General features: G+C 38.9%; 5 protein-coding genes across 11 annotated transcripts; 4 read left to right on the forward strand and 1 right to left on the reverse strand.

Annotated features, from left to right (window-relative positions):
• Positions 1–6,542: 6,542 nt before the first annotated feature.
• LOC103715667 (ferric reduction oxidase 7, chloroplastic-like) lies at positions 6,543–14,075 on the forward strand. 2 transcript variants are annotated; one of them, XM_026808048.4, is made up of 10 exons: positions 6,543–6,678; positions 7,141–7,718; positions 7,825–7,915; positions 8,041–8,238; positions 9,964–10,198; positions 11,169–11,496; positions 11,696–11,966; positions 12,209–12,464; positions 12,552–12,987; positions 13,801–14,075. In XM_026808048.4, the coding sequence occupies exons 2-10, from the start codon at positions 7,487–7,489 to the stop codon at positions 13,968–13,970; spliced, it is 2,217 nt and encodes a 738-aa protein (XP_026663849.4). In that variant the 5' UTR covers positions 6,543–6,678; positions 7,141–7,486; the 3' UTR covers positions 13,971–14,075. The 2 variants fall into 2 exon arrangements, with proteins under 2 accessions (XP_026663849.4, XP_088576395.2); XM_088720269.2 differs by lacking the exon at positions 6,543–6,678 and adding an exon at positions 6,786–7,042.
• An 8,577-nt stretch (positions 14,076–22,652) lies between these two features.
• On the forward strand, positions 22,653–30,775 carry LOC120113056 (protein FAR1-RELATED SEQUENCE 5-like). Of its 3 annotated transcripts, none has more exons than XR_015977296.2 (3): positions 22,706–25,297; positions 30,114–30,297; positions 30,395–30,775. XR_015977296.2 is itself a non-coding variant. In XM_039133627.3 (2 exons), exons 1-2 carry the CDS (start codon positions 23,239–23,241, stop codon positions 30,409–30,411), a joined length of 2,076 nt encoding a protein of 691 aa, XP_038989555.3. In that variant the 5' UTR covers positions 22,653–23,238; the 3' UTR covers positions 30,412–30,775. The 3 variants fall into 3 exon arrangements, 1 of the variants encoding a protein (XP_038989555.3); XR_005514833.3 differs by lacking the exon at positions 30,114–30,297 and having other exon boundaries at positions 30,395–30,596; positions 30,693–30,775; XM_039133627.3 differs by lacking the exon at positions 30,114–30,297 and having other exon boundaries at positions 22,653–25,297.
• Positions 30,776–32,987: 2,212 nt separating this feature from the next.
• On the forward strand, positions 32,988–39,515 carry LOC113463626 (protein FAR1-RELATED SEQUENCE 5-like). 4 transcript variants are annotated; one of them, XM_039133626.3, is made up of 4 exons: positions 32,988–35,589; positions 35,965–36,074; positions 38,668–38,754; positions 38,834–39,515. In XM_039133626.3, exons 1-2 carry the CDS (start codon positions 33,548–33,550, stop codon positions 35,966–35,968), a joined length of 2,046 nt encoding a protein of 681 aa, XP_038989554.2. In that variant the 5' UTR covers positions 32,988–33,547; the 3' UTR covers positions 35,969–36,074; positions 38,668–38,754; positions 38,834–39,515. The 4 variants fall into 4 exon arrangements, with proteins under 4 accessions (XP_038989554.2, XP_038989553.2, XP_088576396.1 ...); XM_039133625.3 differs by having other exon boundaries at positions 32,989–35,589; positions 38,668–39,377; positions 39,464–39,515; XM_088720270.2 differs by having other exon boundaries at positions 32,989–35,589; positions 38,668–39,377; positions 39,468–39,515.
• A 3,591-nt stretch (positions 39,516–43,106) lies between these two features.
• Positions 43,107–55,443, forward strand: LOC103720819 (PHD finger protein ALFIN-LIKE 8-like). Its single transcript, XM_008810731.6, has 5 exons — positions 43,107–43,581; positions 43,725–43,757; positions 44,548–44,776; positions 54,579–54,705; positions 54,806–55,443. Exons 1-5 carry the CDS (start codon positions 43,482–43,484, stop codon positions 55,079–55,081), a joined length of 765 nt encoding a protein of 254 aa, XP_008808953.2. The 5' UTR covers positions 43,107–43,481; the 3' UTR covers positions 55,082–55,443.
• Positions 55,444–59,055: 3,612 nt separating this feature from the next.
• On the reverse strand, positions 59,056–60,740 carry LOC103720834 (putative clathrin assembly protein At1g33340). Its single transcript, XM_008810754.5, has one exon. It carries the CDS (start codon positions 60,595–60,597, stop codon positions 59,398–59,400), a length of 1,200 nt encoding a protein of 399 aa, XP_008808976.4. The 5' UTR covers positions 60,598–60,740; the 3' UTR covers positions 59,056–59,397.
• Positions 60,741–60,948: the final 208 nt, after the last annotated feature.

Genomic DNA, 60,948 nt, shown 5'->3' on the forward strand with positions numbered 1-60,948 from the left:
TTTGGGCCCAAATTTTTACTGTGGACAGTATTATTAGAATGGCAACCAGGAAGAGGTTGCCACCTCCTGCTAAGAAACGAAAGGATAAGACCGACAGGGGAGGGTCACCTCACGCCTCAAGTGGTAAGCCAGGCACCATGGCAGAGCAGGGAGAGGTGGCTAGGGTCACCTCACGCCCCAAGTGGTAAGCCAGGCACCATGGCAGAGCAGGGAGAGGCGGCTAGGGTCACCTCACGCCCCAAGTGGTAAGCCAGGCACCATGGCAGAGCAGGGGCGGCTGTTAGTCCCGGAGCCAGAGGGTAGGAGGGATGGGACTTCACAGAAGGAAATCCCCAGCCATGCAAACCCTGGGACGGTGACCTCACCCCCTGCTGGCAGCCGATTCCGGCGCTCCTGAGACAGGGGGGCGGCTGACAGTCCCAGAGCAAGGAGGAAAGGAGAGGATGGGACCTCTCAGAGGGGGGTCTCATCCCTTAAACAAATTATTTAAGCCTCTGCCGGCAACCCCAAGTCACAGACCCCCTAGAACACTAAACTAGAGAGCCAAAGCCCTGGAGCCGAAGGCGATGAAGCCCTGAAGCTCTGAGAGAGAAGGAGGGACTACCAGGAGGGAGGTACTGCCCGACTGAAACCGACCAAAATCAGGTATGAACCCCTGTTAATAAAAGTTTAATAGAGGTAAAGAAACCCCTCTGTGGGGTATTCCCCCCTCTGTTTCAACAGTGAAACAGAGAGGAGGAGATCGGCAGAAGGGAAAAAGGCCCACAGTCCATGGGTCAGGCCGGACTCAAAGGTCGTGCGCCCGACGACCACCTGGGCCGAACCCAACTGGGCTCGGCCTACGGACGAACCGGACACCGCGGCCTCGGCCGTAGGTACCCGGGGTTCGGGGGGCAACCCGGGCCGCCGGATCTGGCCGAGACGGCAACAGAGGCAGCCACAGGGCCGCCAGCCCCGGCCGGACCGCCACCTCTTCTCCGGCAAGGGGTGGTGGTGCCGGAAGGGAAGGACCGAAGAAAAGAAAAGGAAGGAAAAAAGAAGAAGAAGAAGAAGAAGAAGAAGAAGAAGAAGAAAACTCACCGGACCTTGAGGCTTCATCCCCTTCGGCCATGCCTTGCCGTGGACGGAGCGGGTGGAGGCTCTCGGTTATAGCCAGATCCCGACCCATCTCTGAGCCCTTCCCCTCTCTGGCATCACTTCGGAGGGAGGAAGGGCTGGCCTTCCCTTCCGCCGGTGCACCGGGGGGAAACCCCCGCCTCGGTCGGTGGATTGGGGGGAGCCTCGTCTCCCCGGTTGCCGCAGGAGAAGAAGGGGAGGAGAGTGGGTTTCGGAGGGAGACAAAGGGGTCGGAGATTAGGGTTTCGGCGGAGACAACAAAGAAAGAAAGAAAGAAAGAGAGAGGAGGAAGAGGCCGTAGATCCGGCCGGAGGAGAAGAAGAAGGCCGGAGGACCGGCCGAAATGGCTAGGGCTTCCGGTCGGAACCAAGGAGAGAGAGAGAAGGAGAGGAAAAGAGTGGAAGAGAGAAAAGAAGAGGGAGTGACCGAGAGAGAGAGGAGGCCGTAGGAGAAGAAGAGGGCCGGAGGACCGGCCGGAGGCATGGGTTCGGCGGAGACGAAGGAGAAAGAGAGGAGAGAGAGGAGAGCGGGAGATGAGGAGGCGGAAGCCTCTGGAAGGGGGGAGAAAAACCCTGATAACGGGTTCGCGGGTTGGATCCGATCCGAACCCGCAACCCGTTAAGCCCAAAGAAAAAAAAAAAGGAAACAGGTTTAGCCAAATTTGACTAAACCCGAGCCCAATCAAATTGGGCTAAGCCTGGACGAGCCAGACTATGAATTTAACCAAAATTAAGCCCAAATGGAATGAGGCCCAAACCCAATTCGGCTGGGATTGATCCTAACAGACCAAATTAGTGGAAATAAGCCCAATTCAAGCCCAATGTGACTAATTTGGGGCCAAATTAACCCCAGATTAATCCTGACTCAGGCCCAAATAGACCACGGTGACCCTAAACCCGGAATTAAACCCAATTAAGTTGGGGATTAAGCTTATTGACAATTAGAAGGCCAATTAACCCATATGAACCCAATCAAAGCTCCAATACGGATGCATTAGACTCGGGCTATAGTTCGGGTAGGATCCAAACAAGTAAAAAAAAAATAATATGCTTATTATGATGTGATTTTAGGTGGCTCAGGATCCGTCACCAGGACGTGAGAAACTTGGGAGAAAGCGAATCACAGTAAGTAACTTGTTTTAATCTTGTTGTGAATCATGTATGTAAGTAATCTGTCCTAATCTTTTATGGATCATGCATGAAATTTAACCCGTTATACTTGTATTGTAGGTCATGTACCCTAAATTATAAGCTGTGAATGGTGAATGTATATGGCATGCTTTAGTTATACAAGTTATGATTATATGTGCTTTATGATTTTCATTGTGCCTACGAAATAAGTAGATTACATTATATCCTAAGATATGGATTATGAATCATGTGTATGAGTGGCATGTGTTAGCCATATAATTGGTGATTATGCATAAATTATGCTTATGTAGATTTCATGATGCATGTAAGGTGAACATAATTGCATGTCATAATTTTCATTAGCATGAGCATAAAGCATGATGATGAATTGCCTCTAGTTGTTTGCACATCTTGCAAGGGGTACCTAAGGGTTCTTGATGCTACGGGCCGAATGCAACTGAGCCGGCCTTGCCAGTGGCCGATAATGACTGAGCCAGCCATGCCAGTGGCCAACTAATAACTGAGCAGGCCCCGCCAGTGACCGATAACGAATTCGCCGTAGCATCCATGAGGTACCACCTATAAGAAATATTGTCCACGAACTCTTAAGAGCTACTGATCGAATGCAACTGAGCCGGCCTTGCCAGTGGCCGAGAATGACTGAGCCAGCCCCGCCAGTGGCCGCCTAATAACTGAGCTGGCCCCGCCAGTGGCCGAGAATGACTTCGCAGTAGTATCTGAGAGTATGACCACGGCATGCCGGCGGCACGATTTTCTTTATATATATGCATGTGCAAAATTCCTTGATAATGTAGGATACTGGTTTATTTACTCAGCATGGATATTTTATCATGATGATTTATTAGATAGCATACATGTCAGCTTCTCAAACCCTGATAAGCATAGTTAGCATTTTTAGTTGATTCGACAAGATTATGCAGGATTACTTACTGAGCCGTGTAGCTCATGCCTGTTCATTTACATTTTTTTTTTCAGATCACCACCAGTGACAGCTGCTAGAAGTATTTTTCTTTTGCAACAGGGCTTCCTTATTTTTGGAATGATATGAATATACTTTTGTGTATATAAACTATGTAGAAGCTCTGTACTTTATATGAACCAGTATGTTGTAATACCTTCTTTTTGATATATGCAAGTTTGACTGCTTTTGACTACCTGTTGACCATGTACGAGGCTGCGTGCTATTGTGGGCAGTAGTCGGCAATAGCACGGCCGTGTCACGGATCTGGATCCGAGTCGTGACAATTTTTCTCTTTTTTTTGTTTTTCTCTTCTTCTGCAAATATTTTAATATAGTATCAGAGCCACTAATCACCTAATCTGCCGCCATCATTTTTTCCTTCTTTACTGTGGCTGTCGTTGCCATGTCTAGAAGCTTTGAAGACTTTTATTGCCGATCTATCAATCTATGTTTCTCGGTAAATCAATATTCGAAGATTCTCTATTTTTCAGTGGATTCACAAATCCTCTATTTTTCCGTAGATCCTTTATTTTCTAGTGAATCAATATTCGAAAATCTCATATTTCTAAGTCGATCTGCATATCCTCTACTTTCGGTAGGTTAACATCCAAAGTTTCTTTATTTTCTAATGGATCTGCAGCTTCGCTCTACTTCTTTTCTCCTCAGCTTCAGATCTTCAGCAATCTCTTCTCACTATTGCTTGGCCTCTTTTCCTCTATTTCCAATTTTATTTGCTGCTTCTAGCATTTTCACCATCCAATTCGTGGTCTCTTGCTCCTCTTCCATAGTGCCTCCATCTATAAGGATTGTTGACCTTCTGTTGCCTTCTTTTGAGCTTTGTGCCCGCTGCTAGTGTCATCTTTTATTGTCTTTTTGCTGCCACATCATCAGATAAGCAAATCAACCACACTGGCAAATGCGTCAGTCTGTCGCATCGGTCAGACACATCAACAGACACACCAGTATGCTATGTTAGTCGGTCATGTCAGTGGACACATTATTTTACCTAGTTAGCTATATTAGTATTGTCAAACACATCAGTTTATTGCATTAGCTTTCTGATCTACCGCATCAGTTTCTAAATTGCTATGTCAGTTTCTGTTATGCCATATCAAATTCTATATTGCTATATTAACTTGACACATCAATCTGCCATATCTGCTTCTGCATTGTTATGTCAACTCCTAATATGCTACATTAGCTTCTGAGTTGCTATAACATCTCTTGCTGTGCTCTCTTGATCTACCACTACGTCCGCCTTTGAGCTGCTCTATCAACTCCTAGTCTATCAAATCGGCTTCTGAGCTGCTACTTCAGCGCTTGATCTATTACATGGGTATATTCGTGATCTGATTTTCAAACTTAAGTTGGCACCTATAATATCATCTTGAGTTTGAGAAGGATGTTAGCATAAACATAAAGATCACGTAACAACCTGTATCAACCGATAATATTTTTCTTTATTAGTGTGATCCTGTATCAATCAGCATTGTTTTTCTTTATTAGCATGATCTTGTTAGAATGATTTTAGGGATCACATAATAGCTTGTATCAACGAGTAATATTTTTTTTTGTTAGTATGATTCTATATGAGCCTGTATTATTTTTCGTGTATGGAGTATGTAGATGAGTTTATATAACCTTTGAGATATACCAAATACGCATCGAATAGAAAAATATTTTTTTATTTTTTTATTTTTTTTCTTCTACAAATATTTTAATATATTATTTTTTTCTTTTATATTCTTTAATATAAAATCTTTTTTTTATTTGGTACATTAAATTTGTTATCATGACTCTGCTCCCATAAATAATAAAGCGATGTAGCTGAGAAGTTATTGCGGGAGATAAGGTGATTCCAGTCAAATTGGAATATGTGTCAGCATTCCAAATTACTAACACTAAAGCAACAAATGGTCCATGGGGATTTTTCAGGGGATGAGCCCACGTTGGCTGATGCCCTAGAATCCTTTACGCTAAAAGGACTTAGGTTTAAGTGTGACCTAGTTTGTACGAAATAAGGTGCTAACATAGGAATAATTGGATATAATCTATTACCTCTAAACTATTTATTGTTAATAAATTATGTAATTTGAAAATCACCATTCTATGCATCTAGTGGTATATTGTTATGCTATTTAAATTATCCAATTTTCACAACTAGAGTGAGATGGATAGTACTAGTATGAACTTCGCAAGGACCCCACGAGCAAATTAAATGGTCTTGTTTCCAAAATAAACAAAAGGCTCAAACACTTTCTTACCCTACAAAGAAAGAGGGTAATTAAAAGGAGAAGAAAAATCAAATGACATCATCATTCCTTTAAAAAAAAATCATCTCCTGCCAAAAAGATATCAAACCTATACAAGTTTATAGATATCAAAATTAGTTACTTGCGAGGAGAAGCAGACTCATTTCCGAGCAAGACATGTGCGGAGCCCTTTATTATATTATTTATTTTTAAAAATTTATTAATAAGATAAGTTAAGGTAGGTAATATCTTCGCTCTATCATTAAAATATAAGTCGATAAAATAAAACTAACATTGAATGTGTGTGATGTGCATGAAAACAAACATGAATGGCTATCACATTAAAGACGTCATTGAGAGTTTTCTGAGTCTTTCAAATTTATCTATGGGTGAAATCTATTCAAAAACTTTATTATATTATATAATAATCAACAAAATAGATTGTTTTGAAAAGAAAAAACTCAAATTACCAAACCCACTCCTTTTTTTTTAACGCCTCAAAATTCTCATCCCTGCTATTCTAGCCACCCACTCGATGTAACAAACTTATTTTTCTTGTAATCTATTTTCTATTTTAAATATTTTTATTGATTTTATTAATATTATTTAATATTTAAATTTAATATTTTATCTTTTTCGTAAATTATGATATTTATTATTGTTGTTTTATCTATTTCTTATCCAATATCGACATGAAACTTGTGCGTCCCCTGGTTCCAAGTCTCAAAATCTACAGCATTCCGAGTTTTGAACGGTGCGGTTCGCTTGTATATGTTTTGTTTACGATGGTTAACGGTATTGTTCGAGCCAGCCTTATTTGTTCTGCCGCAGTTGACACTCCATTCTCTCCAAGCCACTCAGTTTCTTCATGAATTTGTTCTCCTTGTTTCCATGATTAAGAAAGATAGCAATGTTTAGCCCAATGACAAAGTACTGTGTGGAAAAATCACACAGCAGTGCTTCTCAGGAATCTCTACGAAACGATGCGGTCCCCAATTCCACCACCATTGATCCCCACTACGACCACCACATAAAGCCCCTCTCCCTTTCAGGCATTTGCTTTACCTGCTTCCTTGTCGCTCTATTTATTGCTTCCACTCAGTCCACACACTTCCAAAGGATAACTCTCTTGGCCACCACTGAATTTTGAAGGGCTGTTGAAATTTGAGCAATGGATATCACCATGTCACAATTAAAAGGTAAAAAAAATACAGCTCAAAGGATTACCCCTTCCTTAATTCTATGGTAGTTTTTTTTTTTTCTTTTTTTTTTTACTTGGTTTCAGCTGGTTTGGCCCTATGACATTAGAAATGAAAATTGAGGAAAAAGCAAGAAATTAAAAAAGAAGAGTTTTAGATATTTTAGTACTTAAGCCGTTCTCTGTTGTGTTATCGGTTTATTGGGTGTTGTTTTGTAATAAGCTGAACCCTTTCAGCCATCTCTACCCTTGTACGATTTGATTCATCTTTTCCGATAAAATTGGGTGGCTTTTAGCCTCTTTTTCATAAAAAAAAAAGGGTTCAGAATTTATGTGCGATTGATTTCATAAATTTAGGATGAAAGGTCAAATTCTATCTTGTGATTGATTGGAATGCTTTGCCATTTATAATCCACCCTTTCTTATATTTGCGTTCTGTTTTTTTTTTTTTTCTGGTGTCTAGGAGATTGATGCTCTTTGGGTCATTCATCTATTCTGACTCCTGATGTTGATCCATGGGAAGAATGTGTGATGCTTGTTGGTTCAGGGACATTTCCTCTTCATCTGCTGGCATGTAGCTCTAAATTAGCTCGTATGTGTCGATCGGTCAGCCATACATTGCATATAATTATTTCACAGACAAACTGATTGGAATGCGGCCGATTATCGGATTCTTTTTGTCTATATTGTCAGCCTTGTGGTATTCATAGGGAAGTAGGTCGTTTGAAAGTTGGTGTGAGCATTGGTGTACGTCAAAATTCTTGATTGTAGTTCAGTTTGAAGGCTAACCTTGTGCTCTCTCCTCTCCCATGGCCGAACTCTCGGTTCACGAGCCCCTTCTGTCCAATGGAGGGGTTGAGCATGGCTCTTCCAAGCACATGCCTTTTGCATGCTCTTTGGCTAAATGGGTGCTAAAATCTTTGATGTGGATCATTTTCATAATTTGGGTTGCTGCAATATTTTTCTACCCTACCGACTTGGTGAGGAGTCTGCAATCGAGATGGATTAGTATTACCGAAAATTCTGTTTTTGGGATTACAGGTCTGTCATAAAATGAGCCTTTCTCTCTCTTTCAAGTTAATTCTTGTTAAATAAGAGGTGGACAAATACTAGTGAGTAATGTAATGTCTGGCTTTGTGAACTGCAGGAAGCATATTTCTTGGATTCAGTGCGCCGATTCTCATCATTGCATTTCTGGCATTTATATACATAACTGCCTTCCCCAGAGATCATTTTGAGTATGCACCAATGCAATTTCTTGATGCTTCATGATTTTGTTCTTATAAGATGATCATGATTTACAGTTTATCCTATTTGTTTTTTGAAAACTTGGTTTTCTCATTAGGCTTCACTTCATCGACAGGAAGAAGAATTCAAAATTTTCGAGGTTTCGACTCTGGACATTCCCTGTCCTAGTTGATGGACCATTTGGTGTTGTCTCTGCTGCAGAATTTATCGGGATCCTCCTTTTTTCTGTATATGTTCTCTGGTCGATTACTGCTTATACAATACAAGCCGATAGCTTGATTTCGAAATTTCCACTGCCTTCGAAAGAAAAAGGGTATGCTAAGTATGAAGAAGCAATTATTTTTTCCATCCCTTATTCCAGTAAAAGGAACTTTTTTTTTTCTAAGAAAAAGTTTGAAACTAGGTATCTCATATACTTCCTCCCTTTAATCTAGCCAATCACAGAAACTTTTCATGACAAAGTTGAATGTCTGTTTGACAATTCTGTACTTAATCCTGATAGATAAGGTGCCATCTTTCTTTTCATAGTTTTGCTTTTTGAGTGATGTGGTCTTTCCATTAAATCTTTTAGGTTACAATTTGGTCTTTCTTAATGCCTCTGGTATCAGGTTTCTTAATTTTTCACAAGTTGGTCAATAAATATCTGTGGAGGCCACAGAGTTCTCTTTCATGCGTATGCTCTGCCATTTGAAGACATGGACGACATACTTTGAATACTTTGAACAAGATAAGCATCTTAGAAAATTGCTTGGCTCGCAAAAACCTGATAAAAGCTGTTGCCTGTCTCCATTTGACATTTGTAGCAGATATCTTGTATCAGAGATGTAATTTTTCTGTATGTGCAGGGATTGCCTTCCACTAATTCTTTCATAAAGTCCTGAAAACGTGGTATTATCCTCATCATTTCTATTAGAGCACTCGTTCCTCCTCTGAACCTCCACAAACGAAACTATTCATTGTTTACATGTGGTAGATTCATTGACGAAACAACCTATCGACTTGTTTGACTCATACTTATTGTCAGATTAAAGAATAATTTTCTAAAATTTCTTATTGAATACTTCTGTTATCATGACACAGCCTTGCCATGCTTTTAAATGTTGTTATTGGCCAGAAAAATAATTATCATGGACTTCCGGATGCTTTCCTGCTTGTGTTTCTGCTAACAGAAAATTTTACATCAAAATGCTCTTATGGTGTCCACCAATAAAGTATATATCTTCCTCTCTGTAACATGTTTGATGCTCAGCTTAAAAAATTGCAGCCATTCCTAACGAACCTTGAATTAAATCATTTGCTTACATGCTTAATGTGGAGTATGCGTTCAAGTACAATTACATCAACAACATTCGTACCTAAGAGCATGAGAGAAAACATGCGAACATATATTGGAGCTTCTGCAAATTCCTAATTGATATGTTTCTTTGTTCTCATTGGATTCACAGATCTTTCTCTAATATTCCTATGTTTGGTTTATTTTGAAGATTAAATTATCTTTGATTGAGTCCAGAAGTAACCCCAAAGAAATATGTATACAGACACACACACACACACATATATTGTGAGTGCATATTATCATGGCCAAGGTTATCTTCATATGCTGAAACCATGAACTGAAGGCATTATTATGAACTTCAAAATTGTCCACTTTTTTGCAATTATTAGTAATTTTATAAGAATGAAATTACATCATATCAGTTTGCTGTTGTTGTATCACTGCAAAGGACGTTTTTGACTGTCATGCAACGTGCGCTAAAATAGGTTTAGACAAGGTGAATTACTTTGGGAACTTTGCAGAGATTTTTTTTTATACTCTTGAGATTTCCAAAATTTGACATCTCATGACTTCACAATCTGTTGATTGTCATGCTTTCTAGTAACTTAGCCCTGAATTAAGATAGTATGATGGGATGCACATATTAAGAACAGGTGTTCTTTTTCTCAAAAAAGAATAGTTCTTGAAGTTCATTTAGACTTAGATATGTGTAGCTTGCTTTTTTAGTTGAGCCTTAACTTGTTTCTAACTTCAAACTTGCAGTACTTTCATGCTGGAACTTATTGGGCTTCGGTTAGGCTCAATTGGACTATTTTGCATGCTATTCTTGTTTCTGCCAGTTGCAAGGGGTTCAGTTCTTCTTCGTTTAATAGATATTCCATTTGAGCATGCCACCAGATACCATGTCTGGCTTGGACATCTTACAATGGCTCTCTTCACATTTCACGGCATATGTTATGTTGTTGCGTGGTCATTGCAGGGGCGTCTCCAGCAAGAAGTGAGTTTGGATGAGTAATTTGGTTACTTATTTTTCACTTAAAGTTACAATTACAAGAATAACTGATGCTGGAAAGGCAGAAAACTTCTGTATTTAAAAGCCTATCTTCTTTCCAGGGACAACTTGGTTTTAAACCTTTCTTAAATGTAGAAAAATAATTTCTCTATGAACTTTTAAGCCATGTGGTGTGGATGATGAATCTACACACAAAGACATGCAAATATACATGCAATTTTTTTCCGGGGAAATTGTTAAGAAGCTTTGTGGGTCCAAATCATTGGACAACTTAACCTGAAAAGTACCTACAGATATCAAGGAAGACCACAACCCTATACTTGGCATCATGGCTTTGTCCAACTGTCTCTGAATACTTTTTCATTCCAAGATGCTGCTAGTGATCATTGGTGTGGATCATCTACTAGACAACCTATAACTTGAAAAGTGCCTCAAGATATCAAGGAGGATCATAACCTGATCCTTGGCATCAGAGCTTTGTCCAGCTGTGCATTTGAATACTTCTTTTATTCCAAGATCCTACTAGAGATAATTGGATGGATCATCAATTATATAGATTCGAAGTTTAGGTATCAAATAAACCAAATACTAAATAACTCCATAGCATACGCCAAGGTTTGCAATCTTGGTATCAGACCCCATACCGGTACCATATTGGTATCAGTATTGGCATGCCTGGTACGGGGATCAATTTTGCATACCAACACTTGGCACGCCTCCTGTATCAAGTAATGATATGGTATGGTGTGGCATGCTGTGCTTGGGACGTGACAGTATACACCAGTACCACAAACTACTATAAACAATAAATGATTCCATAAAATCAGAATCTGAAACCCATATTGTGCGATCTATTTTCAATATGTAAATAATTTCAAAATTTTGATTGAGGATCATGTTGGAATTGGTATTTCTGTCTTTAATCAATCAATTGACACTTGGTTTTGTTTTTCAGATTCGAGAGTGGAAGAATATTGGTGTTGCTAATTTTCCTGGGGTAATTAGCCTGTTGGCGGGTTTGTTGATGTGGGTGACATCATTGCATCCTGTGCGGAAAAACTATTTTGAGCTTTTCTTTTACACCCATCAATTGTATGTGATCTTTGTTGTGTTCTTAGCGCTGCATGTTGGAGACTTTATCTTCAGCATGGCAGCTGGAGCAGTTTTCCTTTTCATACTTGATCGTTTTCTGCGGTTCTGCCAGTCTCGAACTACAGTTGATATCATTTCAGCAGTGTCTCGCCCATGTGGAACCGTGGAATTGATCCTTTCGAAGCCAGCAAGTATGACTTATTGATCATTTTCTTTAAGATCAAAATATTTCTTTTGAACTGATTAGCTATTATCAATCCTTTTTTGTCATAGTTATAAAGTAAACAAGATGCTCGTCAGAGGGATGCCATCTCTCATTAGCTAGAAATTTCAAGTTCTAGCTTTTTAAATAGAAATTAATACTAACTATGAGTTTGTTCGAATATGCAGATCTTCGTTACAATGCTCTCAGCTTTATTTTCCTTCAAGTACGAGAATTGCCATGGTTGCAGTGGCATCCATTCAGTGTTTCCTCCAGTCCTTTGGATGGTAGATACCATCTGTCAATTTTAATAAAAGTACTTGGCACATGGACAGGGAAACTGAGGGATATCATCACTAATGTTCCGGACCAGCCTCAAAAGGACTCTCAGTCACAACCTAGTAGTATAACAGCCTCTGTTGAAGGGCCATATGGACATGAGTCGCCCTACCACTTGATGTGAGCCTCTCCTCTCTTCCATAATTTGATCTGACTACAGGAAACCACAGTCCTCTTCTTTTCCCTAAAAAACAGAAAAAGAAATGTTACAAGCAAACAGTAGTTGTATCACTTTAACTTTTCCAGTACTTCATTGATATGCTGTTTTGCGAGAAATGTGTATACTGACATTTTTGCACTAGAAGCCCATGTCATTGCTTGCCGTTAAGTCACATGATTCAACTCTCACTTTCTGTTCTCAGGTATGAAAATCTCATACTGGTAGCTGGTGGCATTGGTATTTCACCCTTCCTGGCCATATTGAGTGACATCCTTCACCGAATTAGGGAGGGAAAACCTTGTTTACCAAAGAATGTATTGGTTGTTTGGGCTGTTAAAAAATCTAAGGAGCTTTCTCTCCTTTCAGCAGTTGATGCACAGCACATATATTCATCTTTCTCCGATAAATTGCATCTGGATATTCAAGCTTATGTAACTCAAGAATCAGAGCCTTCATTGGTATGCCTAGATGCCCAACATCAACATCATTCTTTTGTTCCTTGGGTTGAATAGCCGCTAGACTCTTATTCAATGTTTTCATTGCAGGAAGAGGGTAAAGTTGATGTGAGCATGATGTCTCCCTCTCTTTCCACAACAAAAGGTAGTATGATGTCATGTTTGGTTGGCACAGGGAATAACATCTGGTCTGGAATTTATGTCGTTGCATCTACTCTTGGTTTCATTCTATTATTCGGTATTGTGGAAGTATATTACATCAAACCATTTGGAGTATCTGCTTGGTGGTACCGGGGGCTCTTGTTTACCTTATGCATGGTTGCTGGTGTCATTTTTCTGGGGGGTATTGTTGTTTACTTCTGGAACCAATGGGAAAAATGTAGCTCACGCAATGAAAAGTGGACAGTTGATGCTGCAAAAGGCAACTTGGGGCATTGCAGGGAGCCAAGTCTCCATGGGGAGATGAGTATGACAAGTCTTTCAAGTCTGCAAACGACTCGGTATGGATGCAGGCCTGATTTTCAAGGTAATGAGCACTCTTTCTTTACTCTTATAAGGACTTGCAACAAATTATGTAAAATTTATTACCCGACACGTTACCATGTCGCATTAGCTTCATGTTACAATATCAAAGCATACTTCTACTGGATTGCTCCAACTGCACGTGCTCATATGGCACAAATAAATTGTTCCTTCCTGCAAAATCCTCAAATGATTGACAATACATACATCAACAGACTAAAGCTTCAGATGCCTTGACCTACTTTCATTCTTTGATAAAGTTTGATGCAAGATTTTTGACATTGATCCACTGAGTTCTTCTATTTGATCACTGTCTCCAGAGATCGGTGCTCATTCCAATTTCTCGTATCGTCTGTCAACCTTTATTCAAACTACCATGTTTTTTGCCTAGTTCGCAAACCAGTTGGAGAGACATAGCAAAACCACAGCATGACACAGCTAGATTAAGACATTCAAAATCCATTTAAGCACAATCACAACTTCACATAGGCTAAATTATGATGGATCCTACTAGGAAATTGATGCCTTTATAATAACAAAAAAGGCTGAAGTGCCTCATTGATTCTCATACTTCTATATAGAACTAGGTTCTCTCAACTTCATTGCAAATAGTAGCTTTATCTTCCTGCCAAAACAAAAAAATAGTCCCCTTGTCTTCACCAACAGTCTTTTATATTCTTTCACATTTTATGACAACCACAAGTTAAAGGGCAAGGGAGAAAGAAAAGTTTAAGTGTGTCTTTCTCATGACAGTGGTATTTTAGTTTGAAACTGAACTAGGTGACTCAATCTGCATTTTTTTTTTTGGTTCTCCCAGACATTTTCAGTTCGTTCTCGGAGAATGTGGGCCGTGCCGATGTGGGTGTAATTGTATGTGGACCACCTGGCCTCCAGTCTAGTGTTGCGAGGGAGATCAGGTCACAGAACATCAGAGGCAGCTGGAATCAAGCAGTCTTCCATTTCAACAGCCACAGCTTTGATCTCTAGGAACTTGATCACTTATTAACAGTTTATGCGAGCTCTACCTTATACTTCAATAGAAAATCTTCTCCAACCTTGCATGCAGGTTGATATGATCTATTGTACCAGAAATCAGAAACTCTCTCCTCTCTCTCTCTCTTCTCTCTGTATTTTTGTTCATATTAGCTGTTTGGATGTATGTATATATATATATATATATATATATATGGATTAATTAAGCTAATTATGACCCAAAATTGCACATATATATATATGTGTGTGTGTGTGTGTGTGTGTGTGTGTGTGTGTGTGTGTGTGTGTGTTTTGACTCAACAGGATGCTCTGTATGATGGAATTGATTAACTTAATGAATTATAAATCATACCTTGATTCGCTAAATCCATCTTTAATTGCGCTCTGGGCTTTGAAATGCGTGCGCAGTCTCGATCATCGGTGATCTGAACAAAGGTTAGCGAGTAATCTTCTGGAGAGAGAGCACTTAATGCGTGTTTTGAGAAGGGGTCTAACAGGCTATTTATAGCCCTCTCCAGGGACCAAACGCTGCAGGTGGTTACACCCGTGAAGAGTCACCCCCCATCAAGGTAACTCTTCACTGCTGTGAAAATACCGTAATGCCCTTGTGATTATCAAGATTTACGAAATTCAAGGGACACTTGTCAAGATGTGGGTTCTAATTAAACAGGATCAGGGTTTAATTAAACGGGATCCAACATTCTCCCACTTGGACCATATTGACGCCATTTGTCAATGTGGGCCACAACTTGACGGGATCCCAACATTCTCCCATTCGGACCATATTGACAAGTGAAATATCCTTAGTACTTGAATTTTATAATCTGTATACGCGTGTTCTTTCTATCCTGATATCAATTTGGGCAAGCTTTATGTTTGATTACTTTGAGAATAATAATACAAACAATGGCGGAAATAACACCTATTTGATCGGCGTATAACCTTCCATGATCACTATATTACTAAACCATCATAACCAAACCCTTATGAATGAACTTCTCATAAAATTCATTCTTTGGTCACAATTTCTGCTACCATAGTATGCATAAACCATATGAATTCATTAAAGCAGAAAATATAATATATGTGATTTACAACCATCTAAAATGTGCACAATAATACATCAATTAATTTATACAGAAAAGGCCCATTTGACCAACATGCTCCTTGTGCAATCCCGGAGCTATTGCTTTGGTCAAAGGATCTGCTAACATAAGCACAGTATTGATGTATTGAACTGAAACTTTATGGTCTTCACATTTTTCCTTTATAACAAGATATTTCACCTCCATGTGCTTATTTCCATTAGATATCTTGTTATTCTTTATTGAGGAAACTGCTGCTAAATTATCACAATATAACTTTATGGGCCGTGAAATAGTGTCCACGATCTGTAGGCCTGCGATAAAGTTCCTCAACCAAATAGCCTGTGTAACTGCATCATAGCATGCTAATAACTCAGCCTCCATTGTTGAAGCAGCTGTCATCTTTTGTTTCGAACTCTTCCACGAGACTGCACCACCAGCTAGTAGAAAGATATAACCTGATGTTGATTTTCTACTATCTGGACATCCCGCAAAGTCTGAGTCTGAGTATCCAACTATCTCCAAAAGATCGGATTTGTTGTATGTGAGCATATGATCTTGAGTTCCTTGAAGATATCTCAATACTTTCTTTGCAGCTCTCCAATGTTCCATTCCTGGATTAGCTTGAAATCTCCCCAGTAATCCCACAACATATGCTATATCAGGTCTGGTACAGACTTGAGCATACATTAAAGTCCCAATTAGTGAAGCATATGGAAAAGCTTTCATATGCTCCCTTTCAATTTCATTCCTCGGAGATTGTGATTGGCTCAACTTTTCACCTTTAGTAATAGGCACTGGGCTTGGTTTGGAATTTTCCATACCAAATCTCTCCAACATTTTCTTAATGTAGGCTTTTTGAGATAGACAAACTTTTCCCTTAGATCTATCTCTATGAACCTCAATGCCGATGACATATGAGGCTTCACCCATATCCTTCATATCAAAATTGCTGGAGAGAAATTGCTTAGTCTCTCTAAGCAATGCCAAATCACTGCTAGCAAGCAAAATGTCATCTACATATAGGACTAAAAAAATAAATCGACTCCCACTGATCTTAAGATAAATACATCTATCAACAACATTTTCTACAAAGCCAAATGTAGAAATGACGTTATTGAACTTAAGATACCACTGTCGGGATGATTGCTTGAGTCCATATATAGACTTATTTAGCTTGCAAACTTTTTGACTCTGACCTTCTGAAACAAAACCTTCAGGTTGTTTCATGTAAACTTCTTCCTCTAAATCTCCATTAAGAAATGCAGTTCTCACATCCATTTGGTGCAGCTCTAAGTCAAAATGAGCCACCAAAGCCATAATTATCCTTAAAGAATCCTTCTTTGAAACTGGAGAGAAGGTTTCATGATAATCAATACCCTCCTTTTGAGTAAATTCTTTGGCAACAAGTCTGGCCTTATGTCGCTCTACCTTACCCTTGGAGTCTCTTTTGGTTTTAAAAACCCATTTGCAGCGTACTGCAGTAGCCCCAGGAGGTAGTTCAACAAGATTCCAAACATTGTTTTTAGCCATAGAATCTATCTCATCTTTCATAGCATCTAGCCATTTGGAGGAATTTACTGAATTTATGGCTTGTGAGAAATTTATTGGATCATCTATATTGCCAATGTCATAATCATTTTCTTGAAGGTATACTATATAATCTGGTGGAATTGGAGATCTCCTTACCCTTGATGACCTTCTTAAAGTTGCTTCTTGATCCACTGGTTCTATAGGTGGAGGAGCAACATTCTCAGTGATAACTGGCACAGATTCAAGTGGAACATTAATAGTAGACTCATCCTCCTCCAAATCATTATCAATGATAGGTAGAGGAATCATTGGCTGCTTATTTGAATCTTGCACACCATACGGAGTTTGCTTTTCCTCAAAATTAATTTCTTGAGGTGTTATACTCCCACTGATTTGGTCATTTTCAAGGAATCTAGCATTTCTTGTCTCCACAATCCTCAAAGTATGATTAGGACAATAAAATCTGTATCCCTTGGACTTTTCTGGATAACCAATAAAATAACAACTAATGGTTCTAAAGTCCAACTTTTTCTCTTGTGGGTTGTACACCCTTGCCTCAGCTTGACACCCCCAAATATGTAGATGTCTTAAACTAGGTTTCCTACCTGTCCAAACTTCATAGGGTGTTTTTGAGACAGCTTTAGTAGGAACCCTGTTTAGAATATACGCAGCGGTTTTTAAGGCATCACCCCACAGAGAAATTGGGAGAGTTGAGTGACTAATCATACTTCTTACCATCTCCATTAATGTTCGGTTTCTTCTTTCCGCAACTCCATTTTGATCAGGAGTACCAGGCATAGTATATTGTGCAACTATACCTTGCTCTTGAAGAAATCGAGCAAATGGACCTAAATGTTGTCCAGTTTCAGTATACCTACCGTAGTATTCACCACCTCTATCTGATCTCACAACTTTAATCTTTTTATCAAGTTGTAACTCTACCTCTGTTTTGAAAAGCTTAAAGGCATTTAATGCCTCAGCCTTGTCATACAACAAGTAGAGATACCCATAGCGTGAGTAATCATCAATAAAGGTGATAAAATACTTATGACCAGTAAAACATGGGGTCGAAAAGGGCCCACATATATCTGTATGTATGAGATCCAATAAATTTGTACTTCTAATGGCACCTTTCTTAAACTTGTTAGTCTGCTTTCCCTTGATGCAGTCTAAACAAGTTTCAAAATCACCATAGTCAAGAGTTGGTAAAATTCCATCATTTACTAATCTCTTGATTCCTTTTATGGAGATATGGCCTAATCTTCGGTGCCATAACATAGAGGAATTTTCATTTATTAGGCTACGTTTTAATCCATAATGATCTTTATTTTGCAGGGATAAAAGGGATAGCTCAAAGGATGTATCAAGGTCTAATTTGAATAAACCATCCTCTAACAAGCAATTACCAACAACAATATTATTCAAAGAAAGGTTTACAAAAGACCGTCCAAATGAAACGGTATATCCAAAGGAAGTAAGTTTAGAAACAGATATCAAGTTTCTTGAAAATCCAGGTACATAGAAGGTATTTTCTAGATACAAAATATGGCCAGTCTTTAAGGTCAATTTGAACGTTCCAACAGCTTCCACATGTGAACGCATCTTATTTCCCATTATGATGCTTCGCTCACTTTCCGTTGGAATTCTTTTGTTCAACAATCCCTGCAAAGTTTTACATATATGGATAGTAGCACCAGAGTCAATCCACCATGTGTTATGAGGTACATCAATAAAATTTGATTCATAACACACTGAGGAAAGAAAAGTACCTTTCTTTTCGAGCCATTTCTTGTACTTGATGCAGTCCTTTTTCAAATGTCCTTGTTTCTTACAGAAGAAGCACTTTATTTGCCTTTTGTCAGTCACTTTGGCTGACATTTTCATTTTCTTCTTCTTAACAGGAATATGATGACTGGTACTGCCGACCTCTTTATGTCCTTTTCCCTTATGAGAGGTGAGATAAACACTCTCTTGCCTCTCTTGTTTTATTCTCTGCTCCTCATCAACACACATGGCTAGAAGTTGATTCATAGTCCATTTTTCTGTATGTGTGTTGTATGAGATCTTAAATGGTGCATACTCCATAGGCAGAGAATTAAGGACAAAGTGTACAAGAAAAGTTTCTGACATGTCTACTTCCAATGATTTTAATTGGGCAGCGATGTCACGTAATTCCATAATATGCTCGCGTATGCCACCATTATCATTATACTTTAAGGAAGCAAACCTTGATATTAAGGTGCTGGCTAGGGCTTTCTTTGAACTCACAAATTGCTCTTCTACTGCTGTTAAGAATTCTCTTGCAGTTTTGCAATCTGGAATTGAGCCCCTTATCTTTCTGGAGATATGATTTTGTATGAGTAAAAGACTTAAGCGGTTTGACCGCTCCCACCTCTCATACAACTTTTTCTCCTCTGGCGTAGTTTCCTCCGTGGGGACAGGTGGCATGTCCTCACGAAGTGCCAGATCAATATCCATGCACCCTAAAGTAAATGTCAGCCTTTCTTTCCATTCCGAGAAATTTGAACCATTAAGTATTGGGATGCATGATGTAGATTGTGAAAAAACTGTCGGAAACAAAGCTGCAAAACATATGCTTACTATCAATATGCATGCTATAATTACGCTAAAACCTTATCTAAATCACTAACCCATATTAGCAATTTAGTGAGTAAATCAGAATTAACTTTACATGATTTACCCCTTTACGATAAAACTAATGTATTAAGTATGATATTTAATGAACTTTATATATCTAGTTGAAAAATCCAAAGAATAACAGCCAGATCAGCTCCAGATCGGTGGTGGAGCACTAGGCTCACTTAAGTACCAGCCTTTCTTAGGCACGTATGCCTTTTTGACAAGCTTTTCTTAGACACCGTTATTCAATGGATAAAATTTTACTAGATATTGTTCAATAAAAATGAAGAATTCAAGGCCTTTGGGCAACAAGATTTCATCATAAATATCATACTAATAACATTATTTCATCCCACCATTAACTTTGTATAATGATTTCCCTTTGGGGCCGATTCATTATATATGATGCAACTATTCAATTTCATGAAATGATGATAAAAAGACTCTTTATTGATTAAATTAAACTAAAGCATTCTAAAATTTATGGGATGCTTTGGCTCGTCACCACAAATATGCAAAAATTTAATCATTTATATGTCTTTTCCTACATAAGATGCTTTGGCTCGTCTCATGCATATATCATCCTTTTATCATGAAAAATATGAATAATTTAAACAATCATGTATCATCATAAGAAAGCATATAAATTGTTGATTTATGCAATAAATTTATTACATGGAGTAATACATAATTGTCTAAGTACTGTTCTGTAATGAAACTTTAGCAAAGGGACCACATAAAAATATTTTAGGACCCTTTTGATAATTCAACTTTCGGCTGGGGACCATATATAAATTTCAAAAGCCCCTTTTTCAGAATAACATATTGGCAGGGGTTTAACTGTAAAAGGCCCAATTTAAGCCAAAAGGATTCGGGTTTCGGGTTGCGGGGCGAAGCCCAATAACCCGAAACCTGTTAATCCCTTCACCTTTTTTTTTTTAAATTAACCGGATTCGGGTTGCGGGTTTAGAAAACCCGAAACCCGTTAATCCAACACTATTCATTTTCTTCCCCAAACGAAAAGAGGAGAAGGGGGCCAACCCCCTTCTCTCCTAAACGACGGCGGCGCAACCGCCACCGCCGGCCGTAGGCGCGGCGGCAGGCCGCGGGGCGGCCACAAGGCGGGGCCGGAGGCCGGGGTCGGCCGCGGAGGCCGCGGGGTTCGGCCGCAGGGTGCGGCCGCAGCCCGCGGTCGCGAGCCGCAGGGGCGTCGGCCGGAGGCCGTGCTGCGGGCGCCGTGGGTGGCGCGGCTGGCGCCGCTGGCAGTGGCCGGGGCCGCTTAGCGGCGGGCCGCAGGCCATGGCGGCCAAATTTTTTTTTTTTTTTTCTTTCTTTGCCCGCGGTGGCCATGGCGGCCACGGCGGGTTGCAGCCGATGCCGGCTCGCCGAGGGGCGGGTCGCAGCGGCAGCCGGGGACGGCGGTTGCTGAACGGTGGCCCTATTGGCCACCGGTTGGGACGGGGAGGGCCGCGACCGAGACCCGCCGCAGCGGCGGCCATGGCAGCGGCTCTCCCTTCCTTGTTTTCTTGTTCCAAAATGGAAGAAGGGGAAAGATGGGAAGAGTTTAGTCCCACATCGCCCAGAAAAAATTCTTTCATATGGGTAAATAACATCAGTGTCCAAAGCACTACTGTCTAGCGAACCAAACGGGCATAATTTATTTTGGAATTCAATCCACCCGCTCTGATACCATTGATGGAATTGATTAACTTAATGAATTATAAATCATACCTTGATTCGCTAAATCTATCTTTAATTGCGCTCTGGGCTTTGAAATGCGTGCGCAGTCTCGATCATCGGTGATCTGAACAAAGGTTAGCGAGTAATCTTCTGGAGAGAGAGCACTTAATGCGTGTTTTGAGAAGGGGTCTAACAGGCTATTTATAGCCCTCTCCAGGGACCAAACGCTGCAGGTGGTTACACCCGTGAAGAGTCACCTCCCATCAAGGTAACTCTTCACTGCTGTGAAAATACCGTAATGCCCTTGTGATTATCAAGATTTACGAAATTCAAGGGACACTTGTCAAGATGTGGGTTCTAATTAAACGGGATCAGGGTTTAATTAAACGGGATCCAACACTGTAAATTTCCCTGGAAGAGTTGTTGGAGGCATGTGAGTTGGAAAGAGGAGATGTTGGATTCTGATTTCCTAATCAAGATAATCTTAGCAAGTGACTTCATGGAGAGATGTTTTTCCCAAGATGCAGGGTTCAAATATAGTGGAAAGTGTTTGTTTTTTTCTTTTTCATGCTATCCATCCATCTCGTTTTGTTTGTTGGAAGTTTGGAACGCAGCCCCATGAGCCCACCGTCCTTAACTCCGACCCCGCCCTTCGCCGGCGTCGCCACCCCGTCAAACGACCCGACCCCTCACTTCGAAACGTTTGATGTGGGGGTGGGGTCGCTGGAATGGGACGACAAAGAAGCCGCCGGCGACATCGGAGTCGGCGGAGTTGGTAGTGGCGTTTGGCCTAAGACTGGGGTGGTCGGCGGTGGCCGCCGGAGTTTAGGCTGGTCGCGGTGGCGCCGAAGGGGCAGAGGCGTTGATCGCACTGGATAGTGTCTCGTTTTCCCCGATGTGGATCCCATATGAGGACGTCCGCATATATATTGTTATGCGGATTTACGGCCGCACAGAATATTTATGCGTTCATTCGATTTGTGTGCGTTCTTAATGGAAAATTATGAGGATGTCCGTATATATTGTTTTATGCGGATTTGCTTCCGCATAGAATATCTATGCGTTCATTTGTATGCAGGTCGCTGTCTGACAGCGCAATTTATGAGGATGTCAGCAGATATCTTTCTATGCGGATTTGCTTCCGCAGAGAACTGTTATGCATTTATTTGTGTGCACGTGCACCGTAAGTGCAATATATGAGGATGTCCTCATATGTCTGTTTATGCGGATTAATTTTTCCCGCAGAACTATTACACATTCTTTCGTACGCAAGTGCATTGTCGTCCTTGGGATAATTATGAGGACGGCCGCATATATCGTTCTATGTGGCTTTACTTCCACATAGAACGTTTATGCATTCTCTTGTATGCAGGTGCACCGCAGTGAAATTATGAAGACGTCCGCATATATATTTTATGCGCGTTTACTTCCGCAGAAACTTTATGCGTTCATTCCTATGCGTGACGTCATTCTATGGGTCAATTTATGACAATTTCCTGATATATATGTTATGCGGATTTACATCCGCACAGAACGTTTATGCATTCTTTTGTATGCGTGTCGGCGTGCGCGGTATGAGGATGTCCGTATATATCTTTTTATGCGGCTTTACTTCCGCATAGAATTCTTAAGCATTCTTCCGTGTGCCTACGTGGCACTTTGATATACATTTTTTTATTTTTTAATATGCGGGAGCGTCGATCATAAGATGACGCCTGCAACTGTAAGATTAGCATTCGGTCAAGATCAGATGATTGGTGTTAGAATACGGTCAATTCCGGATCAAACGGCGGCTTCGTCTGCCCTCCCCACCCTCTCCCTCTCTCTCTCTCTCTCTCTCTCTCTGGCGTAGGTGACGAACGGCTCCAAGTTTTTCCCTGGGAAAGAAGGGGCCTCTCTAGGGTTTTACTTCTCTCTCAGCGTCGAGGGTTCGGGGCACCAGCTAGTGGCGTAGGGTTTGTGGTTATCTCCGTGACTAGATTCCCTATTCGGCTTGGGGAGCTCAAGAACAGTGTTTTGGGCCCGCGATTCGAGCCATTTCTTGTAGTCGAGTACGGAGATTTTCGGCATAGGGACAAGACGGCAACTGTTGATGGGCGGCGTGAGATGCTCGCGTTCCATGATCTGATGTACGTTTCTTGTGTATTTCTTCTTTGTTGTAGGCTTTTTGATGTGGTTATTAGGTCTCATGCATGAAAATCCGCATATAATTGGCGTATCTCTAGAAGTTTTGGGAAATTCTGGCAAAAAGCATGATATCAGATTGAAATCTTCAAGGATTTATAGGTTTCGCGTGTGTTATAGCCGTAAAAATTGTAACTTTGATGGAGGTTGGAGCGGCATTGGGCCTGGACTTCAATCCCGAGTCGATTGAAGTTGACGCTGGTGATTCAGTTTTACTTGAAGATAATGTCGGTGAAAAAGAAGAGGAGGAGGAGGAGGAGGAAGGAGATGTAGAAAATCCAGTGGTTGAAATGAGCTGCCAGTTCATGGGGACAGAGTTCCCTTTTGATGGAGGTGTACAGGGGAAACTGGAACTTCAAATGGAACCGAGCGAGCCCTACGTTGGCATGGAATTTGATTCGCTCGAGTCTGCAAGGAAGTTCTACTTTGACTATGCTGAGCATGTGGGCTTCCGAGTCCGCAACAATAGGTTTAGGACCTCGAGGCGTGATGACTCCATCATCATGAGGCGGTTCGTGTGCTGCAAGGAAGGATTCTACCTGAAGAACGAGAAGAGGAAGAATGATGGCAAGGAGAGGCGGAAGCGTGCTTCAATAAGGGAAGGTTGCAAGGCAATGTTAGAGGTGGTTCGGAAGGATAAGGACAGATGGGCAGTAACTAAGCTCATTATTGAACACAACCATGCATTTGTTGTCAATATTAGAGCATCGAAGCCCAAGAAGAAGAGGGCACCGCTAGCCTTCCCTGTTGAGATGAGCTCACTGTTTGGAGAAGGCTTTGGTGCTGAGGAAAGACAAAATGCTGTCTGGGGAGGAGGCGAGGCCTTTAGCCTCTTGCAATACTTTAGAAAGATGCAAACAAAGAATCCTGCATTTTTTTATTCAATTGAAGTTGATGAAACTAACAAGTTAAAGAATGTTTTCTGGGCCAATGCAAAGGCTCGGATGGCATACAGTTACTTTGGTGATGTTGTTGCTCTTGATACAACATATAAAAAAAACAAGCTGATGATGCCCTTTGTGCTGTTTACAGGGGTAAATCGTCACTTGCAACCTGTTGTGTTTGGGTGTTCCGTGCTCTTGGATGAGACAGAAACTTCTTACATATGGCTGTTTGAAACATTTCTAGTGGCTATGAGTGGACGTCTTCCAGTTTCATTCGTTACTGATCATTGCAAAGTTTTAGCAGCAGCAGTTATGAAGGTATTCCATGGCACCCATCACCGTTTTTGCAAGTGGAGGATCTTGAGCAAATGCAAGGAGAAGTTGCCTGATATCTGTTCAACACAAGCAGCTCGAGCTTCTCTCAAAGAGGATATGAAGAAATGCATCGATGAGACGGATACGGTTCAAGACTTTGAGTCATTATGGGAGGCATTCCTTCTTAAGTATAATCTGAGGGAGAATGAATGGATTCAATCATTATATGAGGTCCGCCAACAGTGGGCCACAGTATACTTGAAGGATAAGTTCTTCGCAGAAATGTCTCCTACTCAAAGATCTGAAAGTATGAACAAGTTTTTTCAAAGAAATTTTGAAACAAAGACAAGCTTATTTGAATTTGTTGCAAAGTTTGATCAGGCCATTGCAGGACAGTATGAGAAGGAAGTTCAGGCAGATTTTGCTAATATGATAACTAGACCTGTTTTGAAAACTTCATCATTATTAGAAAAGCAAGCATCAGAGACCTACACAAAAACCATATTTGCCATATTTCAGGAGGAGCTTGTCCAGGCCTTGGGTTATTCGGTGGAAAAATTCCAGGATGGTTCTGTCTGCAGATACCATGTGGCTCTTAATGCAGAGGGTGCCCGTATGACATATGACGTCACCTTTGATTCTTCTGAAACAAGAGCAAGATGTAGTTGCCAAAAGTTTGAGTTCTCAGGCATCATATGCAGACATATATTGAGGGCTTTTCAGGCGGTTGGTCTTTGTAAGCTTCCAGAAGGTCTCATTTTGAAAAGGTGGACACAGAATGCCAAGAGTGGCACTGTTTTATATGAAAATTGTGCCAACATTCAGGGAAATGCTCAAAATATTTTTACTCAGCGATGCAACGATCTTTTCTTAGATGTTCTAAAACATGCAGCAGAAGGGGCAACATCTTTGGTGACTTATAAGGCTGCAAAAGATGCTCTGCAAAAGGCTTTTGATGAAGTTGTTTCTGCAAAAAAGTCCTTGTGGTCAACAAAACCAGGTATTGTTTGTTTGATTTTCTATTTGGTGTTCCTGGTGCTCTCTAAGAATCTGGATCAATTTTGTGGCTGAGTAATGTATTAAAACATAAAATTTTAAGTCTGTGAAGTAATTAATCAGGAGGCAAGTATAAGCTATTTCCAGTATTTGGATAAAACAGCTATATGCTTTCCAAACTATCATTTATTCCTAAAATAACCTTTATTCCCTATGGGAAGGGAACCCCCATCGCCGCTCCCCATTTGCCCTACCAAAACTTGATATGTACCTATGTTGTAATATTTTAAAAATTACTAATAACCATATAAAGTTTGCTGGTTTTTTTGTGACTTGGACGTATGATGCCTAGAGCTGGAAATGGGTTGGGTCGGGCTGGGTCACACCCCTACCCGAGCCTGGCCCGAATTTTTTTCCGGGCTTCGGGCCGGGCCTATGCCCGAAAATCTTTCAAAAACCCAGGCCCGAGCCCAACCCAAGCCCAATTGGGCCAGCTTGATAACATCCTGTCCATCCCGGCCCAAGTCCGGCCCGAGCCCTAGCCCAAATTTACGCATTTGGGCCAAAAAAAGCGTTGGACCGTGCTTTTCTATATATCCCCAATTTTTGAGCTTAGCATCAGGCTTTTGAAACATGGCTCATTTTGGCCTAGTCGGAACTTCAGGTAGCTCTTCCTAGCTATGTTTTTTGTACTTCAAGTAGACATAGGGTGGGTACTGCACATAACCAGAGATTTACCATGACCTGTGACTGCTTTGAGATCAGGCAATTTGGTTAAGATTCCAACTACTAAAAGAATAAAAAAGAAGGCAGAGGTGACATTGTTGGCAAGGAAACATGCTTCAGCATTAGCATATGTAATTTGTGTCAGCATTCGGCTTCTTCACCTGAGGATTAATTAGACTCCTTTGCTGCACTTCTGAGAAATGCAGATACCCTTATTTTTTTTGTAAGAGAGGGAGGGAGAACTACATGGTAATATTAATATATGACATTAACCCATTCACAAATGCAAAGATTACTTTCAAAGGACATGTTAGGCCATGCTAACCCAAAGGCAAGGGCCAAAAAATAAATTGGGCCATGCTAACCCAATGGGTTCGGGCCTGCATTTGGGCTCTAAGTTGGGCCTTGTTCGGGCTCAGGCTTAGGCTGGGCCAACGGCATACCCGAGCACAACCTGAAAAATCAATGAGCTCTACATTTAAGCTCAAACCCGGCATGAACTCTTTCGGGCCTAGCCCAAAGCCCGGCCCGAAGGCAACCCGGCTCAAGCCCATTTCCAGCCTTAATGATGCCTTATCCATCTCCTCCCAAAGCTGATGATTTGTTCAAGTTACTATTTTCCCCCCTGTTCTCTTTTTAATGTCACTTCAATAAATCACATTTTTGAATGCATAGTTGAATTTGCCATAGAGAATGGAAATTATCATTCTAAATGGGGATTAAGATGAGATCAAGAAACTCAATTTTTAAGGCAGTTTCAGTGTTCACATTAAGTTGCTCTTAGGGCAGTTGTTTAGACAGAGTCACATTTCAATTCACCACAAAATCTTCAGGCATCTTTTTGTAAAGATGCTGATGTATCTCAAGGTAAATCTTTGTATAATTCTTTGCTTCATTATTTCACTCTCACATTTTGTGTCATCAGAAATATAGACAAGAAAAACCAAATTTTCTATGCCTGTTGAAAAAAATATAAAGAAAATCTTATTATTTATGAATGTTTATTTTCTTAATTAATCTAATTCTGAGCTGGTTGACAAGTTACTTGTTCATTAAAATTATATCAGTTTGCATGGGAATGCACATGGATAAACTCATACAGGACACATCAACTGAATTGAGCAAATATCAATCTAAAAAATAAAATTAAGTAATAAGATAAAAAAATCAATATACTTACAAAATTGAAATACAAAACAGAATTTAAACTCATGATAAACTATGTATAAAGTTGATATTATCGATTGAAAAAATGAAATAAAAAGTAACCTGGACAACTAAAATGCACTTGTTGTTGGGTTTAGAGCCACTTTCTGAATGTAAAAATGAAACAAGTGGTAAACATGAAAGCAAATCTATAAATACAAAAAAAAGTTGGAAAATCAAGAGAAGTATCACAAACCTTACCTTGATTGAAAACTTCTCGTTCTTCAATTTCTTGAATGATGATACATTTTCCTTTTCTTAATTATGATAACCTTTCCTATTTTATTAATGATAAAATAATGAGGTAAGAGTGTGAGGGATGACAAGGAGAGGTTGTTAAGAACTTGCCTATCGGATTATTTGCTATGTAGTGCTGTTAGGGGGTGGAGAGGGAGAGAGAGGATGTTGTGGATGGCGGAAGAGAGGCACCAAGCAAGAGAAAGTTAGGACAAAAGTATTAATTAGTTGTTCAGGTTGTCTTATCATGTACTAAGTTGTTATAAAATGGACAAGTTTAATGGCAGAGTGCAATGAATTAATTATATTTATGTTTTAGAAGTACACAGACTGATTGTGTTTTTGTTGTTTGTAGTTTAAGATGCGTATGCCATGATAAATTGTGTAATGTCGATTCATAGTTTGTAACTCTATATAGCTCATTATCTATTTTTGCATCTTAGCACTAATTTTACTTTCATATGATGTCGATTTTGCTCTGTAGGCATTTTAAATAATAACAATCATGATGAACTGTGGATTTTTAATTTGGATGAGTCAGTATTTGTATTTAATTGGCAGGATTCAGGTTCTAATCCTCCTGTTTGGAGTGTGGTTGAAGTCACATATATAAAATTTATAAATATACCCACATGTATGGATGTGCATGCCATGCGTATACATACAAACACATATACATGCAAGCATGCATGTTTGAGTGTATTAGAGATTAGATCATGCTAACATTAATTCAAGACAAAATCATTTTGATTTGTTTTGGTCATATATTGTACTTTAAACATGTGAAAACCAATTTTGTATGATGCAATGTGGCCTTGTCAGTGGAATTGTATATTCATGTCAAAGCAGTGCACGGGTTTATGATAGCCAAACATATGTCATTGCATACCTGCATGAGCACTGATTGACTCTTATCTTAGTCATTATAGTTGTGAAGTTCATGGAATGCAGTATTTTTGTATTTGTTGTTGGCATTTTCAATGTTCTTTTTTCAATTTTCATTAAAAACCACATTTATAATTTGTCTCGTTTTGATTGAGTTGTGGATATGTGATGCCGCCACTGTTTGAGTTGTAAATATGTGATGCCGCCACTGTTTATCATTCAATCCTGCTTTAGTTAATCTCTTATTGTATTGCAACTTGGCGAGGTTCGTCTCTTTTAGTATCACAGCTTGGTGAGTCATTGCATTTTTTTCTTAATTACTTCCCCGTCTTCGTGGAGCTTCTACTTCTTAAGGGTGGCAATCAGTCAGGTTTGGTCAAGAAACTCTTCATCATGCTGACCTATATATAATCAGATTGAGAAGAATAAATGCATAACCAGCCCATTTTCTTTTTACGGGCCCATACCCAAATGACCAGTCCATTTATAGGGGTTCATTTGTCAGTCATGTACCTTAAGGAATGAAAACAAATTAACCAAGGAGAAGAGATCAAGGGTTGGGCATCCAAATAATGTGAGAGAGAAGTGAAGAATTTAAAGTGGAGATCAAAGCATGACAAATCCTGAGCAAGCTATACATCCACTTTTCTTTACAGAATCTTTTTCTTTTGTTCTCTTAACCATTAGTTGAATAACCTTGCTGATCACTTCAACCAAGCCTTGATTAACCAGTATCTTACTGACTATTACCACCTCTCTTGGGAGATAGATAGAAATTAAGTTGCACATGTTTAAGTTGACCAATGGCCAACATTCTAGGCTTTTATGTAGCCAGTATCCTGTAATGGTAGTTAAGGATAAATTGGTCATGAAAATATGATAGTTCTTATAGTTCATGATATTCTCTGGTGATTTGCTTGTGAATAATCAGTTCTACCATACAATCAAAATTACCAGGCTCAATCCAACATGTTGCTGCTCACCTGTGGCTACAGAGCTAATTTGAATTTTTGAGCTCCTAGTCCATAATGCATAAGTCATTCTTGGCCAGAGTCAACTGAAATACCTATGTGAACCCTTGATTAACCCAATGTGAACCCTTGATGTGTAAACCCTTCCAGAAGATTATTCACTTCTTGTAGCATGAGGAAGTATTTTAAGAAATTGTAGATTTAGTCAGCATAAATTCCATTTTTTTCCATGAAGTAAGATAAACTTCTATGCTTGTTGCTGTGGTTATGATGATTCATGCTGTCTACTCCAGCCTTCTTACTATAATATATGAACTTATGCTTTTATTTTCTCTTTCATTATTTTTACCTTTAAGCTTGCGGCATCTGGGAGTTACCTTTCTATTTGTCCATGTATGTAGCCCATCTACATAGATTCCTTAGTTGTCTGGTGGGGTATCCGATGGGGTAGAGTAAGGTCTGCCACAGGAAGATTTAAATTGGATGGGCGAACCTTCGACTTCCTTTCATCATCCTAGACTGTACTGACTTACCTTACTAGCTAAACTAATGGAACCCGCCTTGGGCGAGTACCCTCAGTGTTACACGAGGGAGAGCAGATTATGTAGCTCCAATTACATGTAATTGGCCTGTTAAAATAAAAACAAACACTAGAATGCAACCGGTTGTCGTAACTGGAGATGCCCCCAGCTAGTGACATGCAACCATGCAGGTCCTATATGAAAATAAAATTAAGATGTTGGGCACCAGACTTAATGCACTTGCTACTGCTTTATGATTTGCTTCAGTTTGCAGTGTGCAGCCAATCCACTGGCGTCCTCTGTACTAGTTCCCACCTATGAATTACCCTTCCAAAGCACTTCTTTACATAACAAAGAATAGTCTACAGAACATCTGAACAAAAAAGGAAGGAGTTCACAAATTAGAAGACCTCACTTTTCGTGTTAGAAATTTTCTTGTCAATACTGCAGACGTTCCCGTAAGTGTACAGTGTACTATAAATTGCATTGGAGAATAAACTTAGCATCTCACGCTGTGACTGGGATGACAAACTTTGAGTTGCACTTGTGATGCAGAACTTGTCAAGGGATGAGGGCAACTTGCAAACAAGCACCAGGTGTCAGGCAAGTAGGGCTTCACATGGTTAAAAAAAGAAGAAAAACTCTGGTAGGGCATGCCTCAGGTTGATCATCGCGAACATGCCGTCAAAGATCCAGACAATTCAGGTGTTACTTTTCTGTCTCTGAAATGAAGGGATGTGGAAGCAGATGCCTGAAGGTCAGACATTGGCCCGGCTACTTTTTCAGATCTGAATCTTGTAAATCTTTGTATCGCCTTTTTTTTTTTTGTCACAATTATTGTTGTTTTGTTTAGGATCCTATTGTTAAGGATGCATGGGAGGTTCTATTGTGTCAACCTATTTAATAATCAAAAGCTAGCCTTTGGTGCAGATCAAATCATTGGTTCAGGTTGTCAAGTTGTATTTGTTGTTCTTTTAAAGATGAAAGCTTTATGCTTTATTATATTGAAGAAGAGTCTGTATTCCTCCCAAAGGAGAGTATATATATGTATATATTTGGTGAAAGCAAATATATAATCTGAAACTATTCGAAAGCTAGCAAATATATCACTAATGATTTTTACAGTACTTTGTATACATATAAATCGCTTTCAGGCATGCAAATATATAATCTGAAGCTAGCTCTGTTTATTTTCTGAAACTGTTGCTAATGTTTGATTTCTTCAGAAAATAATGTATCTCAAACTTTCTCCTCGCCCCGGTGTCAGATTAGGGTTACCTTCGTATAACTTGTTCAAGTTTGAAGTGGATGCTCACCCTTTCTCTTTATTATAATTCAGCTTATTAGGCTGCACCATCCCCCGAACGATAACAGCATTTCTATCACTGCCATATTCCTCATCAAAGGTTAAGGATCCTCCCATAATTCCTCGTTCTTTCAAAAGATTTTAGTATGGTTGATTTATTAGTCATTTTGTTGCTGTCTGGACCTCCTGCGGAGAAATAATATCACTCACAGTTCATGTCATTCCAGGTTAAGCTGAAGGGGACAAGGAGGAGCAATTACCCCCTTGACTTCTGGGTTTTCAGCCGGCTATAGACTTAGACTGCTCCCCTACAAATTAGGATAAACTCTCTCTTCTAAAGTCAGGAGAATTGTCAAACCTATATGCACTAATCAACTCGTGAATCTCTATCATCACCTAAACAGCCATCCATGTTCATTCGGTGATTAAGTTTTCTGAAAAAGAACTTCTCAGAAAATGATCCATTTCATCATTCAAGAAAAGACCAGCTAGCCTGTTATTTGAGCTATCCCCAGGATTCAACTTTTTCCATGAAGTACCCACTTCTCTTCCTTTTTGTATAAGTCGGTCTAAATTCAGATGTAAGGGCGAGAGAAAATAAAAAGGAAAGAAAAGTTTCAGCAAAGAATACAGACTTACATGAGGTTCATTCTCAATAGGATACACATTCCTTTTCATCATTTTCTTAAATATGTATTTTTTTCCCTCTATTTCAGTAGGTGCTCATTAGATGCAAAGCTTGATATATGTCGAATTTGGACTTTTACAAATTTTTAATCTACTTTTGCTGTAACTATTTCTTCTTATAAATGAAAATATTTTCTATGCCCAAATTGGTTTCTTAATATTGATGAGCAGGATACAAGTCATATCAAACATATCTCTCATATTTGCATGCTAATTCATCATTTATGACATAACTCGCAATTATATTACCTTGTTAGATTCTAATTACAATTGCAATAATAAAACTCATTCATCTTCTTGATGAAAAATTTGGAAAATATTAACTTCAAAGAATTATAGAATATAATATTTGGATTATTAATTAATATTATTGCCTCTCTTGACCAAAAATTAGTCTCCACCTAAAATAGTCTATCCAAACTTTCATATTCTTTTGCAGTGCCTTCACCATATTTTTATATTGATTGAAACATCCAACTTAAACATCTAATTCTTATTACTCAATTTTTTTAGCAATAAAATTTGGTAATAAAAAAGTTTTTGGCAAGAAGATTATTGATTATTAAAACTAGTACTAGAAAACCAACTTTTAACTTTCAGCCATTAATCTATCATAAATCTTCTACAATTTTCTATAAAAGTACTAGACATAATAGTGCTCTTTCTACCCAAGCCACTTCAAAGCACTCTATACATCTATTGTTTGTCACGATATGCTAATTTACATTTTGGATTCTTGATGCATCAAAAATCTTTTTTTTCTTCGACTTTATAATAGATATTATTTTGTGCATCCATTTCTCATGTTGGAAACTATACTTTCCGTGTGTAGTGCATTATGAGCCCGATGTTGTGGATTCGATGTACACAAATTCACAGGCAAATCTGTATCTATTTTTTCTTTCGATCATATGCGTCATATATATCAGGTGCTGATTAAGTGATTGCCGGCAAAATAGCAAATAATATATATATATATATATATATATATATATATATATTAAAAAAATCTAGAGTCAATGAGAAATTAGGTGGGCAGAGGCGTTCAATCCCGGCCATCTATTTCATAAATTTGTTTCGTTCCCAGTCAACGGCTCCAGATGACCCGATGGCAGAAATGAGCCACCTCGCAACGACCAACTTCCGCTCTAAAATTCAACAATCCTGTGCCCCTCTCCGCCCCTTTAGCTATCCGAAGTCAGCATCAAAGCTTAAAAATTAACTCAATCTCCATGAACTCCTTTCTCCCCACAACAACACCCTTCGGTCATCGGCAGACGAAGCACCGATTCGAAATCTGGGAATCAGGACCGTCTAATGTGTGACTCATCAATTGGACGGTTAAGGTCGATGGATCGGGTAGTCCCATGGTTGCCAGCGCTGGATAGTTAACTCCTGGAGGCGGATCACGCGGTCAAGGAATCACGGCGGCCTCAGCGAGCTAGGGTTGGACCTCGCGAGCCCCCAACCGGAGACGGAGTAATTCTTTTTCCAAAATTATTGGAGAAAAGATCGAGAAGAAAGCGTTGGATTCGGAGGCGAGGCAAGATTCGATTCCTAGGGTTTCTCTTCTCTCGATTGGTACCATTTTTTCCATATTTTTCTCGATTTTTCTGTTCCATTTTGCTTAATATTCTGGTGAGGTGATGATTCGAATTCTTTAGCACTAGAGAAGAATTTGTAGGAAAGAAAGGTTTTTTTTTTTGGTGAGATTTATGGAGAACATCACAACCCTAACCCCGTCGATGGGGTTCGATAGCCCCCACGAGGGGGAAGTGGAACCTCTGATCCCCATCCAACCCCAAGGAGAAGCCATGGCCGTCGAATCGATGGTCCCCAACTCCGGCGACATGCTGCTCCCCGCCCCGCCGGAGGGTCCGACGGGAGGGGATGGGAGGGAGTTGGTGCCCGCCGCCGGAGGATTGGAAGCCTCGGCAGGGCACTCTGGGGATTCCGAGGAGCCGCGCCTCGGGATGGAGTTCGACTCCCCCGACGCTGCCCGGGCCTTCTTCTCGGCCTACGCCGAGCGGGTCGGCTTCCGGATTCGCAACAGCAAGTCCTTCACCTCCCGGGTTGATGACACCGTGATCATGCGGCGGTTCGTGTGCTCGAAGCAGGGCCGGCCGACGAAAAAGGACCCCTTTGACCTCACCAAGAAGCGCCGCAACCGGGCATCGTCACGTGAGGGCTGCAAGTCCATGCTCCAGGTCAACCGCCGCGAGAATGGCATGTGGGCGGTATCAAGGTGCGTGCTTGAGCACTGCCACCCTCTCGGAATCGCCCCCAAGCCGTCCCCTGCTGCCCAGAAGAAGCTCACCAAGAAGCCATGGGAGCTCCTCGTGACCCCTCCTGCTGAAACCCAGCAAAGTGGGCTGGGGCCTGGAGGGGGCGTAGCCCAGAGCCTCCTGGAATACTTCAAACGGATGCAGGCAGATAATCCAGCATTCTTTTATGCAGTTCAAGTTGACCAGAATAATTGCGTGGCCAATGTGTTCTGGGCTGACGCGAGGGCAAGGATGGCTTACAGCTACTTTGGTGATGCAATCATGGTTGACATGACGTGCAAGAAAAACAAGCGTGTGGTGCCATTTATCGCATTCACTGGTGTGAACCATCATAGGCAGCTCATCGTGTTCGGGTGTGCCTTCATGACTGATGAGAGTGAAGCTTCATTTACTTGGCTTTTTGAGACATGGCTTGCATTGATGAGTGGACGCCGGCCGGTATCACTTATTACTGCTTACAATGATGCCATGGGTGCTGCCACTTCAAATGTGCTCCCCAATGTCCAGCATCGCTTCTGCAAGAGAGACATCTTTCACAAGTGCAAGGAGAAGCTGTCCAATGTCTACTTGGCACATCCTTCATTTAAAGCGGAGTTCAAGAAATGCGTAAGTGATTCTGAAAGCATCGGAGAGTTTGAGTCATGCTGGAAGTTAATAATGGATCAGTACAATTTGAAGGAGAATATGTGGTTGCAATCTTTATATGATATGCGTCAAAAATGGGTTCCAGTGTATGCCAGAAGCACGTTCTTTGCTGAACTGTCTGGGGCTCCAAAGTTGGAAACCATGCACAAATTCTTCCAGAGGCACTCAATTACGACGACCTCTTTGCGTGATTTAGTTACTCAGTTTGATAAGGCCATGGCAGGGCAGTATGAGAAGGAAATTCAAGCGGACTTTGCTACCATTCATAACAGGCCAGTCTTGAAGACTCCATCTCCATTGGAGAAACAAGCGTCCGAAATATACACAAAAACTATATTTGATTTTCTTCAGGAGGAACTTGTCGAGTCTTCAGGTTTCTTGATGGAAAAAATCGAGGATGGGGTGGTTCGCAAGTTCCGTGTGATAAAAATCAATGATGCTAGTAAAGTGTACATGGTCAATTATAATGCTTCTGAAAAAAGTATATGCTGTAGCTGCTGCAAGTTTGAGTTCTCAGGTATTTTATGCAGGCATGTGTTCAGAGTATCAATAGTTGTTGGTATACTTGCATTTCCAGAAGGTTACATCTTGAGGCGATGGACCAGGAATGCCAAGAGTAATTTGTCTTATGATCATTGTGGTGTGCTTCAAACTAGTTGTCATAAAGCTGTGACATGGCGTTGCAATGATCTCTGCCGTGATGCCATTAGATTTGCAGAAGAGGGGGCTACATCTGCAATGATCTATAAAGTTGCAAAGGGGGCATTGCAGAAGGCTTTTGCAGAGGTTTTTGCTGCAAAAAGGGGTTCATCATTTAATGGAACAAGGTAAAATGATACTAACTGCAGCTTGATCAATTTTAGATCATATTCTTTTATTTGTTGTTACCAACTGATAAGTTGTCACTGATTTCAAATTTATCCTTTGTTGCCTTTTGTGAACAGTATTTAAAGGCTAAGAATTTTTCATGTTTTAATCTGTTCATACAATCTTTATGTGCTTGTCTGTGATTCAATTTTTAAGCAATGGATATAATAAGTTAGCAATGAGTAATTTTGGATGCAGCCCTCCAACAGCTGATGGGTGGGGCTGTTATGAGATAGTTGTTGGAAGTTATCGCATCTGTGTCAGATGTTTTGTACAGAAAGTTATGGTCAACTGGATGCTCATTGATTTTGTTCATTTTGAAAAATTTGCTTCAGGTAGGCGAGGTTATTTTTTCATGTTGAGAAAGAGACAATCTCCAAAGGTGGTCTTATTATTTTTTGAAGACACTTGAATACCACATTGGCGCATGGAGCAGTTGTAAAATGTAAGAATTTCCCCAATTTATCTAAGTTCTAACCCAGTCATGTATAAAATTCTATTCCATGTGTGTTTATCTTCCAAACTTTTTATTTTGTCATCGTCTTTCTTTTCAGGTGAATAGGCATTTGCTTTCTAAGAGTAAAGGTTTCATCTATATATTATGTATTTATTTACTTTAATACTTGCATGATAAGATTATCGAATTTAATCACTTGTTATATATTCATTTCTTGATGATTTATGAGGATGTTAATTTATAGGAGATAATGCAATTAGTAATGAACAGCAAAACACATGCTAAAGTCGTAAATATGTACTGATGAATAAGCAACCTTATTGGTATGTAGTTCGATGTATTGCACATGCCAAATCTTATGCCTCGGTTGAAAGAAAAGGAAAGCAAAAACAATTGACTTCGCAATTAGAATAATAATTGACTTATAAGCAACTTAGATATGGGCTATGAGCTTGTTGAGGAGGCAAGTGAACGATAGGAAACCTGTAAGCATATGCACTTTGCTGCAGGGCATGTAGCTTTGGAAAGCCTTGTTAGCTACATGGTTCAACTCAAAACATTGGCGCACTTTAGAAGTTATGAGCTTTGAATTCTAAGTACAGGGAAGCTGGCGTTGAAGTAATTTTTATCACACTACATGATGACCCCTGTTTAAATTGAGGACGTGCTGAAATTATTTAGATGATTGTTAAGGCATTGAGAAAAATTGATGGGGTTGAATAGGCAGATATTGAACACTTTTTTGTTGTGACAGACTGTACTTAGCTTGCAACCAAGGATATTTTCTATCATACTATATGTGGTGGAGAAGGATTGATAAGAGACAGGACAAGAGATGCATCAGGATACATGAAATTGCTAAGAAAATCAAATCCTTCGAAGTAATCTTTATTGTGTTTTAACAGTTTTTTGCAAGATAAATTATTACTAAATTGACTGCGAGTACCTACTTTACTACCTAAAATTATATGTGTTTGAAACACACACAAATTCACACAATGGATTTATGATTTTGAAAAGTTGAACTTATGATTATATGAATCATTATGCACATTCTAATGTGGTGGAACAGTGGTATAGATTCAGCTAGAGAGTTACAAATTGATATTCAGTCATTTTGGTAGTAATCAAGGAGAGGAATCAACGTACAACATCTAGGTTAGAGCTCGAGTTGTTTTGATTTAGGAACATTTTGAAATGTCACTAGTTGGTAAATGTTTCATGGACATAGACAGTAGCGCTGTACTTGGATGCTTAATTGAGTGTTTAATTCAGCAAGAGGCGAAAAAATGAGAGACATGGGGACAAACACACACACATACTCTAGAGTTGAAGATTTTATGAAGGTAGTATGTGGTGAGGTGTTTTATCAAGGTTTTAAGTGCAGGTGGGATGGGGGCATTCCAGCCATCCTGTCCTATTCCTGTGAGAACCAGGACGGGGTTGGGACACCGAAATCCATCCACATGAGGAGAGAAGAAGAAAGAGGAAAGAAAGAGAGGAAGGAAATATGAAGAAGGAAAGAAAGAAGAAGAGAAAGGAAAGAAAGGAAGGGAGGGAGAAGAAAATGAAAGAAAGGACAGAAGGAAGAAGGGAAAGAGAAAGAAGAAGAAAAAGTTAAAAAGAAGAATGGAAGGGATAAGGAAAAGAAAGAAGGAGGAGGAAAGAAAGGAAGGTAGAAAAGAAAGAAAGAAAGAAATGAAGGAAAGAAGAAAGGGTATCCACCGGGATACTTGACCAGAACCACCCCTGGGATAGGACAATACAATATGGCATCTTATTTGATGGAGAAACCGGAACACCCCCGTCTCACGTGATTTGAAACATTGGTTTATATACATATCACGTAGGCTGTGAAGATGATGAAAACCGATGGTATTTTACCCATATCAGTAAAAAAAGGTGCTGGTAGGAATCAGTTTTAAAATAAATAGTTTGAATTATTTATTGGCTTTTTTTTAATATCAAAATCGCACTTATAATAGTTCTGGGGCATTTGTGTCCTTAATCTTATATTCTAGGTCCATTATTTGGCAAAACTCATGTGAGTTATGCTACATGGTATAATATTTATATATGGTTGCCATCAATCTTTTTTCGTGGCAATTGTTATCTCTAATGCCTTTTAGCATGTGTCACATTGACTTGGCAAGTTCAGAACCCACAATGTATTGTCACTCTTGCAATTAAAACAGTTAAATAATTGAAGTATTTCACGTACCCTCCTAAATGTCTCTCTGCATTGGGTAACATTGTACACTTAGAAAATTCACACGTGTACCCCTGTTTATTGCTATTTAGTGCAGCTATACCCCTACTAGTGGCATCATAGGCTATATTATCTTGAATATAATATGGTCTTTGTTCAGGAGTAGCTGGGCAGTAAACTAGGAGGACTGATTTTTTCTTGACAAATGCATCTTCATGACATCATCACATATTTTTACTGAACAGTGATAGTTGTACTTATTCCAGTGCATCTTGCTTTTATATTACAAACTTAGTCTATCATAATAATATGGACCTCTCTGAGTTTATATCAATTATGGATGTGTTGGCTAAAGTTGCCTTGTTACTGCAGCATCTTTTGACTTCACTGGGAGAACGCCGGGTATTCATTGTTGTCTTTCCATTTTGCTTGAGGTCCTCGGTGCGTATGTTGCTTGAGGTATTCATTGAGGACACAGAAGAATCTGTAGTTCTTGAATCTTTGGAGCCTCAATTTTGATCACATCATGCTCCTTCAGGTTCAGGCAGAGGTCTAGCATTCTCTTGTTGAAACATTAATAGTTTCATGCGACTGCTGAAGGATCTGGTGAATTGGCAAAATCCATGTCTTATTATTATCAAGAAGCAGTGAGCCATCAGTTTCTCATGTCTGATGGGGATGCTAAAGAGTATGACATGTGCCCTAACATAACATATAACTGGGGAACAGCTTCTCAATCTATCAATCATGTTGTTTGTTTGGACCTTTAGTTCGCTTTTGAACTTGTGCAAAGTTGATAGACTGGTATTGTAAGCTCTCTTGATCTGAATAATGGAATTCGTCAGATTTTGTGGTGATGAAGCTCGTTGGCTAGAAGATAACCATTGCTTCATTTTGCTGCATGGATCCGTCGAGCTTGTTGGATTCAAGGTGTATCTGGTAATATAAGAATTTAGGCTGCCTCAAGCAGCACTTTCACATGGATAAGATAATCTGATGCCGAAGTACTTTAAGAACTTTTCCCAAATTTCTGTCAGTCGCTTGTTGATATCCAATGCATAATGCCCCTTTCAACTAGGATGGTATTACAATTCAGTATTTATTTTTCATTTATGTGTTGTATTGGAAAGTATTTTTTTATCCTGATTTTGTTTTATTTTGGAATAAGACAGATGTGAGATTGCATAGGGAGGCCAATCCTCCTGCAAAATCCTTTCAAATTTTCCTTGGAAGCCTAAGGTTGTGGGTCAGTCTTGATATTTCCTCCTGCAGAGTATGACGAACAGGCACAGCGTTGAACAGTATGATTTTTATGTGATAGTACATTACGGTGCTGTCCTTGCCAGTGTTAACTGAAACGTCGGCAAAGAAATCGGAAAATTTGCTGAACCAATCTCATGGCAAATGAAATGTAGAGTAACTTTGGAGGAGGCAGGATATGTACCTGCTCACCCCTGAATCGTTTGCTAGTTGTTTGTGTGTTCTTTCAAGTTACTAGTGTCTTCATGTGTGTTGGGGGCCACTCAACGGGTCCCATTCTTGCCCTTTGTGTCAACTGTAACTTGGGCCAAGAAATTGGAAAATTTACTGAACCAATGTCATGAGAAATGAAGTTTGGAGTAACCTTGGAGGAGGCAGGTTCTGTACCTGCACACACACCGAGAATTGTTTTTTATTTGCTTGTGTTCTTTCCTGGTAGTGAGATCTGGAAACCCTACTTCTAAAAGCTGATGCTAAGATGGCACTTCTTCTGTTGGGTACTGTTCTTGGATGAGGTGACATTGCAAACTGCTGTAAACCCTCATTAATTAACTGGAAAATGCTTTACATGGAAAGTTTCTTGAACCCACTAATACTGGGTTGGAAAGTTTATATTCAACTTATCCTCATGCATGGCATCATTCCTATGAATTACAACAATTTCCTTGCATGTCATGGTCAGAGAAATTTTTTGTGCGCAGAAACTATAAGCCATGTCGCATTTTTCTGGTTTAGTTCATGCACTCTTTCAAGATGCCTGGATAACATCCTTATTTATATGGTATCCTAGACATTGTTCTAAATAATATTGCAAGGTATAAAGTTCTATATATCTCACAATTTTTAATATTATCATAAGTCATGTCTAAATTTTGATATCTTGGAGATTGAGATACCAAAAGTCATCCTCGGATAGATTCTCGGATGTGGATGTGGGAAGAGATTTATTTGTAATATAATATCCCAAGAACATCATAGCAAGGCATCTGAATAATTTTCTGTTAATATTTAATCTCTGTAAGTAAGAAATGTGAACTTCATTCAAACTTTTGAAGAGAGAAATATATTTCTGGCAATTTTTTTTTAATTTACTAAACTTTTGGTGTAATAGCGAGAATCTAGAGGCATGATAGCGGTCAGTGGCATAACAAAAGCATTAATGCTAAATGCACAGATTTAGTATAACTTAAAGTGCTGATGCATCTCTCCAGTCTTTTTTTTTTTTTACTTTACCTTATCAACATCAAGCCGGGTTGAAACTTCGAAGGAAGATTTGGTGGTACCATATTCTTGTTCTACTTTTCAATTTTGTTATTATTTTTTTGAGAATACCATGTCTTTAAGCAAACGAAGATTATCCTAAGATAAAATTCTCTCAATCTTTCCCAAGAATTCAAAAGTAAAAGTTACCACAGTTATGATATTCATTTTATCTTGGAGCTGGGTTTCCACGTAGTTGTCATCATATATCCTCAAGTTGTGTTGTTTATAATATTGTTTTTTTTTTTTTTTAACACTTCAAGAGTTCTCAAGTTCTAATGTTTGACTTAAATCCTAGGGCTCCAAACAATGATCGATCATCCTCGTTCCTAGATCTCATGGATCCAGTGAGTGGTCCCCGTCTATGGGGCCCACAACTTCATGTCATAGCTTTTCTGATGTTTCTTTTTGGGTTTCGATATCGGTGCACCAATGCTAATAATATGATAAATGAGTAAATGATACAAATAAAATGAAAAAAAAAAACTGACATTAACTAGACGGACTAGCCGAAGTCGGGCGGTGAGCAGACCGCGCTCCCTGAAAAGATCCAAAAGCTTCAGCTCGGTACCCGGTGAGCGGACCCAAGGTTTCAAGTAACGCCGTTATTCATAATAGCAGACCCCACTGATACCGTTATGACCGTTGTTCACCTATCAGCCGTACATCGATTTTTTTTTTTTTTTTTTTTTTGTGTGCATATCAGCTTGGGTTTATTTGGAAAAAAATATTGACTGCTGTAACAGCTGTTATCTGCGAGTAGAATAACAGCAGTATTATTTGCTTTTAGTTATTATAACAATGAATAATTTTTAGTTAATTCAAAATTAAAGTTTAAAGATATTACTTTGCCTCTTTGGCATTGTTTTTGTTTTTTATTTCTATGGTGAAATAATTTAAGAAGAAGACAAGCTAGGCTAGATTAATCCTTTTTATTATTTTTTGTTGACATTGTTTGTAAAGTAATCAAAGTCTTTAAATAATATGAAAACAGAAAAAAATACAAAAAATAGTATAATTTTCATACAAATGCTGACTTTAGTATCGATTTTTTGTTATTCGAACTAGTTTATAGATAAATAAAAATAAAAAAGTAAAACAATAATAAGCAGATATATATTTTTTTTATTTCGGTAGTTACTAGAGCACGATATGAGTTATATGATGTTGAGGCTTTGCTCTCTGCAACCAAAAAATAAGAAGAAGAAAAAGAATAGGGGAGATTTTCTTTTGAATAAGAATAGTAGAGGAAAATAAAGGAAGAACGAGAGCATGAACAATAAGGAGATGAAAAAAAATAGAGATAAAAAAGGAAGCAAAATCAATTGGATAGATTTATTGAAGATTGCAAACAATTTATTAAAGATTTTTTTAAGAATTGGAGACAGATTTTCTTTTCTTCTCTTTTGAATAAGAATAGAAAAGGGAGAGAAAGAAAAAAAATGATAGTAGCAATACCAACGAAATGAAGAAAAAATAGTGATAGAGAAGAAAAAGTGGATGAGAAGAAAAAAAAAAGTAGCTGATTGATTTGTTGAAAAATATAATTTTTTTTTGTTCAAACATTCTCTATAAAGAATTTAAATCGCTAAGAAAATAATAGGCCAATTTTTCTTTCCTTCTTTTTTATCTTTTTTTTTTTTTTTTTGCTACATCAGTCCCTATTTTTTGTCCCATTAGTTTCTTCTTCTCATTTGATTACAAAAAAAAAATCCTTATAATAGGATTGGTTGCATTGGCCACAACTTTGATGCTTCATAATTTTTCATCAACTTTTATCTTTATTACTACTATTTTCCAAATTCTATCCTATATTCATTCGTAAGGATGCGCAAAAATAGCAAAATATTGTTAGAATCGATAGAAATGATGTTAATGATAGGAATTACTGGGCAGAAGATATTATTTGAAATAGATATTTTTTTTTACTATTTTAGCAAATTTATCAATATAAATAAAGAGTTCCAGCAAGAGCAATAGTGGTTACCCTGTATAATCACTTTTATAGATGTACTTTATTTATCTTAAGAAATAAAAATACAATGCCTTAAAACTGAATTGCATTCAACAATATAAATATTATCATTTCTAATTATTGCAAACTTATTTGAAATTACCGCCTTAGAACATGTGAAATATTGTATTGGTACCAGTCTCCATGCGGTGACAGAAACGGTCGGCTACAAAATCGTTATATCATCCGTTATTTCAGACTCTCTTGGGTCCTCTTTAACACCTCCGGTCGCATAACCGCCCAGTAGAAATTAAAGAACCAAGCCCCGACCGCACCCACCACCACCAATTAAAAAACCAGACCACCTACCGGAACGAGAAGACCGAAGTTGAGAAGGCTGAGGAGGAAAAAAGAAAAAAAAAACCCAAAACCAACGAAGAGAAGTGGAGGACCTTTCAAAACCCTCTCTCCTCCTCCTCTCTTCCCTCTCTCTCTCTGTCGCTCGCTCGCTCGCTCTTCGTCTTGCTTCTCTTCCATCTTTCCCCTCTTTCTTGGAGGGATTCGAACCCTAACCCTAGCCCTAGTCGCTGTCTTCCTCTCTCGTTCGCTCTCTCTGTTCTAGTCTCCCGGATTTCTCGGGCGAAATCCCACCTCGTCATCGCCATTAACGAGCTCGCGAGGTCTCCTTTCATTCTCTCTTCTAGCGTAGGTCATGGAAGGGGGCGTGGGGGCGTACAATCCGCGGACGCCGGAGGAGGTCTTCCGGGATTTTCGAGGCCGCCGGGCTGGAATGATCAAAGCCCTCACTACCGGTTCTGTTCTCTCCCTTTCTCTCTCTTTCTATCACTCTCTTATTCGATTGTTGGAAGAATTGGGTATTTTTACCCTTTTTGGCTAATCCTAATTGTACTTCTTGATTATTGCGTTTTTTTTGTTTCTTTTTCTGGTGTCGCAGACGTGGAGAAATTCTATCAGCAGTGCGATCCCGGTGAGGTTCAGACTCTTGTGTTTGATTCGCTGATGCCAGGGTTGCTAGCTTTTAGGGTTTTGTTGGGTGTATTCTTCCATTTTGGGAATCTAAACGGGCTTTCCCTGGCTTTTGGTTTGTTTCTGTGGAGATTTGTTGCGGCAGAGAAGAAAGAAGCAAAATGAAAGATTTTTTTTTAAATTTTTTTCCGGCTTTCCGAGGAACGTATGCTTATTCGTTGCTTTTTGTTGGATTCCTTTTGCTTTCCTTGGATTTTGCTTAATTTTTTGGGTGTTCTCAGGAATTTCAGAAGGATATTTTTTTTATCGTACAATATATTGATGTCTTATGCATTTGAGTTCTTTATTAGGTAATAGCTGCACAACTTTCATTAATGTTGGGGCTACTTAGAAGGACTTGCCTTTAGTTGGACTATTATTTTATAGTCTTAAGATAAATACTTCGTCTTTGTTTTTCTGCCTTTTGAGTTGATTCAAAGCGTACAAACTAAGCGGACGTTATTTTTTTTTTCCGGCAAGCTATTTTGTTGGCTGTATTATGATTTTTTTTAACAGTTGCAATATTTAAGTACTTTGAGGATTCATTTGTTTCTTTTTTTTCTTTTTTTTTTCCGTGCATGCGCCGGGGGGTGGTGTGGGGTGGGGGGGGGGGGGGTGGGATGTTGTTATAGTCATACAGTAAAAGAAAAGGGCTGTCAAATAAATTGTTGAACAGCTTATCTGTTGGCTTCATGGATAATAATCTGGGTTGAATATTTCATAGTAATGCGGTGATGCTGTTGCATGTACAGACAAGGAGAATTTATGCTTATATGGTCTTCCAAATGAAACATGGGAAGTAACCTTGCCTGCTGAGGAAGTTCCTCCTGAACTTCCGGAACCAGCATTAGGAATTAATTTTGCTCGAGATGGAATGGATGAGAAGGATTGGTTGTCACTTGTTGCAGTCCACAGTGATGCGTGGTTATTGGCTGTTGCCTTCTATTTTGGTGCACGTTTTGGGTTTGATAAAGAAGCCAGGTAGTCATTTTCTTTTCGTATCTTTTTCTTGTACCTGTTTTGATTGTTTGTTGTTGACATTTGGAGATAGTAGCTACTTTGAAAGCATATTTACTTTTGGCTTTTGCTACATTATGCATCAATGATTTGCAGAAAAAGCGCGAAGCGGGTTGATTTTTTTAGTTCTAGGATACATTCAATGGAGAATTTTAGTAGCTAAACGTAGTACTCTTGTTTCAAGTTTCATGTTTTGTGGATGCAGTAAATTGAACCGATTCAAAAGTCCTAGATGTTTCAGAATGACTAAGAAGTTTCATCATATTCCCTAGTGTTCTTGTTTCTTTGTTAAGATGTTCATGTTTTTTATGTTTTGGCGTATAGAATTATATATTTGCATCTCTTCATCCTTATTCTTTGGATGTAGTCGATCTTGATTAAATGATTGTCATGTTTGATGGAGTTGCTTATATATGCATGTATTGCTATGAAAATTGCACTGCATTCATCCTGTGCAGCTATAGTATTTGTTGCACTTTGGAAGCTCGACATTTTGCTACCTGTCGATGAGAATCCTTTTTTTGGATGAAGGATATACATTATTCATTGAGTGAAAAAAATATGACTACCAAGTATAAGGTAGTTTCATATTTAATTTGATATAAAGATTTAATTGATTATTTGGTGTGAGAAAATGAAATGTTATTGAAGATAAAAGGAGGATGAACATTTTAGCAGCCTAGACGCCATAATTAATGTTTCTTACAGATTTTAAGTAGAAATTGAAGCATTTCTTCATGTGTTCTCTTTGGGAATTCTTGATTGTCATGATTTGAATATGCGGTTGGTTATAGATGCCCATATCTAGTTTTTGATTGCATTGATGTTATTCATATGCGGTATGCTGCTTTTGAAAATTGATAATCTGTAGCTGTCTTCTTTTTTCTGTACTTGGTAAAGTTTCGTAACATTGTGCGAGGTTGCATTCTTATTCGAGCAGTAATATATTTGGTTAGTTGATCAACATATTATGAATCACTGAACTGATGCAACACAGCCCTAGTATGTACCAAAGAGGGGCTCATGGTGGAAGTCTTAAAATTTGAATATCAAAGGTTTCTTCTTGAGTAGCGATTAGAAGTTGATTTTTGAGTCAAGGGAGGTGCCATTTGTTTCTTTTATTAGTTGACACCTGAAGTTTGCTTAAGGAACTAAGATTGGTTTTGTTAGAGGAAGGTTTAGTGATCAATTGTTTTAAGAATTGTTTGTTTCGAGCCTGTTTGGCCGTATCTTTAAGTTTTGCTATTACATAGCATGGACTCTCATAAGTGTAAAAACGTCTCATTTTAATTTTGGGTTGTTTATGAGGCTTTAGTGTATATTTATTAGCACATTCTGGATAAATATTCTGATGCTCCAAGGCTTGCGTATCGTTTAAAAAGATGGAGTGGAATTTAGAATCAAGAACTAAATAGGATAACTTTGATTAAGTTGTTGATGGGAGAGGCAATTGGTATCAGAGCACGGTTTCAAGATACCTCCTTGCTGCCGCAACGTCGAAGAACATGTTGAATGCATATGAGATCTGTGAGACATCGAATTAGTTGAATTGTGCCACCAACTCGAACAACTTTAAGAAGAAAATCAACGATTTCGACAACAACAAGATAACATGAATGCCATCATCTTCAGGGTTTCAATCATGACTTTAACAGAGCTATTTGATGATGAAAGCGAGCGCTCCAATGAAGAAGTGGAAGATTTTAATCCATTGTACAACAGAAAAGCATCTTCATCGAGCAAAGAAGATACCCATCACCAATATGAACGAAGACCACATCGTAACCATCATTACTTTGGCATCAAAATAGATATCTCGGACATTGAAGGATGCCTACAATATGACGAGTTCGTTGATTGGTTGTACACCATTCAATGAATTTACGAGCTTAACAAAGTTTTCGACAATCGACGTGTGAAGCGTTGCCATCAAGCTTAAGAAGTAAGCATCAATTTGGTGAGAAAATCTCAAGCAACGACATGAGCATGAAGGATGTGGTAAGATCCGAACATGGGATAAGATGCGTTATGAACTCAAACATAAATTCCTACTTGAAGATTATTGCTAGAATAAATTTCTTAAGCTTCACAATCTTAGCCAGTGCAACATGGCCGTAGAAGTGTATACAATGGAATTAGACTAACTTCTCATGACATGCGACATAAAAAAAACCCAAAGAGCAACCTATGGCATGATATCTTGGTGGACTGAAGCCTAAAATTGAGCAAGTTGTGCAACTCCAACCCTATTGGACGTTGAATGACGTGATATGATTGCAACAAAAGTCGGAAACAAGTAATTCACGTTTTCTGAAGTATAGAGATAGAGCATCCAATTGGGAGAGTTTCATGTCGACGGCGGCATCCTTCAAAGCCAGCGCCTCCGAACCATCTCATAAGAAGGACAAGGGCATCCTTAGCAATCCTAATTATACCAACCCCCACAAGTGCTTCAAGTGTCAAGGTTAAAGTGCAGCTGATTGCCCAAACTGCAAGATCATATCTTTGGTAGAGGAAGAAGCTTGCGAAGAAGAAAAAAGAACAAGAAGATTAACTAGGCAAGTGGGATGAGGAAGGCCTGAGCAAGGAAGAGCTTGTGCATGCTGATCAAGGTGAAGCTTTGGTGGTCGATTGCAACTTGAATGCGACCATGATAGCTGATGATGCAAACTGGTTATGTCACATCATCTTCCACACCAAGTGCACTTCACATGGCCAGGAACTTCCAATAGTTAGTAAATTTGATCCTAAAGTTTATGGCCTATCGGAATTAGGGATCACTGAAGAACTAATTGAACGGGAAATAAAGGGAATGATGACAATGCAAGAGGCACTTTAATAAAAGAGATTATTCATGTTACACTACCGTGGCCCACTGCTAGCACATGTACACAAGGAGAATGTCAATATCATCCATGGTCTAGTCAACAGTTTAACACAAGGAGAATGTCAATATCATCCATGGTCTAGTCAACAGTTTAACAACTGCAAACACCTCAGGCCCCTCTCCAAGTCTGGCACACTCATTTCTGTCCACACATGCTCCTGGAGATGTGATTTCAATGCCATCATTGCAACATAGTGCCGGCTCATCTATGCCTTTGATGGTGTTCAATTTGGATGGCGCTAGAATTTTAACATCACCATCAAACCAACTGGCTGATATAGATCAATTTATAGAGGATTATCAAGTCTGCTCTATCTTAGTTGGTGTGGTTGGTGACATTTGCCATACCTTGGATGAAAAGGGTCTTCCTTTTTGTGATGGTATCAGGAGTCAACTTCTGAAAGAATTCTCTAATTCTATGCTCCATCAGTTTGTCAAACCCTCTATATTCTCATGCTTTGGTGATATTGCCGTTGGAATCGGTGAGCATTTTGAGAAATATGTTCCCTATGCACTGCTGATGCTTCAAGCAGCTGCAGAACATTGCGCACATCTGGATGCTAGTGATGAGGAAGAAGGATCTATCATAAAGCTATCTGATGTTCCCAGTGGAGCAAAAGCATTTGAACTTGTTGCTAAGTTCTACCTCGCCACAATCAATTGCTTCTAGTGACTTACCCTTCCTATTTCAAGTTTTTAGCGCAAGTTCAACACCTCCCCAGCGTCACTTTCACATATTCTAAATTGATAGGTTTTATGATTTGAATATATGGTGTTCTTTGTGAAAAAGAAAGTCCTTATATGTGACAGACTCCATGTTCTTGTAGGATAATTGCAATACTATTATGCCTCCATTCTCAAGTGTTATCGATCAAGTTAATATGCTTTTTATTATAAGTCTCATGTAGCTATTATATTGTTACATATTATGGACACATTTCTTTCAAATTTCAATCATCCACGCACCTGATATAAGTGTTGTGTCGATTCATTGTTTCCCAGAGCATGACCTAAGCCAGCTCCATAGTATATGACCTCATACACGTATCTTTTAATTAAATGTCAATATACCAAGTTTGTTGTACCTTCTTTTGTCATTTTCTATAAGGTCTTGCTTTGACATTATATGTAGTGTGGCATGTTCTAGATTTGTATACTTATTATGTTTTAAACATATTCTTTATGCTTGGACAATTTAGATTGACTCGCTAATTTTTTCTCTTCTTGCTATTCTATATAAAGTAAAAGTGCATTTAATTTATAATGGATGTGGGGTTATCTTTTCTGTTAGTTAATTTAATGGGCTTAGACTTCACTATTTCTGAATACTTGAGTTATGATTTCTTTTAGATTTTTCGGGATCTTAAAGTAGGCACTTTTCGTTCTGTGCTTTTATCTGAGTAATTTTTACTTTGCCATATCTTGAAATTCATCCACCCGATGGCTCTTATGGAGCCATCACCAAGAGAGGAATAAAACTTCACCTTATTCAGAAGGGAGGAAACTCTTGTGAAATCTGTTTGCAGAATCGGTTGTTTCGTATGATTTACAAGGATGACCTTATATATGTAGGCCTGTATAACACCATCTGGTCGGAATCCTATAATAAGTAGGTACCCTTATTTTTTTGAAGAACAAAAAGAAGAAAGCCTGATTGCTTGGTGACCTCTAGTAATCCTTCAACTTAATAGGTTCTCTGTTATAGAGAGTATTTTTTGGTAACAGTTTAGATTCCCTGACACTTAAACCACTTTGTAATTGATCAAAATGATTCTGGGACTTAACCAACTTGTAACTGAAATGAACTTTTTGGCACTGTACGTGCTCAAACTTGGAGTCCTACAAATAACTCAAAATCCATGGTCTCATGCTGAATAAAAGAGTCATGTAATCACTTGAAAACTCCTGTTGATTGGCTACTTTATGAAATGTGGTCTGCTCTTTAGAGTTTAGACTCTTGAAAACTTGTGTAGTGATTATTGGATAGAAGTACATGTATCAATCAAATGATCAAATCATCATGCAATTGACATTTGTAATTAAATGGATAAGATTGCCCCTGTTTAAAATCTTTCATGTGGTAATACAAAAAAAAAGATAAAATAAGAAGTGAGGTCATTCATAAAAAGATAGATGTAGCACCAATTGAGGACAAATTGAGAGGACAGCTTATAAGTTTTGGAAACGTACAACTTAGGCCTAGTGATGTACTGGTATGAAAGAGTGATCTAATAATTGTAGAAGGAAAGAGGTGTCTAGTAGACGGCAATCACATTGGATGAAGTAGCAAGGAAAGGTTTGATATTTTTACATCTTTCAAAAATGTGGCCCTAAACAAAGTGGAATGAAGGAAAAGGATTCCCTTAGCCGACCTTAATTAGTTTGGGATTAAGGCTTAGTTGAGTTGAGTTGAGTTGTTTAAAATTTTTCATACCATGTGATCTCTATGAATTAACCATTCTTTTGTCGGATGGTTGATTAAGATGCACAATGGCTTGTGTTTAGGATAATAAATTGCGACATGTGCAATACACGTTGACAGCTGTGATCAAAATTCTTTTATTTATTTTGGAAATACAGATTTTTATAAGAGGATGAGAGAGAGGCTTCTGAGATTTGACTTCTTTCTGACCCATATGGGGATTTGGGAGATGTTCGTACTTTGTAGTGACTATATATATATATATATATATATATATATATATATATATATATATATATATATATTAAGAATATCAATTAGCCTTCCATATTTGGACTCTTTAAGAAAAAGATATTTGATCACGTTATGTGGGTACTCTGAGAAAGAAATTAAAGAGAGAAATTTTCTTCGTCACATGCTTATCACTTGAGGAAACCATGGAACGTACAACCGAGATTGATGGATGCTCAAGAGTTTCCATTTTATATGCTCGAGAGTTTCAGTTATTTGAATGTCCGTAGAACATTATTAGAAATATGATTGCCAAGGAATTCAACCAAGTGATGGTAGCTTGCTGACTGACAATTCCAGTATAACTGCTTTGATGCTGCAACTATAATTGATTTGGACAGGCTTTTTTGAAAATGGGTGATGTGGCTGCTTTGAGCTTTGGCACTAGGGCACTAGATACAATGCACCCTAACAAAAATTGAGGAAGTTTAGATTGTTGGGATCTGAGGAATATAAGCGATGTGGATGAAAAATAGTTGAATAAGAGAGATATCAAATCTCACATACTAGCAGAAGTTTTGTGACACGACTTTTTTTCCAGTGGACTGGGATACAACTTGATATTGGGCTGATGCAAATTTAGGCTTGGATGAACACAGTTCCAGTGAAAGCTTATGTGATGGATGCATTAGCTTTGGTAAGAAGAGACTTCTTTTTTTTTCCTGAGAAAGGAGACATAGTTGTTGTGGTTTACATTAGAAATGTTGAGGAGAGAGGTTTAGAGTGTTTCAGGTGTTTCAGGGGGCATGAGGTTGGATTTTGCAAAGTAAATTAGTTTTCCTGATTCAATCTATCAAAGTTAGGGATGATGCCGAGTCTATAATAAATCATGGTCAATGAATCTGGTCGACGATGTGATGTGCTGATACAGTCTTTGATTTGTAATGTGTTTGTAGATTTTTTGGAGCTGTAAAGGATTGTATATTTTATGGTGCATATGTGATTGTACATACAGTGAAATGATTTGGTACTTGGTGTGAAAGAACTTGTGATATGCGAACTAAAAGCATTATTAATTAATTTTTTTAAAAACCCTTGGTGTGATTGTGGGAGGATGCAGTGCTCATGACAAATTCTTGACTGACAGGTCATGGCAATGCTTTGCTTATGTAAAATTTATCTTCATACATTGCGTGCCTTCCTTAGTCTGATGAGAAATCTAACATGCAAGCTATATGTCTGCCCTCCAATGGCCTGTCTTGTATTTTTATGATCTTGCATACAGCCAACATTTTGGTAATATAGAACATTTGAGTAACTTCTATGTTTCAATATTTGGCTAAGGAGCTGTTACAACCTCCAAATGGTTGATTTGATGTTTCCTAAACTCTAGGTAGTAAACACTCGAACCTACCGACGAACCTCCTGGTTGCCAGGATTGTAAAGTTTGGGTGTCCTCGAACTTCAAATCGTCACTTTCAATACAAAAATTTGCTATTCTTTTGGGAAACAAATTAGTTATATAAGGATTCTATACGTGTCCCCTGTATACATTCATATATAAATGCGTACGTATGCACATACATTCATACATATGTAAGTACATACATATGTACTTACATGTATAAATGCGTACATATGTGCATATATTTGTGCATGTGTATTTTTCTGCCTGATGAAGTTCACATGACTTTTAAGACATGATTGTGAAATTGTTTTACATGTGTGTGTACATGCATATATTCCTGTATTTTTCTGCCAGATGGAAGTTCGCATGACTTTTAAGAGAGATGATTGTGAAACTGGCTTCTTAGATGACTTTTTAGGTCCCACCTTCCGTTGTGCTTATGGTACGTTATAGAAACCCATTTTACTCCAATGGATGCCAAATCCCCTTGTAGAATTTCTCCATATCACCAATTCTTCCTCTCCACTGAACTATTGAAGGTCTTTCTGATAGGTTTTCTAATTGTTTACTCAATGATTCACATTTCTATCTACATAGTTTCCGTTCTCAAGGAGTAAAAAATCTGCTGTTCTTAGCTTTTTATTGTCATTTTCTCGTGAAAATACCAAGCCCTTTGATGAACCTTTCTTTGTTTAACTACACTGCTGGTTCTCTCAAATTGAATCTTGATTCCACTATGATACTTTTTGTTGACCTTTGGATTAATTAAACCTCTTCAATCTTACTCTATTAACATTATTGCTGATTCTTTTCCACAAAAACCAGTGGTTTTGTATCCTCTACTCTCTGCTTTTGAATATATTTATTTGTGTCCACCATAAAATATTTTAGGAGATTGTAAATGAGAGGCAAAGTAATAAAGTGGAACAACTTGAGAAGGATATGGGAGACTTCTCAAAGAGCTCCTTTCTAGAGTGAAGAAGGCAGCTGAAGCATGACCTGGAATTGGTCATTTTTGAAGATGAGTTTTGCTTATAGGACCAAAACTTGGAAGGACTTTTAGTAATTTGAGTGAGGATTTCTTGTTACTTTTTTTGCAGAGCTACTTGAAAGGATGGAGGATTTAAGTGCCTTAGTTATTGTTAGTATACCTAGAGGAGAAGGAAGAGGTGATTCTAGATTTGCTTCATTCTTTAGAACATCATATCTTTAGGACTTAATTCCACCCATCCTGAAAAATGAGGAAAGGAACAGGAAAAGGAGGGTTAAGGAGGCAACTGCTTTGTTTTGCTCTCTCTTTCTGATATTTTTTTTTTTGGGGTAAAATGTTTCTGATATTGTTTAAATGTACAATGCTACAGTGCAATGTTTGAAAGTGTTGTCTAAGCACAGGAACCTTGAAGGATTACTATGTGATGTACATTAGAACCTGGGCTATTAATTTGTTTATCTATCAGAATCTTGTGTCTATTAATTATACTATCTTATTGATGCTGCAGAACAGCAAGCCACTAAAACCTTATCCGTTCTGTTTATCATCATTAACTGAAAGTTCTGAATGCCCTAGAATCCCTATAATCCTTCAATTTCATTTCAAGAACCACTGAATTTGCACCACTTTGGACTTCAAGCACAAGCCTGGGTTAGTTGAATGAGTCAAAAATGTTTTGGATAAAAAACTCTTTACTGTTCCATCTGTCTAGGTCCAACATTCATTGTCTGAATAAGGTTCTTGTCTCCTGGACTCTTGCATCTATCAGATTTATTATAGAGGTGTCTGCTCTGACAGCTGGCGCCCTTTTCTTCTATTTCCCAACTGGTTCTTTACCTACCATCATTCTCAATTGCTATGTGCTCACACTTCTGGAAAATCAAATCAAACTTTCCATTTAGTGATTTTCATTTTCCTTCCAAAAGTGGATTATAGATTGTCTCCAGTTGGAGTTTGATAGAAATTTTTCTTCACCATCCAATTAATAATAATGTCTAGTTTGTGGTATGTTTGGTGACCTTGTATTTTCTAATCCTGACATCCTTATCATGCCACCTGGCCCACTTCCTATTGTTGCTTCCTATTATGGCATAAAACCACTGTTGTGCTATCAGATTAAACCTTTTAAATCTTGATAAAGTCCTTCCACCTTTGTGTTCTTCTGTTCTTTTGAACAGTCTTCAGCTTCCAACAATGATTTTTATGTTGGCGAATAGCAGTTACGGTTTCCTGGTCTTCGCTTGTGTCATCTATTCATTATACCCTATTATGGTCATGTTTTGGTGCATTCTATTTATTATCATCAGGGCAGACTGATGAAACTCTGTTTGAACTGTTGCATCAAATAATATTGCTTCGCAGTATACAAACTGCTGGAGTTCTCTGTTATGACTTGCACGTGATATTGGTGGTTTATAGTATATAGATTGCTGAACAACAAAGCTATCTTTGAGACACGTGTGCAGAAATCTCTGTGCAGGTGTTGGATTTTACCTTGCACCGACCTCTGAACAAAGTCCTTCTGCCCATACTTCACATCACTCTAGGGGTTACTTCTTCTCAAGTCTGACTCTATTCATGAGCTTATGGAATTGGGCTCACAAGGGACTGCTGATTGCAGATTTTGATCTTTCATAGAAAGTACCATGCATACTTTGTATTTTCTGCTGAAGGAAGCCCTATTATGCTCAGCTGCATATGATGCTCTCTTTTAGTTTCAGAGCATTATTTTTTAAAAAATGATACATCTATTTTAAACGGTGCAACTTCAAATTATGATGGAAATTGCTGGTGCTTGATAATTTTCTTATGGCACTGAAATTACAGGAAGCGACTCTTCCATATGATGAATGGTCTCCCTACCATATACGAGGTTGTGACAGGAACGGCCAAAAAGCAGTCAAAAGAGAAAACCACCAACAGCAGCAGCAAGAGCAACAAGTCTGGCTCAAAGGTGAATATGAATGTCTTGCACCACTGTCGTCAATTTGTCAAAACAATCTCAATTTATTTTTCCTCCTTTTTGGCATCTTTGTTCTTTATCCTGCTTTCAGCCATCACGTCCGTCTGAGCCTCATATAAAGGCCTCAAAGATGCCTCCCCCGAAAGACGAAGAAGAGAGCGAAGGAGAAGATGAGGATGAAGAAGAGCATGGAAATACTCTGTGTGGTGCATGCGGGGACAACTACGCCAATGATGAATTCTGGATTTGCTGTGACATTTGCGAGAGATGGTTCCACGGTAAGTGTGTCAGGATCACTCCTGCCAGGGCTGAGCACATCAAGCAGTACAAATGCCCTGCTTGCAGCAACAAGAGAGCCAGAGCATGATGGAACTTGAAAGCTTGTGGTTGATGTTTTTGAGATAGGGGCGTCAGAAATACGAGGGGGAGAACCATTTTGGATGCAGCAGTGAACAAACCTGCGTGCTGGAGTCTTGATCTCAGTTTAGACTAAATGTAGTCATATTGGACATATCCTTGTTGATTATTGGTGTCTATTTAATGTTAACATTACTGCAATGGGTAATTTTCTGTTTATGATCAAACATTTCTTAGCTAGTCTACTAGAGTGTGTCCTTTTGGCAGACATTTTCTACTGCTTCAGGACCTGTGATTTCTTTCTTAGCTTGATTATTGGTGTCTATTTACTGTTAACAGACTGTAATGGGAAATTTTCATTTTATGAGCAAACGTTTGTAGCTTATCTAATAGAGTGCTTCCTTTGGCAGACCTTTTCTACTACTTCAGGACCTGTGATTTGTTTCTTGGCTATTTGATCAATGGTCTGAAGTTCTGTTGCATGCTATTTGGAAGGAAAACCATCAGTTATCAAGAGTTTCAAGGGATACATCTCAGTCAATGTGCTTGGACAGCCTCTGAGTTGCGCAGTCTATAGTGTTTGCACAACTGACACTCTGGTACTTTGGTCTCTGGTATCTCAAATATGATTCTTTAAACTAGTTGAGTATCTCATAGATTGATGTTCCTTTTCTTCTCTTTATCAAGGATGATTATTCACTTCCAGGTATTGCAACTTATCTTTTTCTTTATAAGCAAGTTCAATGTGGGTGAATTTCTTTTTGAAGAGCTTTTGAGGGTGAATTTCAGTGCTGTTTTATTGCCTTCTAAATCTACTAATGTTCATTTGGAGTAACGTATTAGTTTTTATTGGCATTTACACAAATTCTGAGGCTTTTCCTGTCGCAAGCCTTGTGCCAGACATTCAAAATGACATGAAACTGTGAAAAGCAATCTTGTTACTGAATTAATTGCAAACTAATGTTATTAAGGACATGCATGTATGTATTGTACATCTTGAATACTTGAATAATGGCATCCATATGCAACTGTGACAGATTGGAATTTTGAGCATATAATTTTCTCATTTGCCAAAAGTGTATTGAGCGAGCGAGAGAGAGAGAGAGAGAGAGAGAGAGAGAGAGAGAGAGAGAATGTTCCGAGATCGTTTGGTTCTAAAAAGTGGAAATTAATAAAGGGCCTTGCAAAATGAAATCCAACACCAATGGTCATATGGTCTACAATGTGTAAAATACTTGGGAACAAAATATTGTTTATTTTGGAACCCTCTTGCCTACACATTTAGTCGGCAAAAAATGAACAATGGAAATATAAGTGGTGTGCTAAAGTATTTAATTTACCTTTTCAGATAATGGACCTTGATCTAAATATGTTAGAGGATTAAAATTTGGCTAATTTGGATGTTTCTGAGTTGCAGATTAAATTAAAAAAATGATATTATACCATTTAAATTATTGAATTTTATTTTAATTAAATGTATGAGTAAAAGGTTTCAAAAATTTATGGTTTTTTTATTATTTTATTTATTACATATCATAATTAAAGGTGTTGATTTTTATTTTGTTATATTTTTAATTGATTTGCTTTAGAAAGTATTTAGAGCCAGATGCTCTCAAAAGCATTACACCATCTTTATATGCAGGAAAAGTGTTCACTTTGATTATACCGCTGTTGGTTCCCTGAGCTTTACCTTCACCTTTAGTAAATTGGTTAGCTTCCAATGAAATTATAGCTCCTGGATGATTAACAATCTATTGAATTTGCATGGAAGGTGAAAAGGTTCTTTCTTCAAATTGATTGAAGTTGTTTCTTCTGCTGCTGCTGCTGCTTTATAGATGGAGGTAGAAATAAGCTGTATGGCATTCATCAAAATAATGAGAACCTTGAAAACTAGGTTAACTAGGGATAAACATATCTTTTATATAATCATATTTTGACCTCCGTATTATGTTATAATCAAGCGGTTTCTTCCCATCATGCAAGCTTGGGATTTAACCTTAAAGTGCATAATGTCTTATTGAATATGCCCTCCAGATGCAGATTACTTACATTTTACCTTGGTTCCCAGTTCAATATTCAGTTCACCTGTATTTGTTTGCAAGGAATTATAAGAATCTCTGCAACATCATGCCAGCTTCCTGTGCTCCCTTACATTCTAATGAATTCTCGAACTCTACTTTCCAATTTGCCATGAATGCTCTGGTGGTTGTTATCAAAGATAGTACTGCACAAAGTTTTTTTTGATTGACAAGATTATAAAGGTTGGGCCTTGTATTGCTAATAAAGTCAGATAGGAAGGTCTCCTATCAAACGGGTCAAAAATTCAGACACGAATCTGATCATTTTATTAAACAAGTTAAACATTACCTTATTTCTACTTTGTCAATTACCAACAGGAAATTCAAACCTGAAAAGGCCGAGGCTTTATTAGCTTTTGAGATCTATTGGGTGGAAGGTTTAACAGAAAAGGAAATCTATGGAGTGGGAAAAAAAAAATTATATAATTCTTGGGTATTGTGGAATCAAATTTTATATGTACATATGAAGGGGCCCAATCCTCATGGTCCTCATAAAGCATAGAACATGGCCTCACATGGCATAGCACTGCCACATGGTTGGACAAAGCTTCACTGTTGGGGTGTCATCTGTCCTCACTCCCCCACATCTATTTCTATCATCTGTACCTGACTGACCACCAAGAACAATTTAATTGCTTTGATGGATAGTCTCTGCCCACCACAATGATTTAGAGATAACTACATACCTCTGGATTTGCCAATCATTAGGAGTTTCATGCTGGTAGCATCTCAAATCACCATCAGAAGAGATCTGGAACTATCCTTACTTGTCTAAGAAGTCTGGTTGAATTCAAGCATGGTTTTAGGCCCTTAGAATTAAAATGATGGCTTGCACATACTAGGCTCTCTCCTTTCCTCAATTTGTACCACCAGATGAAATGAGATCTTGGCGAAGGGGCTGAACGATCTGCTAATTGACAGATGCGTGATGGAAGCTTAAAGATGGTTCAGGTGGGATTCTGTCCATAAATAACTGGAGAGGCTCAGGCTTTTCAGATGGAGCTCTTCCCATCTGCTTTCAGTACAAGGTGGGATTCCGTTCATAAATAACTAGAGAGGATTTGAGCTTCTTCCCGGTGTCACTGACTCTGGCCTCTAACATCCAGGCTGTCTTCGATGTGCAATCTAATAAAGGAATATTGACCCTGACAACTGCCTTCAAACAATAGAAGCTTAGGACCTTAGTGTCAACGTCCTCTAAATTAAAATTTCTTACTGAAAGAAGTTGAGTTCGCAATACAGAGATCTAGCAGGTAGAGGAGCTTCTCTATGGTAACAGTCCAATGCCAATAATGAGATGGTATAAGGTGCAAAAAAGATGCCATCACCAAAGGAGGAAAAAATGAGATGATAAATTTATAGATGTATGCACCACATGGAAATAAAGGCGAAATGTATGGTATATGTAGAAGTTAGGAAAGCAGAGTAGAGAATTGAAGGACTAGAAGTGATAGTTAGAGTCAATACATAAATAAACTCAGAAAGAAGCCAATAAAGAATGGAATGCAACAAAAGAGCATGTCGGATATAATGAAAACAGATGAGAGAATCAGTGATCATGGAAGAAGTGTCAATGAAAAACTCGAATAAGAAGCTGAGAGCAATGCATAATTCTGGTCATTTAAAGCAAAAAAAGAGTTGACCATGCACGGATGAAGGCAGATTAGGCTCCTCATAACAGCCTGGCTTATTAATACAGTGCTCGTTTGAAGAAAGGTTTCTAGCAGTTACGGTGGAAATTTTTCCAGTTGATGTTGATACGGACAGCATAACATAAAATCTTCAGCACTCACTTCGCATCATTGTTGCGACTTTTATCCTAGTCAAACTGTACTACTCCTTGTTTATATTGTTGTCATCATATGAAGCAGTTAATCAGTTACTAGATTACTAGGCCATCAGCCAACTTTCAAGTGTTTTCATTAATCAAAGCCTCGCAAATTACAGACAGGTTGAGAAACAAATTGTACTCACCAGGCACCAGCAATCCAAACTGAGAGTAGAGACACAAAACTAGAGTCTATAAACATCATTTTGTTTCCTCTACTATGTTAAAAAGAATATAAATAACATCGACAGTAACAATATCAGTTAAACAAAAACCAGATTTACCTTTGGAAGACACCATAGCCTGTAAACTAAACAAGCCAAAGAGAAACAGGAAACCATTCTTAGGTAGCCATTAACCTAATCTCCCACTCCTCAAACAGAAAACCCCATTTGAACCGCAGGGGAAGAATCGATTAGGTTATAGTAAATGCATGGCTTGCCCTGTTGTCGAACTCTCCCCTTCGGTTAGCAAATCGTCAGCAACCCCTGCTAACCGATCGTCAAGCCCTGGGAGAAAGAAGGTAGAAGTTTGTGAGTCTTCTTCATCGAATTCAACCCACACAGTGCTTATCTTTGTCTCCAGTTTCTTAGAAAATAAAGTACTTGAGGCTTCGTTCATCTCTTCCACTTTGGCTTCTTGTACCATACTCTCCCCTTCTCTGATCCTTCTCGTCAACTTGGTATCCTCAGAGGCAACCGAAGCTGTTTTATTGTGCTCAGTGGGCAAGAACTCTTCCATCGATGAAATCTGTGCAGCTGTTATAATTCGAACAAAAGGGTAGTCCAAGTTCTTGCCCACTATGCTTCTCTTGCAGTTATCATAGAATTCATGAAGTTGGGGGGTTTGGCTGCATGCTTTTTTAAGGATGTCAAGAGCTAAGACTCTCATGGATTTCTTAAGATCAAAGAAGGAACTCAGCACAGTTTCTACCCCTTCACAGAAGCTTTCATAGACTCGGAAGCTCTCTCTCAGGATTATGTTGAGAGCTGATTGTGTCGTACAGTTCATACGTGAATTGTGAACCCGCAAACAAGCCATGACCCGGTCGAGAAACAATTGGCCTTTCAACAATCTATGCAAGACCAATTCATCTGCCTCCTCTTCATAAGATTGGAAGTTGGAGCGCGATGGCCTAATTGGCTCCAGCATACCAGCTTGGTTTATGATCCATCCCAATCTTTCTTCAAGGAACAACGAGTAGTCGAGGAGAAAAGTGTGGGAACCATCTGGAGCTCCTGCACACCATGATAAATCCAGACGGAGGTCTCTGGAATACCACAAGTTGCGTAGATCCTGCTCAAAGTAGCGGTCACCCCCACGAAGGAGACGATGGAGTAGGACAAGGGTCTTGAGAGCTACCACTGGGTCTCGCGTGGTCTCAATCTTCGTCGACATCCTTCTAGCAAGGAAGGTGATCGACCCAGGAGCATTTGAGACTATGAAGAGAATTTCATGCACATACTTCTCATCGATGGGCACGTCATGGTGGCTGGTGCAACGAATGATGGCAGCCTCTATGTCGGATAGGATCTTTTGATTGGAGATCATAGCTCTATTATTGGTGTAATAGTCTTTGAGTGAGCCGAGAGCTTCCCAAAGCTTTCCCTTCACCTTCATCACTATCTTTCCGGCGTTCAGAGGTGGGGAGATGTTGCAGGAGATTTATACATAGACACACTCATAGAGGAGAAAGAGTTCTATAGGGTAAGAGAAGGAGAGATTTTGGAAGGAAGGCTTGGATATTACCCATACCACAAAAGGCCTTGGATGCTATCTTTACTCTGGAGTAAAGAAACACATGTCGTCCTCATTAGAAATTTGAATGAAATCCTTTCATGGACCAAGAATCTATTGTCTGCCTTATGACTAGAGAAAAGATGGCGAGCAGAAAAGGTTCCACTCCGGGATATTTGTCAAGGTCAACGCTTTGTGAGCTTGGTGGCAGAATCCCATTCTCTCAGAATTGGA

Source organism: Phoenix dactylifera, chromosome 4 (assembly GCF_051530095.1).
Source record: "Phoenix dactylifera cultivar Ajwa chromosome 4, Ajwa_hap1_PhDact_Kaust_v1.1, whole genome shotgun sequence".
NCBI lineage: Eukaryota > Viridiplantae > Streptophyta > Magnoliopsida > Arecales > Arecaceae > Phoenix > Phoenix dactylifera.

Coding starts and splice junctions, on each gene's coding strand:
- LOC103715667 (XM_026808048.4), top strand. CDS start 7,487: ATGGCCGAACTCTCGGTTCACGAGCCCCTTCTGTCCAATGGAGGGGTT. Junction 11,967..12,208: donor GAGTCGCCCTACCACTTGAT/GTGAGCCTCTCC, acceptor TTCTGTTCTCAG/GTATGAAAATCTCATACTGG. Junction 12,465..12,551: donor AAGAATCAGAGCCTTCATTG/GTATGCCTAGAT, acceptor TTTTCATTGCAG/GAAGAGGGTAAAGTTGATGT.
- LOC120113056 (XM_039133627.3), top strand. CDS start 23,239: ATGGAGGTTGGAGCGGCATTGGGCCTGGACTTCAATCCCGAGTCGATT.
- LOC113463626 (XM_039133626.3), top strand. CDS start 33,548: ATGGAGAACATCACAACCCTAACCCCGTCGATGGGGTTCGATAGCCCC.
- LOC103720819 (XM_008810731.6), top strand. CDS start 43,482: ATGGAAGGGGGCGTGGGGGCGTACAATCCGCGGACGCCGGAGGAGGTC. Junction 43,582..43,724: donor GATCAAAGCCCTCACTACCG/GTTCTGTTCTCT, acceptor CTGGTGTCGCAG/ACGTGGAGAAATTCTATCAG. Junction 44,777..54,578: donor GGGTTTGATAAAGAAGCCAG/GTAGTCATTTTC, acceptor CTGAAATTACAG/GAAGCGACTCTTCCATATGA.
- LOC103720834 (XM_008810754.5), bottom strand. CDS start 60,597: ATGAAGGTGAAGGGAAAGCTTTGGGAAGCTCTCGGCTCACTCAAAGAC.